The sequence below is a fragment of the Astatotilapia calliptera genome, chromosome 12, assembly GCF_964374335.1.
Source record: "Astatotilapia calliptera chromosome 12, fAstCal68.1, whole genome shotgun sequence".
Taxonomy (NCBI): domain Eukaryota; kingdom Metazoa; phylum Chordata; class Actinopteri; order Cichliformes; family Cichlidae; genus Astatotilapia; species Astatotilapia calliptera.
Window position 1 is genome coordinate 32,332,322 of NC_137433.1, and position 69,732 is coordinate 32,402,053.

At 39.0% G+C, this 69,732-nt stretch overlaps 4 protein-coding genes across 7 annotated transcripts; 3 read left to right on the top strand and 1 right to left on the bottom strand.

The window, feature by feature from the left end:
- Nucleotides 1-5,760: 5,760 nt before the first annotated feature.
- On the bottom strand, nt 5,761-16,935 carry prodhb (proline dehydrogenase (oxidase) 1b). 4 transcript variants are annotated; one of them, XM_026188405.2, is made up of 14 exons: nt 16,451-16,935; nt 15,416-15,624; nt 12,400-12,434; nt 12,155-12,304; nt 11,943-12,007; nt 11,748-11,864; nt 11,497-11,570; nt 10,907-10,988; nt 10,088-10,180; nt 9,510-9,656; nt 8,007-8,182; nt 7,204-7,302; nt 7,009-7,097; nt 5,761-5,993 (listed from the first exon to the last, which is right to left on the bottom strand). In XM_026188405.2, exons 1-14 carry the CDS (start codon nt 16,793-16,795, stop codon nt 5,803-5,805), a joined length of 1,872 nt encoding a protein of 623 aa, XP_026044190.2. In that variant the 5' UTR covers nt 16,796-16,935; the 3' UTR covers nt 5,761-5,802. The 4 variants fall into 4 exon arrangements, with proteins under 4 accessions (XP_026044190.2, XP_026044192.2, XP_080165536.1 ...); XM_026188407.2 differs by lacking the exon at nt 7,204-7,302; XM_080309410.1 differs by lacking the exons at nt 5,761-5,993; nt 7,009-7,097; nt 7,204-7,302 and adding an exon at nt 7,579-7,829.
- Nucleotides 16,936-18,301: 1,366 nt separating this feature from the next.
- scarf2 (scavenger receptor class F, member 2) lies at nt 18,302-35,964 on the top strand. The gene is made up of 11 exons (XM_026187697.2): nt 18,302-19,024; nt 21,496-21,554; nt 21,649-21,750; nt 22,196-22,715; nt 23,225-23,443; nt 23,654-23,782; nt 24,126-24,229; nt 25,384-25,498; nt 25,798-25,895; nt 30,690-30,845; nt 31,414-35,964. Exons 1-11 carry the CDS (start codon nt 18,915-18,917, stop codon nt 32,574-32,576), a joined length of 2,775 nt encoding a protein of 924 aa, XP_026043482.2. The 5' UTR covers nt 18,302-18,914; the 3' UTR covers nt 32,577-35,964.
- Nucleotides 35,965-47,730: 11,766 nt separating this feature from the next.
- On the top strand, nt 47,731-49,572 carry selenoe (selenoprotein e). Its single transcript, XM_026188853.2, has 4 exons — nt 47,731-47,895; nt 48,128-48,204; nt 48,469-48,547; nt 49,247-49,572. The coding sequence occupies exons 1-4, from the start codon at nt 47,788-47,790 to the stop codon at nt 49,388-49,390; spliced, it is 408 nt and encodes a 135-aa protein (XP_026044638.1). The 5' UTR covers nt 47,731-47,787; the 3' UTR covers nt 49,391-49,572.
- On the top strand, nt 49,247-51,852 carry LOC113034365 (transmembrane protein 17A). Its single transcript, XM_026188852.2, has 4 exons — nt 49,247-50,096; nt 50,366-50,472; nt 50,843-50,956; nt 51,202-51,852. The coding sequence occupies exons 1-4, from the start codon at nt 49,970-49,972 to the stop codon at nt 51,520-51,522; spliced, it is 669 nt and encodes a 222-aa protein (XP_026044637.1). The 5' UTR covers nt 49,247-49,969; the 3' UTR covers nt 51,523-51,852.
- Nucleotides 51,853-69,732: the final 17,880 nt, after the last annotated feature.

Consider the following 69,732-nt stretch of genomic DNA (forward strand, 5'->3'; position numbering starts at 1 on the left):
TTAGGGTGGACCTAACAGCAGAACAGCAAACAAAAAGGAGCCTATCTCAAGGATAAATCAAACTTGCCTACTCAAAAGAATTAAACCAAATGACAGCAACTTACCTCCCTAACTAAAAAAAACTTAAGAAAACTGTAATTAAACAAAAAGGCAGTCCTACATGCTCCTGTGTAAAACAAACATCACTAGACAGGTAACAAAGTCTGCGGGTTGGGATGGGCCGAGGATGAATGGCTGGCCGTCCATGGCGGTGTCATCAAATACGTTGCCAGTCCGCAGGAACCGACATTAAGACAGTCGTAACAGGGGCTGTTTGACTCTAGTCTTGATGTTTGTTTTTTTCATTATCCTTTTGCATAAAACATCTGACCTATTATTTATATATTTATTATTATTAGTATTATTATTTTTACTATAGTTCTGCTATCATAATGAATATCTTAAAAAAACAAACACTATCAGCAGCATTTGTTTGTTATGATGACTGACACCTGTGTGTGTGTGTGTGTGTGTGTGTGTGTGTGTGTGTGTGTGTGTGTGTGTGTGTCTCAGTAATAAAGTCTTTTTTTAACTGCACTGTGTGGTAGTTTTGGTTTGTTTCACTAGGGGTTATGAACTGAACTATTTATTAAAGGTCGTCTACAGAGCAAATAAGCATATAATGTCAAAGTACATTTGTAAAATGGATGCAGACTATAGAGCATAGCCTATTAAGTATTTTTCAGGAACCATGTGTGAGGTATTCATTAATTAGGACTAAGCAGCAACGTTTCTGGTTTGTTGTGTTTCTGTAATTACTTAGGATTTTATGCATACCTTCTTGTTAAGCATTGCCAATTATTTTACCAGGAAATGTCAGTGTCTTGCAGAAAGTTAACAGCCCTTCCTCCTTGTTAGACATTTGAGCCAACTTTGTCTCAGATGTTGTTATAAAATATTGACAAGATGTCATGCAGCATTTTCACTGATGCTGAGTTATACTGTGCTTGTCATTCTGACTGGCCATGTAGAAATGATCTTGTGATTATGGTGCAATGTCAGGAAATAGAGTCTATTGTCTATTCTTGGAAGTCTTCTTTCTGCACTTTTCTCTATTTCCACTTTATTAAGTAATATTTGTATGGAAGAAGAAAACAATTTAAACACCATAGCCAACTCTTCGGCCTTCAAACTAATTAAGCCTATAAACAGCTAACTTAATTTTACCGTTTCCGCTTCGCCAACTTTTGGCTGACCCAGGCAATTAAAATTGTGTAAATGTTAGGTGTCAGGTGTTACGACAAACTGCATGTAAGGATTTTACAAAGATAAAAAAAAATTAAAAACTCTTCCTACTTTCTCATTCAGAATGACTTTTTTTTACTATTTATACTTTACAATATAGTTTTGCACACTTCCCCCGAAGTTTCCTCTTAATTTTAACATTATCTTAAAATTGAGGATATGATTAGAGATGTTGAAGTTAATGTGCATTGGCCTAGTTATCTATTTTGTGCACTGTGAGCCACTAATCTCTCAGTTTGCTGTCAAAAGATAAAAACAAACCAAAACATAATACTCTTGGATGGCTCAAAGCCACCATACTGTCACTTTATCTATTGGCATACAAATCCTGATTAGAGCTTAAGTGACGCCTAGAATGCGGCAACAATCCAATCTAGCCTTTGTTCTACAGAAAAACAAAACTTTTCAAAGTCACACCCCTGAAAATTGATGTTCTGTATGTATTTAAACAAAACCTGTCACATCGTAAGTAGTCATTATTTGAAAAACCCTGGGCTGTTGTGTTCCAAGCCAATGGCCACAGCCAAGACACAAACTTAGGTCCAAAATGGTAGAAACAAGAGCCCAAAGAAGCCAGTTATGTATGCCACACATCACATCTTGCATAATACAATGTCAACATTCATTATATAAAGTAAATTAGTCTATGCTGATGTTATTACATTCTTGTGTGCTTTTGATGTAGAGAGAACTGTTGCTGTGCTTAGAGCTTTGCTGACCTAGAACTTGGGTAGAATTTTTCACTTCTTAATGTGTCCTCTGAATCTACTCATGCTAACCAGAAAAACTCCACTACCCTATAAGAAGGGATTTATTGGCAAATGTATACTCAAAGGCACATCTTACATCAAAAGTAGACTTGATTCTTAATTAAACTGATAGAACACAGCAACGGTGACACCTCTGCGGTGCTCTGCCTCAGTAAAACTGAACAGCCACTAAAGTTTCTTCTGAGTAATGATTAATGCATCCAATTTCTGTGATCTGTATTGAGCGTAGCATCATGGGTAATTAAATGATGGTCTACAGAGCACCGACTGCTCTCATAAAATGACAAGGCCATAATCATCATGAAGCTTGGTTACCCTCTGACTCAAATACTAATTGCGCATCAATAACCAAGCAGAATATGTCACCAAATTAAAACCTCAAACAACTCAAGCTGTACAAACAGTTCAAAGCTATAGCATTTCCGTCAAGGACATCAAAAATATGCATGACTTCACATACTTTATATTCACATATTTAGCAATTTCACAAGCATATTTGGTAAGATGCAAATTCAACAAATACATTCTGAGTTAAACATATTTACATTGTCAAAAATCAGAATTGCACAGAGTTGTCTAATGTAATAGATAGTGCTCCAACATGCTAGGAGGTATCTTTGTTGTAAGAGGTCCAGTCTGTCAGACAGACCAGAAAAACAGATATCAATGCCAGATTCAGGGGGCTTTCAGCCTCTTGAGACCAGATTTAGCTTGCTTTATAGACACCCCAAATGGATAAGGGCAGAGGTGGGACCAAGTCATTGTTTTGCAAGTCTCAAGTAAGTCTCAAGTCTTTATCCTCAAGTCTCAAGTCAAGTCTCAAGTAATGTCAGGCAAGTCAGAGTCGAGTCTCAAGTCACTGGTGTAAAAGTCCGAGTCAAGTCACAAGTCTGAAACTTTGAATTTCAAGTCCTTTCGAGTCTTTAAAAAAAAAAACAACGAAAAAATAATGTTGCAGTTATATGCTAAATGTAAATATTAGACCATGTAATTTTAAATCTGTGTTTTTCTCAACACATGACAAAAGTGAATGTAGAAAATATACACAAATTGTGAAATTGCACCTCTTTAAAATGCAGCTCAATTAAACTTAGCTCCAAGAATAATTTTCACCGACAGTTCTGAGATAAGCTGCATGTTATTCTTGGATGCGGTTGTAGGACCAGCTTTAAAATCGCATGACAAAAATATCGTACACATTAAAAAAAACTGTATCACCAACGTAGCCTGGACAACATTTGCTAGTTAGATGAAGTCAGCTATCTCATTGTAGCATATTTATATGCATATTTATAATCATACGGTTCTTGGAGTGAGTGCATACACTCATGAAGTTTAGTAACTTCAGGTCACTGCAACAAGCCCAGGTACAGTTTACCGACGGATGGGTGCAGGACCTTGAAATGCACCGTGTAGAACGAAAGACCATCGTACGTATCATAAGTTTACCAGTCTCACAAATTGTCGTCATAAATACACATTCCTTAACCGTTTATTAATAGGACCTTTGAGCTCAACGGTAATTAATTAGCAGTGGAAATAATTTCTGGTACCCATCACAGAAATGTAGCAGTGACAATAATACTGTATGCTGTAATCGTACTGGGCAATTAGTGATACAAAAAAACCTGTTTTATCCTGTGAATAAAAGTATATGTTTTTGTCAATGTACCATAATAACAGAAGCGAAACGCAATATTGTGTCAGGACAATTCACTATTTATGCACAATAAATAAAGGAGCATAGCGCGACAATTTCTGTTCAGCGCCAGACTTGCTTGTAACCTATATCACCAATTATGTTATGAAAATGACGTATTAACTACTAAAAAACACTGACCTTCGTGTAAATGCTTGGAGCAGACTAACCTGTGAGCTGGAGGGTTCTGGGACGTTATATTTGGTCTTAGAATGGCTGCAATCCAGTCGCCTCTTTGTTACTTCGGAAACATGGCTGAACAATTTCTCTTCAACGACGTAATCCGATAACAACCGATCTCTTTACCCGTCGGCTTCCCGTGGCTGTCATGCGACCGGCTATTGCAGTTAATGATACAACAGCTTCTTGCCATTTTTGTGTTTCTTTTTATCGCTGTGTAACTGATTTTAATTGAAAGCCTGCGTGCGTTAGTACCGCTTGCCACGAGTTCCCAGAATCCTTTGCGGTTCTACCCGTGAATGACGTCACATTTTCAATCTCTATATAATATGCATGTTAAATTTTATATTTGGGGTAAAATATCAAGTCTTTTCAAGTAAACCGGTTCAAGTCCCAAGTCATTGGTGTAAAAGTCCAAGTCAAGTCACAAGTCTTAGAACATTTTTTCAAGTCAAGTCTAAAGTCATAAAATTAATGACTCGAGTCTGACTCGAGTCCAAGTCATGTGACTCGAGTCCACACCTCTGGATAAGGGCATGCTGTAGATCAGTCAAAATGGAGAAACAAGACAAAGTGCCCACATCAACAAGCCACAAACAACGAGAAAGAGCCTCAACAATTCCACTATAACAGAGACCCAGATTTAAACGTTCACTTCTCCACCAGCATGGCATCAGTACTCGGCCTATTAACCATAGAAACAGAACCACAATCACAGGAAGGGAAGAAAACTATTAATAGGTAGGAAACTATAACGGAGATACACTTCAGTGATAAAGCCAAGAAAATACTTAATCAACCTTTTAAGACTAATAGGATGAAATTATTGTTGATATTATTGTATTTGCTTTACAGTTACAAAGCTCATCATCAAAAAGATTGATCAAGAATTAAAAACTATATGTTTAACAATTACTTATGAGACTGAGCAGACAGATGGTTAAGAGATCTGGGATTGATCTGAATTAAGTTAAGAGTTGGATTTAAAATCAAGATTTGGACATGAATTGACCAAAATTGGGGAAACTTTCAGTCTGAGTATAGAACACATACTGTGGGCAAAAATATAACTTCTCCTAGTGAATATAATAACAAGGATGAAGAAGAGAGATGTGCTTTGATGAGGCAGTTATACTTCTTCATGACACATAAACTTGTATTATGTCAGTGCGCCCCAGGGCAGCTGTGGCTACAATGTAGCTTGCTATCGCCAGTGTGTGAATGTGTGTGTGAATGGGTGGATGACTGAATGTAGTGTAAAGCGCTTTGGGGTCCTATGGACTAGAAAAGCGCTATACAAATGCAGGCCATTTGTATTGTTTTAAAAATGTCAGTGCAACCTCAAAAACAAACATACAGTACTGAGAAGCACATATACAGTAGATATACCTATATAGTTTACTTTGCTAACATTTATATCAAGCATGTTATTCTTATGATTCCCGTTCTCCTTGAAAATAAATAGAGCAATAAAAAAAGATGCCCAGCCCAGTCTTGTTGACATTTTAGGAAGTCCTTCTGGAGCAGTAAAGTTGCCCATATGATGGATATTAGAGCTCTACAGACAGTGGGAAAACAAAATGAGAAATGCTTATGGATGTAGAGGTGCAGAACAGAAGGAGTGAATGGAGTGAAGGTGGATAAAATCCTGCAAGAGCAGAATGCTGAAAAACACTAGTAGGAAAAAGAAAAACTAGTGACCTATGTAAATAGTCCATCAGTAAAAAAAAAAAAAAAACAACTTCAAAATATAGATTAAAACAAGAGATGTGCTTAAAAAAGACAGCACAGGCAGCTATGATGATGGACACTAACCAAAGAACCAGATAAAGAAACCCTCAATAATCTTTACTAAATCTTTTGTTCTTTTCAGTACACTGGTTTGTAAAGAAGCTCTCCAGAGGCAAGTCTCCGTTTCAGCTCTTTCCAAAGCAGTTCCCTCTCCTTCTGGGCCCCCTTCATGAAGCCTCGGTTCTCCTGTGCTCTCCGAGACAGGTAGGGCATTACCTCATTCACTGGTCCATAGGGAACATACTTATAGACAGGGAAGCCTGCCTGGCCTGGAGTGAAACAAAAGAAAATGGGATTGATAAATGTAGACAAAAACTATTTCTCTCTTTATTTGTCAATATTATGAAATTCTTTTTCATAAAATATCATTTTGACTGACTAGTTTAAATGACAGGAGAGTATACTTTTTACAGATTATATTGGACAAACTCTATAGAATCACAGCATGAGCATCATCTTGATTGGTTTCTCTCACTGAATGTTTGCTACGATCTGTGTAATCAGACGAGACTGCAGTATTTGCACTGATATCCTCAGTTTACAGCATTTCTATTTGAAGATTTCCTCTCGTCTGTCAGTTAGGCTCGCACACTGTGAAACTGCTTTGCCAGGGCTTAACTCTTTAGCTCTGTCGAAATAAATGTTGTTTTAACTAATCCATCCAAAACATTATAACATGATACAATAAACTCTGCCCTGACAAGCACATCCTGAGTAACAGCTTATCTGAAAACTGAATTATAAAAACTAACTAAGGTACATTTGGTGCAGTAAGTGATGGACAAATAATATGGGTCTCAGCTCCAGTCTGCTTTATTTTATGAAACAACTTCTTTATTGTTTCAGGATTCAAAAGCAGTGCTGGCAGCTCCATCCCTCAAAAAAGCAACAAAGAAACACATGCCTGTCTCTTTACATCAATACTGGTCAAGGCCATGTCAGCTTCAGCCTCACATTGACAGACAACTGCCTGCCACCACTATGTCTAGCTTTGACTGACAAACAAAGCGCTGAGATCCAGCAGAGGCACTTCGTTAAGAGGACTGTTCAATACTGAGGTGTCTTGGCTCATATGTCATGCAGACTGGCTTCTACATGTGCACTCCTTGGGGCCTGTGAGGTACGTTTGTGCAACTTAAAGGTCTTATGACAGAGTTGAAAGCATCACAGGGTGTATGGCCTGTCTGGCTGGCACTGTCAAAATTATTCTTACTATTTATGACAAGACAGATTGGTACCTAGACATTGCATGGTTGTGTATTTCTGCTTCTGTACTTTTCTTACCCAGTGGGAAGCTGATTTGATCACACATGCCCAGTAGCTGACCAAAGTATACCTTGTTTTCTGTGGGAATGAGACCCAGCTCATTCATTCTGATTGAGAGAGGATAAAAATATAAGCATGTTTATACAGATGCAATTTTGTATGAAAGAATTATAGTTTTAAGTTTCAAGTTACTGGATACAGCATAAAATTTGCCTTGTTAAGGTGTGTTTCACTGTGTCTTCATTGTGGGAAGCCACCATTACATTTGCTTTTCTGTTGAGTGCAATCTCATCCAACACATAGTCCAAACACCTTGCACAAATACATGACACACAACAGGGACAATTTAGGTAGTCATAATAATAGGTTTGTTTGTCTTCCAAGTAGGAATTAGTAACTTCTTTTATATTGTTCACTATAAAATATGCATTTTTATTCTATTGTGCTTACACTGTTTCATGGCACATTGAAATAAATCAATTTCATCAGCAGATCACATTTATTGTAAGGTGTGGGACTACTTTTACAAACCTATACTCCATAAAAAATCTCTATAAACATCAAGTATTCACAGTATGTAAACAGAAATCTGGCCCTGTTCATTTGTTTCTCTGTTAGTAAGGCTATATTAATACACATATTCATAATCACCATCTGCATGTTCTGAATCCACCTCATGTTATACTGTATCCAATTAAGCATCCTGAGTTTTTTCTTCATTGATTACATTATTCCATCAAAATCTTCTCAAACTCTTGAGACGAAAGCTTGTTGCCATAAGAACAAGACTGCAGTAACTCCAAATAAAAGACTCTGTCCTTTGTGGTGTTAACCGGTGCCTAAAAGGTTGACAGTTTAATTCTGTTATTTAAAAAAAAAAAAAAAAAACGAAAAAAACTACAGTAAGCAGACTGTTCCTCTCTGAATATGATAAATGAGAGCTTGGCTAACAGCAATCAAACTCTACATGTGTAGATTTATGCAGAACAAACAGACTGACAAGCCTTGGCTCTTACCTGTGGTACATCCTATTGGTTGACTCATAGTCAGGGTTAATAGGGTCTTCATATCCAATCTCTTTGGCCCTTTCTCGCTCCTGATACATGTAGGCCCCACGCACCAGCTTGGCAGCAAAGTGCCAACCCTCACGTCGAGACAATTCTACATCCATAGTTACGTTGTCATAGGTCTCCTGCAGAACAAAAAGGAGGAGCACCGAATCATGAAAATCAAGTCCTCTAAGTTTAGGTACCAGTTTTAAAACATGTTTTATATACAGAGCTGACCGCATTTCCATGTTTATTACAAGTAGAAATGTGCAATGATATACCTGCTTTATTTTTACAGAAGGATTAGTCAACTTAATCTGGGTTACCTGTCCTATCTACCTTTACATAATAAATAAAATGACGTGTAAAAAAAAAACAAAAAAAGAACTATGGAAGACAAACTCTGTAAAACAAAACAACTATCCAATGTGGAGATGATGTATAGCACCACAGCATATCAGCACAATGGCAGGGCCGAGGGTGATGATTTGGGCTTGGTTTGCAGCCACAGGACCTGGACACCTTGTATTCTACGTATGCGGAAGGATTTTAGATATGAGCTCATTAGTTAGCTTGGATCCAAAGGACAAAAGAAAATATTTTATAAGAATCAAGGTATTAACCTCTCGATCAACTCGAGACCTGTGCCTAAACAAATGCCCACTAGTGAACCAAAGTAACAACCGCATAGTGAAATGTTTAAAAATTCCTCCAAATGATTTGAGAGACTGCAGAAGTCCTACAGAAAATAATGACTTCAAGTTTTTCCTGTAGGTGGCTCTATAAACTATTGAACTATGAGGAGTATTTGGTTTTTCACAGGATTGCACAAAGCTCTTCTTTTTTCATGACTGTAAATGCCAGCAACATAAAAAATAAAACACTCACAATAAACCTTGTAGTTATGTTGTAACCAACAGATAATATTCTAAAAATACAACTATTATGAACCTATTATGAACCTATGCACTTTTGATATCATAATGATAATAATAATGCTGGGAAAAACACACAAAAAATAAATCACCATATTTCCACCACTATTGTTTTCTCGTCTTTGTCGCGTCACTCTTTCGAGCCCAGCTTGGCTGACTAATAGAAATCTGTTTACATGCTGGCATTTGGACCTGTCACAGCATGTTTTCTTCGATAAAAATTACAACGGCTGTGTCAATGGATCTCATTAATAAAGAGAGGAATCTCCATCTGTTTTGGTTTTATTTGTTTGGGGTTTTTTAGCTATTTTCAACAACTGTTCATTGGATCTATTTCAAACACACTGAATATATTACTAACCTAAAGAAGCACATTGTCAAAACTTGAGGTTTCTTGTGAGCTGAGAACATGGATTTAATCACTCAGTGACAATAACAATCCTCCCATTCACCACAGAAACATTTTGCATAAGCAAGGCATTAGTAGAAGTTTGCAGCTTTGAAGATCTGTTTTTGTGCCCGCTCTAGGCCCGACCTTTAGGTAGCATTGATAGGTGTTGAAAATGACAGGCTTTTCTCCGTTGTAGGTCCTCTGCATCTCCAGTGTTAGTCTGCTAATGGCTGGCTGGAAATAGGTTTGCTCTGCATCCACCATCAAACGAACACCACTCTCTAGGGCATGCTGAAACATGAAAGATCTCATTATTTTGGTGTAATATCATCTAATATCCTAGAGTTTCATTAAAATAGTTTTCAAGGTTGAATTAATGAACATTTTTTATTAAATAAATGAAACAAAAGAATCAGTGATTCTTAACACTGTGACATTAAAACACAGTAATAATAATAATAATAATCCCCGTAATTTTTTTAATTATTATTATAATTATACCAGTGCAGCTTTTATAGACTATAGTAGCTATATACTTATGGGAATTATATCGTATTTACAAGATTTACAAATCTCATTTAACCGATACACATAAAAACATCTTACTAATCGCATATAGTTGATCTATAGGTGTTTATTCATAGTAGTTAAACAGCAAATTGCCTCTAAGTGTGGGCATGTTCATGTATGGTAATCAGTCCTTGTGGCTGGTATGTAATTACCTTCGCCAAGACATCTACACGCTGTAACATCCGCTTCATTTGTTGCTCCTCCTCTACAGTGAACTTCCCCAGCAGAGGCTCCAGCTTACCTAGCTATGAAAACAACCCAGGAGAGAATCCACTGTGAGATACTAATAAACCAAATATCACACAGCATGACACCTATTAGTCTTCCCACTTTATGGCTTCTTCTTAACCCAGGGCTAAGTCATTCACCCTAGAAATTCCAATGAATGATGCAGAAAATCTGCAGTTAAAGGTTGCAGACTTTTAAGTAAATAAAACTCCAAATGGCTGTTTACTATTTGCAGTGTAATTGAGCTGATTGTGTTCAAGGTCTGGTTATAGTAAAATAACTTCAGATAAGAACATTTAAACTTCAAAAAGCACTTCATTTTCACTATAGCAGCCAGAGAGCAAATGACCATTTAGTAATGAAATCCTTATTTTAAATGTCATCACAATTAATTACTAATTTTGCTTCAGTTTTTCCAGTTGCTTCTGAAATGAACATATTACAACAGGGAACAAAAATAACTGGATCAATAACAACAGCCTATGGCAGCTACAGTACATTTGAATGAATTGCTTAGAAGTCAGAATTAGCTCAGCAGGCACAGCTGACACTTAAAACTCTCCTGCCTGCTACAACCTGAAAGCATGCCAAACTTGGAGCAGTATTATCTAAGTCAATTGTAGTCTCCAAGGAGTAATGGTAGAAATATATTTTAAGTGTTTCTTAATTTTGAAAACTGTTTTCTTTAATCTATTGTATCCCAACAAAAAAATCTCTCTTTTTCAGGATTCTATGCTACTGACCTCTACATTTGGAACAACAAGCAGATCCGATATCTTTGTTCTGTCATCTATTAGGCTGTTCCAGTCAAGCATGTCAATGCATCTGTCAGGAAAAAGGATGGAAAGTATTACAGGAACAGGGTTTTGGTGAAACTATTACCAGTATCTTTTTGTTACCAGAATCTTTTTTGTTTTTTTTGTTTTTTTGTCTTACTGGCCACTTTGTGGATAATTATGTTTTTAAAGTCAAAGACATATTTATAGCTACCCCCTTTTTATTATTAATCATTACTTTTATTACTTGCCGAACTTTGTCAGGTTAGCAGAAAGGAAAGTGATGATTATTTCTTCCATTTTTTAGAAGTAGTAACATATATTAAAGGGATCGTATTTTATAGTATTAAACATTGTATAAAATAAATTATCAAATGCATGAACTAAGAATATCTTCTTTAGTTTAATTTACTTTTTGAAATTAATATTAGTTTAAAATTTCCATACAATTTTTTTTCATGAATTACTTCTTCTGCAAAACTGCTTCACAACTAATGAAATATTTCTCTGTGTCAACACGTCTTTTATAACTATTTGAGAAGTCCGGTCTCGCTTACCCTGTCGAGTCCTCTTTCCTTCCTGTAAACCAGCCATAGAAGTCACCATTTGCACCCAGTTTGGTCATGAACTCCTATGAGAATACAGAGATTTAAAGTTCTGCACAACACACACTAAAAACCTGTCTTGCATTATCCCAGTTGTGCATTTATGGAAATGTAAAACCTATCTGACATGTTTAGCACATATTACACAAGTATCACCATAATTCATCAATGCGAAAAACATGGAAAAAGAAAAAAAATACTACCTGCAGTTGTGTAAGCTCCAGCCTCTGCTCTAAGGCCTCCAAGCCATCTTTACCCTGCTGTGACGCTAGGAAGGTGAAAAACCGCCGCCATTTCACCAGCACCTCTGAGAACTGGAGCTTTTGTAGAAAGAAAGTAGTGTCATTCAGCAAAACTAAAAGCTTACACTGACTTTTTCATCGCTCTTTAGTGCCTACCAGAAACTGAGGTCGTCCTAGTGCAGTCATTTTGATGGCAGAAAAACCATCCATTGAACTCCCACCTACAAGTGGCACATAACATTAAAATAAATGAAATGACAAAAAACTAAAGATAACAGTGTGATGGTACGATAGAATGATGTCTGGTGTCATAGACTACAACTTCAATGCAAACACATACAAGTGTGGCTTCTCCTGTGTTTGCCTACCAGACGCTTTGATGCATTTGATAAAGGTTTCCATATGTTGGTCACATTTGGCCTCGTCAGCATAGAAATATGTGCGGGCTCCGGTCACTCCCCCACGGCGGTCGCTGAATTGTTTGTGCGCTTGATATTTTCTCTCTCTGTGGTCCTTGCCTGTGAGTGAAAAACACATTTGCATATCATTACTTTTGATTACATCTCACAGTACAGTTTGTCCACAAATGAGGGGGAAAAATAAGGCAGCTTACCTATGTTCTCTTTCTCTGCAGCAGACACACATGAGCTAAAACAGAAGTTATATGAAAGGATAAAAGATCATGGTCATGAATTTAGGCAACTTCAAAAATGTGAAAACTTGCACTATTTTCTGTGAACATTGTGGCCTTGTGGCAGTGGCATGCTCGAGGCTGCAATTGTGTTTACTGATGCTTTGCTGAATTTCTGCTGCTCACCCTCTGCAGAGGGGAGTTGCAGCATCACTCCACACTTGACCTATTCCCCCCTCATCATAAGGCACAGGGGAGCTCATGTAACCAAACAGATGACTAAACAGTAAGCATCCTGGACATCAGAGACATCAAGAGGCTTCAAAGCCAGGAAAACTAAAGGGAGCCATATTCTTTTAACTTTGCTTGCTTTTGACAGGGACTCTTTTTAAAAGCAAAATCTACAATGGAGTCCATCTGACATGGTCTAAAAGTGTACTATTTTAAATGTTGTTTTTTTTCTTTTGTCCTTCCCTTGCATGATAGTGTTTTATATACAATCTGCTTATGCTTAAAAATGAGAGATTTACTATTTCCTAGATTTTTTTTTTTGCTGTCGTTCAGATACTATTGATTGATTTTCAGCCCTAAAAAATAAGACGCCAAATCTCCAAAAATTAAATTGAATTAAACAGCTTCAGTGGACAGTGTCTGTGTCAAATAACATTTGTGTTACGCTCTCTGTGTCACATTTGGGATATATTTTATCGCCAGCACAAAACACTGGCACCCAGCTGCTTTAAAAAGCATGCAAGCCTTCAAAAGCGTGCATTTGTCAAATCTAAAGTGTAAAACTGGGAATGTATTTTTAGTATAGATGGTCTACACATCCAAAGGCTGTCACTGTAAATATCATGCGTTCAACATCAAGCTAGGATTTGCTTCTGTTCCTTATACAGCATCTTCCTTCTTTTGGAAGAAACTGACTAATGTTGTTGCTATCTTGACATATGACTGGAGAACTTGTCAAACCTGCTGTCTCAGATCAAGCTGGCTTAATGTGCCTTGTCCTACAGTCTCAATGTTTGAAGGTGTATGTTTGGCAAACAATATCTTTCTAGGCTCAGTTTTGATACCTCGCTTGATGTTTCTAAGCAGGCATCCCCCAACACAAAGGATATCAAAGCTGTGCCATGACATCTTGTTACTAGTGATGAGGTCTAAAAAATATATGCAGTTAAAATAAAAGGGAGTTTATAGCAAAGAGCTTACCTAGAAGTTTTATCACTTTACAGAATGTGATAGGATGACAAAAAATTATGTCTGGCTCAAGATGTTATCACTGTCAGCTGTTACTCTATGTCAACAGACTTAACCATAAGATACCTGACTAGAGGTAGCCCCATTTATTCATCACATCTGAGCTTTATAAAACTAGAGAAATTCTGAGAGTTAGAAAAGGTCAGTCTTTTTTCCTCAATATTAACTTTTTTGCTAAGTATATCTGACAAGTACATTTGTCATTTTTACTTCAAAGAAAAAGGAATCAAAATATTCCCTTTTCTCTACTGATTTGTCTCTGGAACATCTCCAAAGGGGACCAAAATGGCACTCGTGCATTACTCATAATGCATGAATGCCCAAAGCTGAAACTAAAGTAAAAGTCCTGCTATTGCCCACAGAGATACTGCTTGCAAAAGGTTTGCACTGTTGTCCAAGTTTACATCATCTCACAGATCACTTAGGAATCCCGTCACACGAGCTGCACGAGGCAATACCTAGCAAGTGAGAAATTCTCTTCAGCCAGCCAATTCCACACTAGAAAGCCACAAGTATGCCAACAATTCATGGTGTAAAGAAGATCGACCTCCTGGCTAAAATAAAAACACATCTATATTTGGTATTAAACTACAAGAAAATGCAAAAAAATGTGCTTTTGCTTTGTGTTGTTTTTTTAATCTGTAATATGTGTAATACAGACAAGCATAGCCTGAATTCAATGTGTCTTTGACAGTAATGGCATGCAATTTTGGGCCTGAACCAATTGTGAAATTCTAGGTCAATACTGATATGTAAATAAAAAAAGGGTATAGATGATTTTTTTTGTATTCCCCATTTTGTGCAACAGGGAAAAAAATCATTATCAAGAAATAAATTTGAGTTATTTCCTCCTTCACCACATTATAGCTGTTCTCACAAATGAATTCCAGGTTAAGTTAAGTCAGGGCACTGCCCACAATTGCCCTGCATCCTGTACAGCATAACAGGAGATAATACCAATCAGAAGTGTTCATAAAACTGAAATTACTCACTTTGGTTTAGGTGAGAGCTGCTGCATGGGTAAGCAATTGTCTGTTCTATTCTCAGATGGATGCATTAGACATTACACCGACATTTTACCAGGGCGCTGGCAGGGTAAAAACTGTTAAATGTGCAATTCAGCTGCGTCAACCACTTGTTTTCTCACATACATCTCCACTGGGTGGTTTTGATAAACGTTCAGGGCTGCAGTACAGGTGTGAAAACAAACAAATTAGGGACAAGGGATCCAAGAAATCAAGACTAGAACATTATTAGGACACAGCAAATATCAGCCACTGCAATAGTTGAAGGTCATTTAAAATTAATAAGCTGATGGCAGTCGGCAAAGCAAATACTGCCTAATATATTGGTACATCACTGTGTAATACCTTTGACCTTATCCAACCAGATGTGGTTGGATAAGGTCAAAGGTATTACACATTACAAAGGTGAGGTGTGGGGGGGCTGGAGCCTATTCCAGCTGACACTGCGCAGGAAGCAAAGAACAGTCTGGACAGGGCACCAGTCTATTACCCATGCTAACACATTCCAAACCTTCAACCAATTTAGAATTACACATTCATCTCTGGTGCATGTCCTTGGACAGTGGAAAAAAAAACCGTGAGCCCAAAGATGTGCACGTTAGGCAACAAGCATGTCAAAACCCAAAACCTTCCTTCTGTGAGGCAACAATGGTTATCACTGTAACGGGGTTGAGTCTATTGTATTATTAAGTAAAGCAATAGAATTTTCATACTCCATTTCTTTCCGCTCCGCTTCCTCCTGACTGATGTCTTCCTCAACACTATAGTCCAGGACAGAGCCAACGCCGTAGGAGTGGTTCTTCTGAATCAGTGGCTTGATGTCATTGTGGTCCTCACCAGCCACAAACTGACCATAAAATGTCATCTTCATGAACTGGTCAAAGGTTTTCTGGCCTAGAATCTTCTTAGCCAGATCCATTACCTGGGCAAAAAGGGAAGGACATTACATACATTACATTTCTGATTAGTAATTCTAATATGTTTTGGGCTTTCATCATGTCTTTTACATCGTCCCCATTGATTATGTAAATATGTGTGCCATGCTGGATGTGTTTTAATGCACTCTACTCCCATGTATATAACACATTTGCTTAAAAGTCTTAGATGAATGGAAACTGCCTTGTGCCCTGATAGATTTATACAGCAGCCTGTATGCTAACAGTACACTACAATAACAGGACAGCTGAGGTTATGTAACATGGACTGGATAGCTGAAAAACAGGTTGCAACTTGAGAGGTGTGCATTGCATTTAAGGGTGGAGCGGAAACTGTTAGGCCTGTCTTCATATGAGAACATATATAGCCTACAGTGCATTACTTTACATACAGCCTATGGTTGAGATTTGATCAGCTGACAGAACTTTTGTTTACCTTCAACGCTACTTATGGCTGACATAAATGGGAATATTCCCATATTGTTTGAAAAGAAATTGTCAACATCACTGTCAATGCTATATCTATTAGTAAAAAATAACATAGTAGCAATTAAATTGTATTATATAGTATATAATATAATATTGTATTATACTATACAATTTATCGTCCAGTGACTTGCTTACACCTGTTTTCTTTGATTGTGACATCTCATTTGCTTGTTATGCGAACGTTTCACATAGAATTCAGTATTTATGCTCAACTTTATTTTTAAAAAACTGTAATTAGAAAGTGATCTGAACACCTAAAGGCACATTAACAAACAGACTTCGTGTTAAATTGCCGGGCTGCGCGGTGAGATAGCGCCTCATTACCTCTTTGTTCTTATCAACCAGGAAGTCATATGAACAAAGTTTGAAAACCACCAAACTTCTGAGAAGCTCTAATGAGTCTTTGCTCTTGTAAGCCTCCCGGGTCTGCTCAAAGTCTACGGAGATCTCATTAGCAGCGGCGGCGGCGGTGCCTTCTCTCCTTCTCCCTCCTCTCCCAGACAGTCCGGGACACTCTGACCCGCCGCGGCTTCTGACACCGTCATGCTCCGTCTGGGCCGTCGAACTGGAGGTCACGGTGCAACGTACTGCTCGGTTTAAGACTAACCGTTTAAAGTGGATGTCCGCCCTCGCCCGTTTGAGGGCTGGCACGGTTTTGACGTAAAACATCAGCGGATAGCTGGCCCGGGTATCAGCGCTGAGGTGAAGCTAGCACACCAATAGTGTTTGCTAGCTGCGCGTGCCCAACTGTAAACAAACTCGGGCCCGAACGGGCACATTATCATCACTTGGTTGGTGGTTTGAGACGGTGACGCACTCACGGCTTCCTTCCCGAAGTTTCCCGCATCTCTCCACCAGCGCGTTTTTTTTCTTCTTTTTTTTGTGAGCACGTTGCGTTGTTGTGGGTATTTTTTTAATTGGCAATGCTGTCAACTTCCGCAGAAAACACGAATTACCATGACGTGTAGAGGTACAAAAAAAATGCTTGTATTACATTCCACTTCACATTAGGTATTTTCCTAATAAACATTTTGTTTACTATGTTAGACTCAAGGATTAAATGGCAATTTCTTAGGATATAACTTAAAACATTAAAATAAGCTATATTGGTATTTCTTCAGCTTCTGCAGTTGAATTTGCCATCACTTTGGTATAGCTAAATATATCGCTTCGGCCTCCTTCCTCTGCTTGTTCTCAACTACTACGTCCGGTATCTGGAAGTCACACAGGTCATTCTTATCCAACCTTGGGGGCGTATCCCATTTTGACCTCGGGACTTTCAAGGCCATACACTGCGCAGATGAACTATGTCAGCCACTTGGTTGTGTAGTTGCATGTATGCACTGTCTGCTAGCATCGTGCAACAACACCGTCTGCATACATAGATAAATAGTACCCATATGTTATTATCCAAATTATATTAAAAAATTATGCTTTATTATGAAATGGGCGCATTGCACGATCATGATCATGTCAGACCTTTACTCAAGTTTTCTTGGATAAAACTTTGTTTTATCACCTGTAAATTAGTATCCATTTGGGCGTTTCCATCCTTTCAGCAGTTGTTTTCCATTTTTCGATGAAGCAATATGTTGTAAATGTGTAGGACACAACTTAGTCAAAATTAGGTTCACAGAAGACACTGCTATATAGACAAGAATGTGAAATGCGTATAGTGCTGCAGTTTGTTAAAATGAATTCATGGATACAAAATCACTCATACAAAAGTGATATGTTCAACTTACGTGCGACGCACTTAGAGGATTTAATGCAGGGTACTGTCTATCAGCATCACTACGTTCATGTTGACAGATGGGGGAGCTATTGTCTCAGTTGTGGGTAATACACTGCTGCCCCCTGAAGCCGCCACACAAAGGCTCACACAATAATAAAAAAAAAAACCCCAAAAAAACCCCAACTACTTTAAAATACGGTTTGGTTGAAATGCGTAGTCTTCTATAAATTATACTTATAAATCTGATAAGTCAACGTCTAAGATGATCTATGTACATAACTTTTGTTAATAAATATAATATTTCCACTAAATGTCATCAATATAGGTAATTACCTCTACTGTTTGTTAAAATCTAAGAACGGAGCACAATACATTTTTTCTTTATTTCTTTTTAACCCTTTTCCTTCAATCAGACCCTGTTGCGCACAGGCTTATGTAAATTTGGTGGCTCACGCATGGCGCACTGAGCCAAAGATAGAGTAACAAATCAGGAATTTCCCTTCTGCCACTCCTGAGAGCGCAAGAGAGGACCAAAGTTAAGGATTAAGCGCGTCTCATTCGAGAGGAACAAAAGCGACATAGTGACACTCTGCTTTATTTTAATTTTATTTTTTTGTAAAGATTATCAACAGTCTACACATTCCCAGAAGCTCCGAGGACACATTTTGGCAAGAGAAAAAAATATTTGATTCATTTTGAATCTGGAGGCATGTGGCTTATGACCTCTTTCAAGGAATAAGTAACACAACAGGAGAAAAGACGTTCACTAAGACTACTGCGATTGCAACTTTGGCTTTATGACTTTTTCTCCTTTGCGGTTGGAGCTGCCGTCGCTGGTCAGTTTTGGAAAGTTTCTCGATGGCGTAGGTGGTGGCGAGACTTTTTAAAACACCTTAAGGATTTATTAGCCTATTTAAAAGGGATGCGCATTCGTTTTATGTGCATTAAAGAAACTGGAGTGTGCAAAGAACACTGAAACCCAGCCGTCGTAACTTTTGGATGAGGGTAATGCGGCGTAAATACGGCGTCTAGAAGGATGATGCTGCTTGTACAATGGAAGTAAAGAACTCTTTTACTTTTCTTGCGTTGGTTTGTCTTTTCTTCTGCTCCGGTTTCAGCCAAGAACTCAACCCCAAAGGCAGGAATGTGTGCAAAGTACCCGGGTAAGCATGCAGGGGGAAAATGGGAGCTATTCGATTTGTTGTTACTGCAAATCAGCTTGTACAATAAGATTTGCAATAAGATAACATTTTTTTTGCTTCTTATTCTCCATTTTCGGGGGGATGGGAACTTCCTTCAAAAAGGTTCCGCTAGAGTTGGGAAATAAGTAGTTATTCAAAGTGTTTTTTATTTCTTGTTTTGTGGAAAAATGCGTAACTTTATAAATTTGACGTTTCCATTGGTGGCCTTGTGCGTAAATAGTGGTCCTCCAAAGTCGCCGAATATTTTGTGAAGCCATCCGCCGTCTTTAGTATTTAAAAGATACGTATTTTAGGTCAGGAGATCTTAGAAACACTTTGTTTTTTATGCATTATGTCACGTCGACCCACCACCCCCTCTCCCTTACATATAACGCGCTCCCTGTTCAGTGTAGCCATAGCAAGATAGCAAGAGGAGGAGTCCACTGAAGAAAAGCATAGCTATACAGATGTGTGTGCTACATCTGGAACCGAAATGTTTTTGTTGCTCTGAAGAGGGCGCTCTTACAGACCCTTACAGCACTCGTGGCACTATTTAATAGTGTGGTTGATAATGCACTTTTAAGAACCAGATTTTGGAGGAGTTAATGAAACGCAAAACTGATAGGATTTAGGTTAAAATCCTGTCATAAAAGCAAAAGTAAGTGATCCTAAAGGCATTTCTTGGTGATCTCCTGAGCCTTTCAGTAACTTGTGTAAAAGAAAAACATCCAAGCCCATAATTGCTGACTGTAGTATCCAAGCTCGAACTGATGTTTTGAATTTTGTAAATTGTGGTAGGCCAGAAACAGCAAATGTAATCCAGGGATCATTTTCCAGTATGTTCTAAACAATGTGTGATAAGTAACCATATACTTGTAGCTGATTACTTTAGGATGGATGAGCTTAAAAGTTATCACTTACTTTTTTTATGTTGAAAATGTTATCGGACCAAAAATAGCTTATTTGAAAAAAGAGAGCGAGAGAGGGGGGAAATAGCTTATCTGAAAAGCCACACACTGTATTTTCCTGTGCACTCAGATAGAAAGTCATCAGCAGCTGCTCTTCAAAAGCTAAAGCTGTGCTGTCATCTTGCCTCACTGGGCAAAACGTTGTCATTTGCCAGAAAGGAAATTCTGTTCTAGAGTATTGTTATGCTCTATGAAGTTTTCAGCATGCTGTACATGACCTCTATTGCTCTACAAGGTTGATATTGTGCCCCTCTTTGCACTTTTCACCATTCATGACACTGAACTCACCATTAGATTGTCTTTTTTTCCCCCACTATCCATTTATTGTTCTATTTTTATAGCCCTGAATCATATGAACAGAGGGAAGTAGTTCATTATTTATCACAACTAGTCAGCATTCCAATATGTCTCCTCATAGTGGAAAATCAACTGCTGAATCTGGCTTTAATGGCAATACATCCTAAAATCATTTGCCGGTGCCCTCAATAGTCATTGTTTTCTAGCTTCAAGTGTTCCTAACAGTGTTTTGAGAATGCAAAAAGTTGCTGGCTTTGTGGTGTTTTCAGCACTAAAATCTTCTTTTCAAATCAGTGAAAAAGCAGCAATTGAGGTCGTCTGTGAAAGTAGTCCGTGCATTCTTTCTGTGGTAATGAAAAGCACACAGCATGTAAAGACCAAATTAATTCCATTAAACAGTGAAGGTAATTTCTCCTTCTGCATTCTGGCATGGATTGGATTAATGTTAATGGTTAACAAAGGGTCGATTATAAAGGGTTGATTACAGTTTGTCCAAATTTGGTGTGGCACACTTGGAAAAAAACAAAAAACAAAACACAAAACAAACAAACAAAAAAAAATCTAAACAAAACTGTATGAAAAAGAAAAAAAGAGATTCTTTGGAAAATTTCCTTCCATACAAGTCAAGTAATTCAAAGGTTTGACCAATGATCTTGAACACGTGCCGGTTTTGGCAGGATAATAGAATTTTGCTACTCCCTTCCCATCAACTGAACACAAACTGCCATCTTCAAACAATTTAGGGCAAGCTGACGTGTTGCAGGGGCCCCACAGAGGTCACCGGCATGGGAGGAAGAGGACATGCAGCCGTTCTTTCCTGTTAGGCCCAATACTTGTCTGCAAAACTTTGCCTCTGAATATTCACACTCCATCACAGGCTGGGGGAGGCAGAAAAGCCTGTAGAGCTTCAGGAGCTAGTAGCTTTTGAGTGTATGTGTCTTGTAGAAATTGGAATGAACCATATTGAGGTAATTATACAACAATGTGCTAAGCATATGTGTAATGCATATGCTTAGCACATTCTGCTTGCATTTGCAGAATTTGGCAACAGCTGCATCAGTAAGAAGCACAAAGCCAAAGAAGCAGGAACTTCGTGTGAATGTTGTCACTTGAAATATATTTGTTTTGCTTTATTTTAATCAAGTGCTTCATCTTTCCCCCCTTTCATTCTGTACCTTTTACCCCCAGATCATCAACACCAGTGTGCTGCAGTGGATGGGGGCAGCTAGGAACTGAATGTCTGACACGTATGTACCACACTTAGAGCTAACATTTGGCAGTATGTCATATGGCTCATTGTGCACACCAATAGAATAATATGGCCTATACTTTTCACCTCAGCCCTCTGTGAAGGAAACTTCACCTGCAAGGACAATGAGGTGTGTGTCAGGCCAAATGAATGCCGCTGTCGTCATGGATACTTTGGAGCTAGCTGTAACACCAGTAAGAATTTTTTTCTCACTTTATTTTTCATTTTGTGTCATTCCTGGTATTAAGCAAATACATTTTACATGTTAAATATAAATGTTCCAGTATAGTACTCTCGACAGTCAGTTTTTCAACATATTGCTTATTGACACAACAAATATCTTAAAAAGTTGGCAAAGGCTAGTCCAAAAAAACAGGTATTCAGAATTCATGTACCTTCAAGATTTTGGATGATGACCAAATGACCAAATACATGTATAATAAATGGCATTCTTTATGCATCAGCTAGTTCTTATATTTCTCTCAAATTAGTTATCATAACATGCTTTTACACAAAGTTCCAATGTCAGTGTTTGTAGCTCAAAGCACTACTGCGCTTAAGTACAACCTTCCAGTTTTACTAGTATTTGTAGTCTTAGACTCTGTAAGAACTTCTCCTGATTGCATTGTCTTTTAACAGAATGCCCTGCAGAGTACTGGGGACCAGACTGCAAGGGAGAATGTCACTGTTACCCCAATGGCCAGTGCGATGATTTGACCGGCGAGTGCACCTGCAACCACAATCGCTGGGGACCTAAATGCGAGAATGTTTGTCTTTGCCAGAAGGGCAAGTGTGACCAAGAAACAGGAAAATGCACATGCTATCCTGGCTTCTGGGGTCCTCAGTGCAACAACAACTGCTACTGCAGCATCAATTCAATCTGTGATGTGATGACAGGGCGATGCTTGTGCAACCCTGGCTGGACTGGGAGGAACTGTGCACTCCAGTGTAACTGTAACAATTCACCATGCGACCAGTTCTCGGGACGCTGCCAGTGCAGGGAGAGGCTTTGGGGTCCCCGCTGTGAGCGAAACTGCCAGTGCCTCTATGGCAAGTGTAACCAGGCTGATGGTTCATGTACCTGTCTGCCTGGGTACCGTGGGAAGTTCTGCAGGGAGCCATGTCCTGCTGGATTTTATGGTCAAAACTGCAGGATCAGGTGGGATTATTATTATTTTTTTAAAGTAGGCAGAAAGCAGTGTACCATTATTTAAACAGGAAATTCTGAGCTTTTCAGATGCATAATGTTGAGTTTCCATGCCTGGTCCATGTGATATTGCAGGTCTGTGGGTTTTAGAGGATTTAATATCTAAAATCTTAAATCTAAACATGTCTTTTTTTTTTTTTTTTTTTTTTTAAATGATCATTTAAAAATCTAAACATGTCTAATTTAATGGAACAATGCCCAAGCGAGATTCAATGGAAATTGGTATTCAGGAGGTAATGGTATTCACATTGTCCCACAATCATTGTCACAACACAAGAAACGTGCAGTACAATTGCTTCAAGTACTGCTACGGTTCAGTGTTTATCGCCTTCAAATGATTAGAGCAAGAATCTAAAGCAAACTAATACAGCTGGTTTCATGAAGATTTTGATCACTGAGCTGTCTCATTACATTTAGATAAGAGGAGACAAAAAAAACTGTGTTTCATTGGCTGCCACCAGGTGTGGGCACTGCAAAGGCCAGCAGCCCTGTAAAGTGACAGGAGGAAGCTGTATTACATGTGAGAGAGGATGGAATGGGACTCGGTGTGATCAGGTCTGCGCCAAGGGCTTTTTTGGTGAAAACTGCCAGGAAGTGTGTCCTACGTGTAAAGATGGTCACCACTGTGAGCCCATCTATGGCAAGTGTTCGCACTGTAACCCTGGCTGGATTGGGGACAGGTAAAAAAAAAATGCACACACACGCACGTGCGCACATGCAAATGTGTAAAGAAAAGAGCATGCTGTTTTGTTGTTTAGTATTCCTTTTAAATATTTAACTACTAGCTATTACGAGACTATTTCTGGCACTGTGGTAATGACCATGACTCATACTTCTAAGCTTTAAAATGACATTATGTGTAATCAAGACATCCTTTCTGTGTGTGATAGGTGTGACGTGCGCTGCCCCAATGGCACATATGGCGAGAACTGTGAAAACAACTGCAGTCATTGTTTTAATGGCATCTGTCATGTTGTTACCGGAGAGTGCCTCTGTGACCCCGGGTTTTATGGCACATAGTAAGTTAAACGACACCTCAAAGATAAAAACAGCCTTGTTTATACCCTTGACAGCTGTACAGTATGCAGTGGCAAAGGGTTGAACGTGGTGATATGATGTTTGTAGCACATTTATATATCTGGGGACTTAAAAGGTTGACTTTGTGTTTTGATGCATGTGTTTAAACGAATAAAATAAAATTTAGGAACAAAGAAAGCAAAATTCTCTCAAACACAGCAGAAACGATTGGGATATGGAGCTAATCCCAGTTATCCCCTTCTTTCTTCTTTTGTTCCATGTAACATACTGGTTACTCAGACACAACATTAAGCAGATGTTTTCTGTCTCTTCTCTGTTGTCAAGCTGCAATATGACCTGTCCAACTGGCCAGTATGGAATCAACTGTAACCAGACATGCTCTTGCCATGACAAGAACTGTGATCCTGTGTCTGGTGCCTGCTATCTCCGTAAGAAAATCTTTATTTTTACTTTTAGTTTTTTATGAGCTAACTGATGTGTTGCGGTTAGCGAGTATGTCAGAAACTAGTGGGTCTTTTTTATTCTCCTAACTTGAACAGATATTTCTTACTTTATACTGTACACACCAAAAGAATTCAAATGCTCTGAACTGTTTATTTGTAAATTACATGCCAGCAATACTGCCTGCATATTAAATTTCTAATAGTTGGCTGTATATGCTGAGTAGCAACAAATACATCTATTTAGGTCAGTGTGTGTAGTGGGACACCAAAGGGCCTTGATTGTGTTTCCAGACCTAGACCGGTGTCCTTTTTATGGCTGTGTTTGTTGGCTCTGTTCCTGTCCAGCCGCAGAAGAGAGAAAGGAAGGAAGAAAAAAAAGAAAGGGATAGAGGAAAGGAAAGAAAAATGAGAAACTGGAATGGATACAGAGAATAGAGAAAAAATACTGTTTGGAAAGAGATTATTGGAGGCAGACGTGGAGAATATCACACACAAAGACTGCATGAATTTTGGCTAGTGAACATGATGGGTGGTGGCAAGTTGGTCAGCGATAAACTAACCCTTTGCTACTTTTACCTCAACTCCATTCCAAATTGAGGGTGACAACATGTCAAGGACAGACCACCCAACAACCAGAGACGTATGTGACAGCGTAAAACCCGAGGCTCATTGCTTTTTTACTCCTATGTGTTACTTCTCTTCTGGTGCTTGTCTCTCTTTCCCAATACTAAATGGTGCCCATAACTGTACAATACACCACTGATAGTCTTTGGGGTGTATCAAACTTCAAGTGGGAGGAATGCTAATAAATCTTTGAGTTATGATGAAGGATCTATAACAAAGAGGGTGTGAGAGGAGGAAGCTAATTGCAGAAAATCAACAACAAAAGCCCAATTGGTTTTAAAGGGGGGAGCGCTATAATCTACAGTTATTGTCAAATCTGCCAGATTAACAAATACACGAGTTAAACACTATATTATGGTATCTTCAATGCGATTTCATATTAATTCGTAATAATGTCCTACATGCCACGCTTTTTTGTTTTAGCTATGACTGAGAGAGCTATTTGTTGAAACTGGTATTCAGACTTCACCAACACATTGTGGCACACCCACCATTCCCTGCATTTTGTCTTTCAGAGCCCAACCAGCGGATGGGTGTGATTGCAGCTGGGACCTTGGTCTCCTTTTTACTGATTGTCCTCCTCTCACTGCTGTGCTGCTGCTGCCTCTGTCGGCACAAAGACAACCACAAGTGAGTGACAGATAGGTGCCTTCACCTCAGCGGTCCACATTAGGGGCTTGAGTTTCTATTAGGAGGCCTGCCCTGGTTATAAAAACAGAGAAAAATATTTTCTTTGTACATTTTCTCACAGGTTGTTAAATTAATAAATGCACATAAATTGTATTTCAAGAGCTTTTATATATTGACATTATATTGTGAATAGCAATATGAGCAGTCCCTGAGCCCTCAAAAGAGGCAGAGGGCCAGGTTTAAAATGCCTAGTTTGAATGATTCATTTGGATTTCCATGGCGTCATCCCTTTTCAACAGCAAAAAAGCCAAACGGATCTTGTGTGGACGATTCAGCAGAATCAGCACTAAACTTCCCCGTATTCCACTGAGGAGACAGAAACTGCCCAAAGTAGTCGGTGAGCCCGAAAACTATTTCTCATATACCACCACAGTGCTACCAGAAGCTTCTGTATTCTCTGTAATCGTTGTCTTTGATTCTTGCACAGTCTGCTAAAATGTATATTTTTATTAGATTCAGTAAAAGCCAGTGAATGTAATGATATTCTGTGTAAGCAGTATACGTAGATGGTATAAAAGCTGTGTTTTAGTGGCTATCAGTGCTTTCAAATGTTTTTAATTTTAACGTCATGTAGACAATGACGCTAATGTCTGTCAATCAGTGTAAGCATTTTCTTTTAGTGCTACCTTAGGCTGCTGCCTAGAAGATGAATAGGGTTGAAAAGTGTATGGTGGCTGCCAGGCGAGTATGAGGTTTCATTTGAAAAGAATGCACTGGTTTTAGAGCCCATTATTATTCTTGGCACTGCCAAATGCCATGTGTTCATATTATTACGACCCTAAACTTGGGCTTTTTTCTCCCTATTTTCTTTACTCTTTTCCATCATCTTCTTCACAAGAATTTTTTTTCTTGTGCTGAGGAGGAGGCTGTGTTATTAAAAAGAAAGCCAGTGGTTGTTGGGGGCCCCACATGGTGGTGAGTGACGAGCTATCAAAGGCTGCACTGTTTGGGTGGACGCTGTAGTTCTGCTGCTCCATGTGGAGGTCTCGTGGTGTGTGACAGATGTGTTTGTGACCCCAGGCTTTGGGTTTTTTTTTTCGTTTTTTGTTTTGCTTTTCTACAGATGTCAGACTAGTCAACGTATTATGGCTATTTGCTTTGGATTTGGAGTTGTTTAAATTTTAAAACACTAAGGTTTGTTATCAAATCATTTCCCATTACCTATGCAATAAATACATTCATTTGTGCATCATATCAGACAGCAGAAGCGATATTTGCTGCGCTGTTAAATGGAATTTCCAATATTTTCAAGACACTGACTTATCCTGACATTTTCTGATTCTAAAATGATAAGTTAATCTGTCAATCCAATCATCTCTCTGTATTTTGTAACATTTTGCAGACTAAAAGCATATATGGCTGGTCAGTGACACAGATGTTCCCAACCTTACTTTGATTTGTGTTTTCTGAAAAAGACAGATGCTTTAAAATGTGTTTTTGAAGTCAGTGTAGTGCATAAGGGGTTAAATCATAATGACCTGGTTTCTTTTCCAAGTCTGAGCAGCATGTGCTTTCTCATTTTTCCAACTGATTATTTAAGCTACAATCTGTCCACATTATGCCTCATTTGAAAATACAACACATGGACTGTGTTGCCTGTGTCATCCTATGGGACATTAATGCTTATTTGTGAGTAAGTGCAAATCATGTAGGTAAAAGGATTTCTTAAGAATGCAAGTAAAGAAAAATCTATTTTTAGGCCTTGAAAAACTAAAGTTTCAACAGTTTTAGACAGTAAATGTGAAAAATGTTGCAGTCAGACTTGAAGGCAGACCCTCATACCAACCTTCATCTTCTCCTTCGTTTGTCCTGCATAAATCTTTGCTACCCTGCTTGCATTTGTGCTACTCACAGAAGCATGGTTTGCCAACATTTAGAAACTCCAGCTCCGACTGAAGCCACACAGTCCTGCACACAGAACACACAAACACACACACATTCCAGAGGGGGGCCATAGGGCTGGAAACAGGAAGTGGTCAAATTTACCCCAGCTAGTGTCAGAAGTGTGATTTATCCACATCAGGGTCAGTGGCAACAGATGTGGTAAGACCAAATGATAATAAAACAGGGGTAGGGGAGATGGGGGCTGGGGGGTGTTGGCTCTCACCTAAAAATTAAGTTCCCATGAAACTAAATTCAATTTTCAGTTTGTTTGTAGTATTTAAAAATGTTTATAGTCAGCCTATATTTGCCATTTGAGTTCTTGCTGTCCTATCAGTCAAATGTAATGGTCTGATAAAGCAGAACATGGTGAAGAAATATCTAATGTGGTCAATGTTTTGAAATGGTATGTTTATAAACAATAATAAACAATCAATGAAAATTAAGCTAAATAAACATCTGGAAACACATGGAAGTTGAACCACAGTACCCTAAATGAAAATCTTTTACATTATGCCTCCATATGCCTGCTTTTTTTTTTTAAATATAAGACTTTTTTAAAATCAATTTGTCTTTATTTTCCTGAAATTGAAAAATGCAATATTTATCAGCATGGGAACTACATTTTAGAAGTCAGGGATGAATTAAAGGACAGCATTTAGTCCTAGCAAAGTTAGACTCAATAAAAAAAAAACCTATATAAACACACTGTCACCTATTTCCCTCTTGGTGAAACTAATGCTGTTTGCTTGCATTTTAACATTCCTTTCTAAGCATATTTACTCCACACCCTGCACATTCGTGTCTGTCTGGCATTCCTTGCCTCCTCTATATCCAAACGCTTCCTCATGGACGGATGCTAAGACCAGCTGCTTTTTTTCTTCTTTATTTATCCGGGCAAAGTTTGGCTGGTATTGCAAATGTGTTTGCTGCAATACTCACAGTGTAGTGTGGAGTTGTCTAATCAAAAAGTCAGAATATTTTCTCAAAGTCACACTTTGGCTTTTACTAGAATGACCCAGTTACTGTTATACTGCTGTATATATTCATTCTTTTAAAACAGAAGTGTCCAAATGGCTGTAGGCTGTACGCTGGCTTTGTATATGAGAATTTACATGCAACGTTGCAACATATGTCCATGCTGTTTTAGGCTGAAGTATATTTTTATTTACTGTTATTACTGGTGAACCATATTATTATTCAGTGCACAGTTTTCTAGAGATGGACCAGGTGTTTGATCTATCAACTTTCTTGTTGTATCCTCCAGACTTCCACCACCCTACTGAGCAGCTGTGGTGGTGGAGTTCTGTTGTGGAGATGGGTCAATAATACCCTGTTGTGTGTTGGCCTTCATGCAGAGAGGGATCACAGTGGCGTCTAGTCAGCATAGCGATCTTCCTTACTAGACTCACAGTCTGGACCAAGCAATTTTTAAGGACAGCAGTTGTTCATCGCTGCATACATCACTTGCAAAATGCCCATGTGTTAGATCGCTGACTAACATGACTGAAATCTTTGCCGTTCTACATTCCTTTGTCCTTCAGTCTGTGCCTGTCTGCCTGTTGCTACACTATGAGGACCCTGCATAAGTGGTGGAAAAGACATATACAATAGCTTTTTTCCTGTATAATTCAAATATTTACTTAAGCATAAATAGTTTTCGATCTTACATTGAAGTTCCATTCTGGCTTCAGATTTATTTTTATAAATTAATTAATATAAAACATAGAGATAGCAGATTGTTATGGGGATATCTTAAAATGATACTGGAAATGTAAGCCCTCTGTGTTTAAAAATACTATCTTGTGACCTCTTTATATATACAAGTAGTTGAGACAGACATGTTGCAACTGTTTTGACATTCACCCCTCAGTGCATAAAACAAGACAATAGAACCCCAAAATCAAATATTTTGTTCAGGGAGTTAGACTTCTTGTTTTGATGAAAGAAGGAAACCTTTTAAGGAACCATTTTAGATCAATGTAAAAATAACCAAGTGAGTCATATATCTAAGGGAAAACCTTGACTTTCAAAACAGATTGAAAGGGGCAACGTAAAATTAAATTAGAAAGTAGAAATTCAGATAAAATCCAGCAAACTAAAGGGGAAAACATGACTCAATCATGTTGTTTTTGGAGAAAAAGTTCAAAGCACAAAAGGCTCAACAGAAAGTCACATGGTGTGAGCCACATTGATTCACATGGGAGGCAAGAGAATAAACTTCAGACTGGTTTAGGGTGACAGATAAACCAGACTTGTTTGCTATAATGGGAGAATATAAAAACAGCGTCTAAGCAGATAATCTGCTGGATTTTCTTCTTTTGTAACATTTTAAAAGTGCATCCATATCAAACACTAATACAAATGCAGCAAGAATATAGAGAGATACATTTTGCAAGTCAGGCTGCAAAAATCTAGCTGTAGATCTCTTAAACTAGCAAATCGTTTTAGGCCAGTCTTGGCCAGTGTCCTGGTAGTTAGGGGATTCCTTCCATAGATGGTTTATCTAAGGTCTAAACAAACGCATGGACCCATGTGTCATCAGGAATATAAACAGGAGCATCTGATGTGGCCGGTCATGCAAGTTAACACCCAGTATGGTTTAGTCCGGTTCACACCAGATGGGAAGATTAAGCTTAAGTACCCTTCAGAAAGCGCAGCTGTCCTGAGACTGAAGGGTTAGCAGAATGCTGTAGTGTCTGAGGACAGAAGAATGAGAGAGTGAAAGGGAGATTGTGAGAGGGAAACATGACTTGACCTACTTATTGTTAGGGAGAGGACTCAGTGGAAGATGACGATGAAGAACCCATTTGTGGTTCATTTTGCTGAACCCACAAAATACTAGAAAAGCCCAGCAGAGACAGTAAGCAACCACATAACATTGCAATGTTTTATCTCACCATTCAGCTCTTTATTAGTATACTGTATATTATAAAGAGCGTTGTTTGTTGGTTAAGATTTTCCAAGCAAACTCTAAAGAAAATCTGAATATCGTCAGCTGTGGGAATTCAGCTCCAGCTAATAAATTATGAATGGGTATGAAACTATCACCATTTGCTTTTAGAAACTCATAGTGTCAGAGCCTTTGTTAGCTCACATGTAAAACCTATTTTTCTACAGAGTTAGTTAAACCAATGCTTTCTACAACTTTGCTGTGAGACTGAGTAAGAGCAGACTGTTTGTCCTGTAACACAGTAAAAAAAAACCTCTGACTGACCTTTTGACTTTTGCATTTGTTTTTTGTTCTCAGTAGCCCACCATGACCCAGAGAACACCTTCAACTGCAGCTTCATTGAGCCCCCCTCTGTGGCTGAACAGCACTCCCCCTCCTCCTGGTCATCCCAGGGGTCCTTCTCTTCTTTTGAGAGCGGAGATGAGGGGCCAGTTTACTGTGTTCCGCATGAAGGTGAGTAATCATGTAAAAAAAAAACAAAAAAAAAACAGTTCAGCTATCTTGTATGGACACACATGCGAGATAATCATATTCCCCAATGTGACTATCCAGTGACTCACTCACTTCTCTAATAGCTACATAATAGTTGGCATTTATGCCATTTAAATTTAGATTCTCCTTTGAGAACAAGAAGAGCATAAACAGGAAATGGAATGGTCAAGTCAGCATATTGCACACATCCAAACAGTGACTAAATCCTTAAAGTTTGGTGGAAAACGCCCATTCCGTCAGTTTCTAATCTTGAACTATGAAATTGCAAATGATGCTTTAGCCAGTTTTAGTCTGTTTCTCTTTGATGTGGGTCTCTTTACAAAAATGGATTTTGAGTAAGATCATCAAGTTGCCGAATTGACCCAGTTATTGACCCAGTTATTTTCAGTATAATTGAACAACAGCAAACATGCAGTAAACATAGTGATCATATCAAGTAATGTAATGCTGCAACAGCACGTATAATCAGGATTGAAATAAACAAACACCATTTTTGAGTAGCATCTCTTGACCTGCCAATGATCCACAGACTCCATGAATGACAAGCGGAGCCCCAGCCCTGCAGCAGAGAAGCCAGAATCTGTCCCTGATGAAGATGACGCTGGTGAATACACCTCCCTGAAAGACACAAGTGTAACCAAAACAGAAGGTAGTGAGCCACAGTATGCCTTGGTCGCCCGCCTCTCCAAGCAGTCGAAGGAGGATGAGAACAGTGGCAAGGATAGAGATGGCACTCCTATATTAGAAGCCAAGCGCAATGGAAAGCCACCGCCTTCACCTGGCAAGCCCAAACCCCGGCCACCAGACCCATCCACTAAACCCAAGGTGTCATGGATACACGGGAATACCACAGGGTCTCCCCAGCCTGAGCAGCAGGGGGGAATTAAGGCACTTGCAGTGTCAAAGGAGAAAAAGAGAAGTTCAAGTGATGGCTCATCTAAGAGTGAAGAGTGGCAAAGAATAAAGGAAAAGCATCATGACCGACAGAAGATACAGGAGGGGCAGGAGGCAGATGCCAGTGGCTCCCCTAAAAAACACAAACCTCTGCGAGGAAAAAAGTCTGGGGATGAGCACGGCAGTCCCAGTCACATGGAGCACATCAATGGTGTTGTTCAGAGTGCCCTCAAGAAGATAAGTAATTTTCACTGCTCCTCGCCTGAAAAGAAAAGTGTTGATAGTTCAAAGCAGACCCCTAAGGAGCCACCCAAGAGCCCAAAGGTCATCCATCCTCATATGAACTCAGAGGCTGCTACGCTGCTTGCCGCTCAGCTCAAGGAAAAAACCCAAAGCATCAACAGGAATGAGGGAACAGGGCTGACAAAGACCAATGGTCTCTCCACACCAAGGGCAAATCGGGAGAAGCCCACACCTCCACAGAAAGCCAAAAGAACCGGCTCCACTGGATTGAGCCAGATTGAGCAAGGCTCCACCAAACCCCAGCTGCCCACCTCAAGTAGCCTACAGAAAATGGTGGCACCTGTAAAAACCAACCTTGGGACCCCTGAAGCCAAGAGCCCGGAAAAGCAGGACTTGAACGGCTCCAGGACAGGGGACCCACTGGATCCTACACCAAAGAAGACTCCCATAAAAAAACCACCCAGGAAGAAAGGAAAGGAAGGTACTTTGGATACATCTGAAAGTAAAACACCACAGCAAAAGACAGCTATTATGCCACCACAGGTTGTGAAATAAGTGTTTTGAACTACAAATTGCACAAAGTTTATGATGGATTTGCAAAAGACTAAAATTTGTTGGAAGTTTAACCACAACATAGTTTTTCGGTCAAGGAATTGTAATTTTACTGTTAGAGTTTAGGGCGAATCCAGGACCAGTCAAGAATAAGAAGTGCTTTAGATCAAGAGGAACAGTTGAGTCATATTGGTAAGGTGTATTATAATAACCTATATACATCATTGTATTCGTTTCAGGAGTCCTTTTTTTAAAGTAACAACTATATATCAACCTCACACCACAACCTGTGCCTAAACTGGACACAACTGTGAGAACAGTGGTGCAAAAGCATAATCCAAAGTTCATTCATTTCTTTTACTCTGCAGTATGTCCACCACTATACTTTGCTTATATGCTTAGACATCCATTAGATTTTTTTTTCTTTCAGTTCTACCACTGGCTTGTATGCCAACCCGTACACTGTATCATAAAAAGTTTTGAAAAATTAAATTCTGTACAAAGGGGCAGAGAATTGTCCCTATTCAAAGTTTCATCTCAGTGAATAAACACTCTAGGACCACCAGCTGGTCAAACTGCAAGATTTAACCTTTAAAGTACATCCCCATTTTTTTCTCTTAAAAAGGTATAGTTGAAGTTTTGGGATTGGCTTGTCTTCAGAGCATGGTGTCATCATTATCTGTCATGTGGTATTTTTTTTTTAAAAGGCTTTAAAATTGACACTAAAAAACTTAGTAGTAAATGAGTTATTACATGCATTTTTTTTAATTTAAGGGCAATAAGTTTTCATTTGATTTATTAAAAACCAAAAAAGTTCCATAGACTTGAGACCCCCTTTTGAAAAACTGCGCTTTATTAATATTTTTTCAGTTTTTCCTACCTTCAGCAAAGTGCGTAGAGATAACTATACACCAAAAGTTGTGAGATTTTTTCTGTGCCTGTTTATTGCAGTCAATCAGAATTTTCAAACAGGAAGTGAAGTCATAACATAACCAAAAATAAGGTTTTACAACCTTCCAAGAACATGGCCACTGAACCTGGACACACCTATAGCGTGACACAAAACTTGGTGTTAGGACTTCAGGTTATCCAAAATTTAATTTGCATAATTTCATGACTGGGGTACCAAATTAGGCAAAAACACATTTTTCATACGTGACCTTGCAGCCACAGACTTAGCACGATTGGATTAAATTGATATAATGTCTCCGGCCTATTTTACTGTTTGACCGCCTCATATTTGCCTGCAGATATATTCACGAATTGAATATGAATTGCTGTTGAGGTTAGAAAACTAATTTGCCATCCAGGTGTCAGAAAAATAGCTATTCTATATATGCTCTCCACAGGTACTAAAGGTACTAAAAATAACCAAAAACTGGTCCTCGGAGTATACCAAGCCACTCCCCCCCAATTAGATGTACCAGCACACAGGAATACAGATCTGACCTGAATTAGTTTAGGATATAATCCTCATCTCTTTTCTGTATTTTAGATAAGGGTCTATTTGATGTTGATTCTTAAAAGAAACACTTTAATTTATGCTGTATTTGCTGCAGAACAGCATCTCTAGCAAAAGAAAGTCTATCTTAAATCTTAAAAATCTTACTCTCCAAGCTTTTAATGATGTTATTCTTCACATCTAAATTTGAAATTTTGACACACAGGTACACATGAAATACTACATTTAGAATCATCTAACGAAATTATCCGTACTTATGAGACAGATTTAATTCCGCTTTGAGCATTATTACTGCTTCTTTTTCCATACAGAAATAAAGTATTTAGGGATTTTCAGCCTTTTGCTCTCCTTTGTCCAACTATTTCATATACATGGCTTTTCCATACTTCTGCTTAACCCAAGCCAACATAATGTGCTCTTACTGTATGTTTTATTCAATCAGCTAAACCACTAAACCAAAAATGAAACCCCAAAGCACACCTCATTTTATTTCATGCTTATTATTCACTTTGAATTCACTTACTTTCTGTGTGATGAAGTTTTGTATGCTTTATTTAAAAAAAGCATACCATTATATGGTATCCTCCTATTAATCAGAAGTAAAATATAGTTTTGTTGAAATATTCACCACTAGTGGCATTCTTTGCAGATCAGACTACAGAAGAAGTCTGCCATGTGTCTCTGTGTACTTTCAGTTTAGTCAAAAAGTGAGGTTGATATTGCGTCAAAGGTATTTTCATTTCAAATTACGTTGTGTTATGCCACCTGGGTACTTTCTGGAACTAAATCTTGACTAAGATCTTTTCTACCTTAAAGGATCAGATTATCTTAAGCTATCAGAACCATGTTAAAATAAAAAGGTGTAGACTGTAAGACTAGATGGTACTCGGGTCTTATAATTTGCCTCAACTGTGGATCGGTTTAAGTGAAAAAAGCTATTTTTGCCTAATGTTATTGCCAGTCTCTATTTTAACTGCTGATCCTAAAATACATACACAAAAAAATGGTATTGCAGTGAAATACTCCATCTTGAAAAATTCAATTTTTCTTCAAGATACACACGTGAAAATAACTGTCACAATATGAGCTATAAATAATGGATAATGAATTAAAATAAGCAGAAAGTTATACCAACGTGCCATAGTGTGTTTCCGTCTGAAAAGTCCACATCGCACCCTCAGCTAATTTCGTGAACCAAATATTGCTGTTTTGTGTTTTTATCAAGGTACAACATATTTCTCTGGTGATTTGTTTTTTCAACATTGTATACACTGTGTAAATTTTATTATCTTTGTAAGCTGTGCTTATATGACCTTTTCAGTGCCTATATGTTTTCCTTGACATCATTGAATTTACTTTTATGTTGCATTCTTTGTTTTCTTTTGTTGCTTAGTTTGGGCTCTGAAGCAAACTTGGAGTATCAGTGCTTTCCTCCGGTCAAGTTTACATTGGCTTTGTAATTGTTCTCTGTTGATGTTATGTTTATGTGAAACTTAACTGCATGACGCAGAGTGTAATTATATGGCATTGATAGCTGCAGAAGAACCTTGTAACCTTTGTGCTCCTTCCATTTGTTATTATTGCCTGCAAAAAACGAACTCATACAAAAAGGGTTGTACAGTCGTACTATAATACCACTCCTGAAGCAATTCCATATACTTTTGACCATAATGTTGTGTAATTAGGAAATGACCATTTTTATCTGACTGGTCTGTGCTTTTTTCTTTGGCTTACAGAACATTTTTGTAGAAAGGGGCCTGAAAAGCTGCAGAAAACATTACTGACTGTAAGGTGTATTTTGTCTTTTGTGGTTCTTTCATAGCAGTTTTGATTTGTTTTTCATTTGTGTATGGTTATTTGGTTGGTTTTTCCTCATTTACTTCTTTGGAATAAAAAAGCAATACATGTAGCTATAGAGAGCTTTAAAAACAGTCCTCATTGAATCAGTTTCCTGTGACAATCATTGTATACCGTTTTGCATCTCCTGGACATTTTAATGGGATCATGACCTCCTATTGGCTTCTTTTTCTATTGCCTGATTCCAGTGTACAGTCCACTAGAAAAACAACATGGTAAAGAAGTATAAATTTTGTAATACATCATGTATTGTATTCTCCTTAACAGATCCACTTTTATTTTATCCATTCTTTTAAGTCTCAGCTGTTAGGCTACACAGTACTGCGGATGTTCTCACAGTCATTCGGTCATAGCGGCTCTTCAAAGACCCTGAGGGAACCAGGGGACTGTCAGTTTGGCTCCTTCAGGAGGGGACAAGCGCTTCTTTCATGAAGGAAAAACAGTGGAAACTCTGTGTTAAGGAGTTAATCACGCGCTGCATATGTCTCGTCTTTTGGAAGGGAGAAAAGGGGATATAGCCAAAACTGGGCCACAAGGCAATGAAGGAGGATGAATGGTTGTATATGAGGATGGATGGATAGGTCATGTGATGGGTAATTGGAACCAGAAGATGAAGTGGCTTTGTTTAGGTTTCTGCTCTTTTGACATGATGTTCTACTTACAGCTGTACATATGTGTTATGCATAGAGAAGTTTTATGCTACATTTTCAGAGCTATAAAACATAAGCCTGGTTTCCAATACTTTTTTATGGAGATAGCAGTGTGATAAAGCTTTTTACTGACACTGACAGCAATAATGTTGATGTGACCTTTGCAGAGCACTCTAAAAAGATGTCTTTTGTAGAGCAGAGCAAACAATTTAATCATTGTGGTGATGGTTTCCTTATTTGTCATACAAGTGGCAAAGTGCCAGTCACGCCGCCACTTTGCTTTGGACTTGAATGAATTGTAACAAATTAAACCATGAACGAGTTAAATTCATGGTCCAAAGAGGATGAACCTTGATGATTCTGTTGCATCAGTATTTTCAGACATTATGCTACTTTAGTCACGATGAAGATTAAATACTTTTATTTTATTCTATTTGCATTACTTTATTTTTGTGCATTGAATGAAACCCAGTGGCATTTGGTGTTGACATATATGGTGCATGCATGTGGAGTTTTAATAGCCATTTGGATCATTCATTTGGCAAAGCCATTCAAATTAAAAACAAAATTAATTCAGTACTTTAGTTTTTTGGTTCATAACCAAATATCCGCCTAATTAATGCTAATTAGCAGATGTTAGCCTGCTGATATTGGCATTAGGCTTAAAGAATCCCTGTGTAGAGCTTCACAGAGCTGCTGACCATACTGAAATGTACACTCTCACGATGAGCACCCCCCCCCCCCAAAAAAAGTCATACCATCTTTCATGTGACAACAGCCTGAAGTCAGATTTACTGCTAGAATAGAGAAGAATGTTAACACAACTGCCTCCATCTGCCCATCCGCAACTCACAGATGGAAAAGATTCTCAGCTGAGGATACCGAAACATGTTCTCTGTCTTTTCATCCTTGACATGCTGTGGGAAAGTCACAGATTGGAAATGAACATTGCATGTCACCATTGCACAGAATCTCAGGATCAACCGTGTTGATTAAGCATGTGTACAACTTTTGATGGATTTCTGTGCCTGCTGCTCGTGAATAGAACAGATTTACAATTACAGAACTTGTCCTGTTTCATATCAACTTAAAGTAATTTTTTTACTCATTTATTGACTTGGCATTGAAGGTTACGTGTAGCACTGCAACATAAATGCACAAAAAGGAGCTACTACACTGGATAATGCCAAGCTTGGTCAAAAAGTCAGGGGTAGGCGTGTGGGAAGGGGGTTCAGTGACATTTCGGCTGCCAGTCTAAACATAACTTGGAGCTGGGGCGCCCTCAATGTGCCATGTCTATAGGAACAGCGAGGCTTTAAAACTCAGGCCTATGAGTCAGCCAAAAGCCCTGGACTCAAAAAACCTATTCCAGTCCCTGTGTCTCTATGGCAACAGGAACAGATTGGAACCACATCTGGTAGCCATTTCAGTCCCTGCAAGGAAAGGAAGAAAGAAATTTATGAGTGAGGGGGAAAAAGACAAATATTTTCTGCAATGCAAAGCAGAAAGAAAGTGGAGTCGAGTTACACTTGAAAGTGGTTGAAGATTATTAATTCAAGCATGGCCTGAGTCACGAGCCGTTTTTCACTGTCCGCGTAAGTTCAGGACAGTGGATTAGGTTCAGTAAGAAGTATTCAGTGTAAAGAGACATGTATCGCCTCTATGCAAAGGCATGCACCAGAAACAAAGGCAAGAAAAAGAATATTCTATGCAAATCTCTCTTTTGATTTTGAAAATCTGATATTGAAATGTTCACGGTGTGAACACGGTTCATGAACTTTGCACAAATTATTTCTCATAAAACCTCGGTGTGATGTAAAGTTTGATTGAAGTTCAAATGAACAGTTGCTCTTTGTTCAAGTGTTCAAACAATGTCTGACATTACTGTGTCTGCTGTAGTACGATTTTTCTCAAATGCTGTCATTCCCCTGGCTGATCCATTGCATCAGACATGGCCAGAGGAGATTCAAAAATGGGCTTTTTTCCCCCCGTCTCTTATCCCTGTCGACAGGCTGTCTGCGAGAAACACTGTCTAATTGCAGTCTTTCTTACACATTAAATGTTGTTTCTCAGCCCTGTGGAAATGCAGTAACTATGAAATGACATTTACTGGAAATGGAGCTGGTGCTTTTCTTGAGCCAAAACCACTGAAGACTGTGGTCAGCATGCAACCAGAAGTGGGGAGGCAGGGGGGGCACCAGCATCAAATGTGTTTATAGATTTCCAGTGACATCTACATACTCTGCGATTTAAGACTGTCATTATCATAAACCCAAAACTTCCACGCGTTGGCTCAGAGCTAAAATAGGCCGCTCTTAATGCACAAATTAAGAGCAACCGCACAACAAGCCGACCTCCCAAATAGATGCCTAGACAAGCTGGTAAAGTGATGAAACTAGGTCAAGAGAGTTGAAACTGGATGAGGCTCAGTTTGGGATATAGTAACATATCAGTATTGTTCTTTAAGTCAGTGTGAAAACCCATTTGCTCTATCTGACACTTTCCACGCTACTTTGAGCTCAGTGCATGCATCTTGACTGCAGCGGCAGAACTTCAGAAAGACACGCGGTTTTCCTCACGCACTATTCGTACTCATTTGCGAAAAAATCAACCAGTATAAATAGTGCAAAATATAATTGATCCGTAGCCTCTCTCTTACTGTCCAGATGGAGATTTTTCTTACTCTTTTTTCTCTTCTCTCACATGGAAGGGTGTGCAAACAGTTGTCTGGGACTTCAAATTGCCCTGAATTTTCCCCCTTTGTCAGCATAATTTAAAGGAACTAGCATATTAGGGGAAATGGTTTGGATGGCTAATAAAAAGCAGATCAGTCAGATTCTTTTTATTTTTTTTCATTTTGTTCTCTTTTTCTTTCTTCTTTTTCACAAGCTCTTCTTCTCTTGTATTTGTGCCCATAGCCTGTTTTCCTTCTCCTTCAATTACTCCTTCCCCTTTCTCCCCTTCCCCCTGTCCCATCTATCCACTACCTGAGCAGTAAAGTGGGACTACAGACTTCATAATATGGTTTGGGGTTTCAGCTTTCACATAATTCCACAGACTGACCCAAAATTTTTTGGGTTTTTTTCCCCCTCACTGCTTACTCAGTTCATCATAGAGCCGCAAAAAAGAGATACTGGGATGGAAAATGAGCACAAGACCCATTGTGTCCGCCCAAACCCAAGGAAAATAAACAGATGGTTTATGTTTTTGTGCAGTGAACCCCAGCTGTCCCGACAATCAGTCCTGTCTGTGACCAACAAACTGTACAGCTTTGTTGTTTGGGATGCATCCTCTCCATTTTTAAGTAAATGCAGTCACAGGAACAGGCCTGTACCCTGCAGAAACATTTTCCCCATTTTACAACCCCCATCAGATTTGTTTTATGACATCTTTGTTTTTGTGAGTCAGAGGCCAAGTCACTGATACTGGCACCACTCTTATCCAGTTGGATAAACACACTTTAGCAACAACCTAAAAAAAAGAAAGAAATTTTCGCCTAAATGGATGTCAGGATCTATTTACTTTATGTGGCTGCAGTTAGCTGGCATGTGAAAGGAAGTGTTAGCTGTATATTTTCCATCATTCTGACTCTGTGCTTGTGTGTATACACATAGGTGACACACATATGTGACCCTTACAGCCTTCTTCTACTTCATGGGACAACAGTGGAGTCATTATAGGGAGCCATGTGTTTCTGATTACTGAGGCACAGATTAGAGGGAGGGGAGCAGTGCTTGCTGTTTGCTTGCCCACCAGCTCCTCTGATGTGGCTAGTAACTGGACATTGATCGGGGCAAATCCTTTCACCACCCACACCCCATTTCCCACCTCCACGACAAACCATTTCCCACATCAGTCATGATTCCTCTACCATCTATCACTTTATCCGGTTTCCAGTTGAATTATGCAAATACAAGAGGGACCGTCTGTGAAAATATACCTACTTGACCTACTTACAATTCCAAAAGCTCTCAGTACTTTATTCTTGAAAATGTGTTATTGTTGCTAAATCGTAAACACAGTTGCCTTTTACTACAGAGGACAACAGTATGATGTTTTTGTTGCTTCGGGAGTGTGATATTTGTTTGACCTCCACAAGGATTTTTGTTTTTGATTTCTCCCCCTCGAGGGAATTCAAGGTCAGACACACAACACTGTGTGACAAATTAGAATGATTATTCTCAAGGACACCAGTTTGAATAAAGTTGTATTCAGAGCTTTACATAAAGTCATCATGGGCATGAATATGAGGTATTTAATGATGTTTGTATACTATACATTTTAAATGTCTTTAAGACATTATTCTTTTTCATTTTCTCTAATCCACATAGGTGGATTATTTATATATATATATATATATATATATATATATATATATATATATATATATATATATATATATATATATATATATATATATATATATATATATATATATATACACACATATACATATACACAAGCTCAAATATATGCAGATATCCCCACTAATATTTAGCAAAATGTCTCTGCCATTGTAAAAGCAGACATGTCTCAAAGATTGTCCAATGTACATCCAAAAACAGGACCATTAAACTCAAGAAATAGAGAGGTCACAAATAATGATTGTAGCATTTCAGTAATTAATCAAGCTCCATTTGCCTCAACAGTGGTTCTCAGTTCCAACAAACCAATGAAGAAAGTTTTCACAGGAAATTCCAAGATGATACTCAACTCAGCTCTACTTTTCTTTTAATGACTTCAAAAGACTGTACTGAAACCAAGCAATAGAGAAATGCAAAACTGCTTTTCTCAAATACAGACTCAATTTATTAAATTTTGACTAAATTAGTTGTATTTTGGACATTTGTCAAATAAAAGAAAGAGCTTTCAGAAACAAATCAATGTGGACTGCCAGACATTTTGGGGAAATGTCTGAAGAATATGAAACCATATGCAGCTCTTCACTAACAGTTTCACTTCTACATAACTTGTATTTGCAAACAGTTGTTTGAACTGATTAACTTTGAATCTGCACTTTCTTAGAAATGGTCCTAAGAGACCTTCCTAGTTTTCTTAATGTATAATTCTGCTTTCATGTTCATATTTTCTTGGACTTTCCCACATTGTCCTGCCTATTGGTCAATCCAGTGAGTGCTGTCAAAAAAAGCTAATAATTGTAGCCAATCACAATCACCAACAAGACAAAGCTGAGGGCTGTTAACAGACAACCAGAAAGTTCAGCACCAAGTGTGCATATTTGAGCCCGTATGTATACTTTTAAACTTTCTGTGGATTTGAGAAAATCCTAAATAATTTCAAAAGTGTGCACTCAAGTCTTGTTTTTAAAAGATTTGTGTTGTACAATCATTCCACTCTAGAAAACAAACAATTCAAAAAACTTATTACAAGCCATGGCTATAACATTCATGCCCATGATGAGTGAAGATGTTGTCACGGTACCTGACCCCAAACTGTGGGACCTCAGCACTTAACCATTGACCAACAGGCTACACAAAATACACAAGGAATTCATCATCCATCACATGGGATTTTTTTAAAACAAATCTTTAAATGACTGCATCCAAAAACACAGAGAGAAAAAATGATGGTGTTATTATCTTGACAGATAATCAAACAGTGTTGGCAGTTTTTCAGCTTTTTTTATTTCCATTTTCTGCCAGTGGAGTTTGAGTTTCTGCAGGTGTGGATGTTTTTTTAAGCTTTCATCATCCCATCTAATGAACCAGATGGTGTTTAGATGAACCCTTTCCCCCTGATGCATCACAGAACTTTTTCATGAAAGGAATGATTGAATCTTCATAGAATCACCAACATCCAGGATACTAATATGTCCTGTATGTAACACCACCACAAATCAAGGGGAGTGAAGAAAAAAGCAAAACTGTTTCTAATTTAAGAAACAAATGAGGCAGATGCTAATTTAGCTGTATAAGTGTATAGTTTATAAGTTAAAAAAAATTATAAACACTGTTTTAGGTATAAATAATGGGATAGCGATTTGGTGACAGAGCGCTCATTAATGATGTAACCAAGTCAGCTAAGTGAAGCAATTATGGAAATGCCTTGAAGTGCAATGCCACCATTTCAAATAGACTCCCATTCAATAGTCCCAGTCAACTGCTTCATGAAATTGTAAGTAATTTTCCCCACATGTCAATAAGATGTCATTAGCTAAGGTCACTCCTTCCAGTGAGTGTACTAGCTGTCTTCTTCAGAGGAGAGACATATGTTCCCCCAGTCACGTTTCAAGTGTTGCTCACAGTTTCTTCTTCATGTCCAAATACAGCCAAGTCTATCTAATGGAAAAATAAATAAATCAGTGGAATGCAAAATAGGGCAATGCCCACAATGCCAATCTGCTCCAGAAATGGGTGACGTCATGGTGGCTACGTAGTTCAGCTTTCTGCTAAACATGCTTATTATGCTTTAACCTTTTCTGAGTTAGATGTGAAGATTTAAGGCACGATCGTATCCGTCCTTTACTTGAAAACATACAAAACAGTTACCCTGGCTTTGCTGAGGCTATAATCTATCACCACATCCAGACTTCACTAGTTAGTTTATGTAAAAATAAAAAATGAGACTTTATAAAAAGGAGTGGAGGAGTTCAAGTACCTTGGGGTCTTGTTCGCGAGTGATGGGAGAAGGGAGCCGGAGATTGACAGACGGATTGGTGCGACGGCTGCAGTGATGTAGACGCTGCACCGGTTTGTCGTGGTGAAGAGGGAGCTGAGTGTAAAAGCGAAGCTCTCAATTTACCGGTCGATCTATGTCCCTACCCTCACCTATGGCCACGAGCTGTGGGTAGTGACCGAAAGAACGAACGGCGGAAATGAGCTCCCTCCGAAGGGTGGCTGGCCTCTCCCTTAGAGATAGGGTGAGAGGTTCGGTTATCTGGGAGGGGCTCAGAGTAGAGCCGCTGCTCCTCCACATTGAAAGGAGCCAGCTGAGGTGGTTTGGGCATCTGACAAGGATGCCTACTGGGTGCCTCCTGGGGTCGGTGTTCCGGGCATGTCCCACCGGGAGGAGGCCCCGGGGCAAACCCAGGACACGCTGGAGAGATTATATCGCTCGGCTGGCCTGGGAACGCCTTGGTGTTCCCCCGGATAAGCTGGAGGAGGTGGCTGGGGAGAGAGAGGTCTGGGCTTCTCTGCTTAGGCTGCTGAACCCCACGACCTGGCCCCGGATAAAGCGGATGAAGATGGATGGATGGACTTTATAAAAACAGAAAACACTATTGAATCTCACATTAAAGTTTTGTGTGCTTGAAAAGTAATATTATGCAGTAAGTAATCACTTCTCTTTATGGCCTTTGTATTTTATATATTTTTAATATTGTTTTATATTACCTCTGCAGTGAAGCAGAATTTTGAGGGTTACAGCTGCATGTATTTACAATTCTAAATACTGCACTGTTTTATTTAAAATGTTCATTTGCAGAGCATTTTTATTCAAAATGTCTTATTAAAAGTATATTAAAGTTGAACCGCTCAGTAAACATCCTTGAAAGTTTAATTCAATTTACTTGAATAAAAGCATTTATCTACACAGAGAGTGTACATTGTTCAAAACAGTCATTGTCAACTTGTAAATTAATGAGGTAATAAATACTCTAAAAGAAGCTCTTACTGAAAAGCAGCCATCCTATTTCACTTTCACCATCACGCAGCGAACAAGCTCCAAGAACCGTCCTTGTATTTCATGCCTGTACAAGATAGATTCTCTGCCAAGGCCAGCAGCTTCGCACAGCCTTTTGTGGCCTCCTTGCGTGAAGAAAATTGGAGCCACTTATTTTAGGTCGTAGGTTCAAGCTAAACCACAAGCTAAATCAAACTCGGTGACTCCCTTGAGCCGTAAATTTGCTTACAGTTACTGTCACGCATAGACATTTCCCTAGGTTCTCCTGTTTTTATTTCCTAATTCCCTCTTATAGTTTTTAAATTGAACCTTTAAGTTGTGTTAAGCTGCCCAGCGGTAATGACAGAAGCATCGTGGTGAGCAAGTTCTGCCAAACTATTTGATGCTACTGTACAGCAAGGTTATTGTATGTTTGAAGTGGAGCACACTCATTAGCATTATAATCTTTTTAAAAGTCCTCCACATCCTCCTTCACTTCCTTCAATGCTGCCTCTCTTTTATAAGCTGACTCGAGCACAGCAGGCAGGCAGACATCAGACTTTGCAGCAGCTGCCCCACGGCACCAGACAGATAAGCGCACGCGCGCGCACACACACACACACACACACACACACACACACACACACACAGAGAGAGAGAGAGAGAGAGCAAGAAAAGACAGAGCTGAACGTTTAGAACTTAATCAAGATACATTTTTAACCATCTACTTTGCTTATTCTTGAACATACTTATAGATATTAGCATTGGAGCACAGAGGAGACACAAGAGTCAAACATTTCTCACAAACACCCACAAATAATTGTCCACATCATAAGAGAACAGACACACAGAGTAATTGTTGGTTGCCGGCTGGTAGGCAGCATCCGGTGCTTTGGAGAAAAAGGAAGTGTGTATCTTTATAACAAGCTCTCTGAAGGAGGGAGGATTGCAGTGAGGTGTTGTAGCTTTTGATCTTTTAACAGCTGCTAGTGTTGCAATTTTTAAAACTCCTACTGGAAAAAGTTGCTCAGTGCGAACTTTGTAAATGTTTTCATCATCTCCCGTCTAAGCTCCATAACCTTCCAGTTATTAATGACTGTATTTCCCCTTTGTCAGCAGAGTAATAATAACAACAGCCCCCTTTTGGCATGCACCATGTGATGTAAGCTGAAACATGCTGATTGTGAACACATATGGTATGCATCCACACGTATAGACTGAGGAGTCAGCCTCGGCAAGCTCTCCCCACCCCCACCGCTCATTGTGTGCTTTTCTCTCTCTCTCTTTTTCATGTAAGCCATCCTTTTTCTCAAAATTCTTATTTCTCATTCACTTCTTTTGGGTCCAACTTTCATTGTGAAAGAGAGACCTGGAACAGTACGATACAAAGATGCAGACGTAAAACTGCTGCAAGTGTACAAGCCTGTAGATTTACAACAGCTGCCAAGGGGAGGAAACCCTGTTAAAAAAGAGGACTGTTTTATTGCCGTTTGACACATAATCCCAAACAGTACATGCAGAGCGCAAGACTCTGAGCTGCAACGCTCTGTGTCTGGAAAAGACAGAGACAGAAAGATGGTTTTTGCTTCAGCATTCCAGGCAGGAATGGTTTATTTTTGTTGGAAACATAATTGTCTGTGGCTAGGATTTGGAAGTACACGTTACCCGCCAAACTGCCAGGAAGTGTACATGTGGGTGTTACCGCCCTCTTATGGTGACCTAATGAATTGGAGTTTTGCACAATACAAAGCAGTAGAGTAAACTTGGAGGGCCGAGATGTTTTCTTCCCCCCAGGGTGTTGACACAGTGCAAATGTGCTATGCTGTCACAAGGCCTGATTTCATTGAGAGAGCACAATGGAATTAAACATTGCATAGAAAGAAAGTTAGAAAAGGGAAAGTCAGAATGAAAAAACAGTGGGAACAAGCCATATACTGCTTTCATGGATCAGAATAGAGCTAGTGTTTTGTTCAACTACATAACTGCAGGATTTACAAAATATGACTTAAGAAATGTGTGTCAAGAGAAACATTCTGTTCAAAGTCCTAAACAATGCGGAATAAAAGGATATCGCTGAGACTTAATGGATTAGTCCGATGTTTTAGAAAATATACTTAATAGCTTTTTTGGTGAGAGTTACATGTGAAGATCCCTAACACCGTCATGTCTGTGCAGTAAAGCTCCAGAACTGAACGGTGATAGTTTAGCTTAGTACAATGACTGGAAGTAGGGTAAGGCAGCTACTCTGCCTGTCACAGATAAAAGGATGTATTAAGACTCCATACAATCCCAAAGTGGCTAAAACTGCATATACAGCAGGTATAATGAGCATTGAACACATTACCAAATCCCATGCAGACTGTTTTTGTGTGAAAGAATGGGCCAGTGTCACACCAGAGCAATGCAGCTTCATATACAGTAGGCAAACAATGTAGCTTCTTCTTACAGGAAGCTGTCATCACCAACAAAGGCTTTTGTACAAAGTATGAAATACATTTCAGTAAATGTATTCAATATGTTTTCCCTGCGTCTTTTCTCATTATTAGACATAATTTCTAGACATCTATGATTTGATTTCTTTGCATGTGTGGATTTGATGGGTTGTTAATGACAGTCGATGAGAACTTCATGCCAATAGCAGCTTTAGAAATATATTTACTCAGAAAATTGGTGATGTTTTCAATACTTCTTTTACATGCTGTAAATTAGAATTTTTCTCTGTGTCGTTTGAACCTATGCATAGACAGTTGCATTGTGAAACCTTTTACACATCAGATTGAATGGATGGATGCTTTGTCAGTCTCAGAATTTTTGCTGCTGCCCCCAAATAGTGCAAAAAGTTGTACTGTATCTGTAGCAAATATACTCAATATTTGGCATTGAAATGTTCTGTACACTCAGTGATCTTTCTAATATTTTACTGTATTAGCAGTTATATTCGTCTTCTATGTAAATGTAATTATAAAGCTACATTACTTGGAAAAAATGTGACATGTGGAGGACTTTCTGTGTGTTTCGGTGGGTTTTTTTTCTCTTACAAGTCAAAGAAGTGCAAGTTGGGGTTATCAGTTATTTGAAATTGCCCATAGATGTGAATGTGATCATAGGCTAACATTGTCATGTTCTTATTCCTGCGATGGCAGATGGTTTCATGAAGTTTTTAGTCATGAACCAGTTTAGCTGTATTGGGGGAGTGAGTTGGTAGTAACATGTGGTTCTCTGTGACCATTAACCACCTGCAAGTTTACTGCATGGGAAAAACTGATAAGAGTGCAGATGTTCTGTGTTCCCCCAATGACATCTGATCTGGAAGAAACTATAAAATATAAACCTGGGGGCCCCTTTGACATATAGAAAAACACCCTAACAGCTAACTCTGTTGCTGAATAAGTATGTGGTGGTTACCTACTTGGTAAGCTACCAGCCTAATTCTTATACTAACACACAATCTATGACAGAAAATCACAAAAGTGAGATTAACAGCTCAGCCCAGGTGTGCATTGCTCCCCTACAGAGGTGGCCATGGTCTTGTCCACCCTGAAAAAACTGTCCAAGAGTATTAAAGGGTCACTTATCAGTGCTTCAACTCAGAAAAAGGAGCTAAAGATTTTGCCATCTAGTAAAAATGTGGACCTTCTTGGTGCTTACTCTTACCCTCGCTCTTAGGCTATCCGAAGCTAACAATGACACAGTAGGTGAAGAAAAGCTCATTATAGCCAGAGCTAAACTGCTGGTAAGTATAGAGCAAACTCCTGTGAAGTGAAAAATGAAATCTACACATAATATTCAAAAAACAAGTGAGGAAATAGTGTGCATGGTGATGGATAGGTCTTGTGCTGTCATGGCAGTTTATTTTCTGCTGTAATGTGACACCTTTTTTGTCACCTTTGATCACATAAAGAATGAGATATGTACACTCCTCTTTGTCATGCTGTTTTAACAAATGTCTCTTGTCATCCCTGCAGGCTCCCAGTGTGGTCGGATGAAGCATAAAGAAAATGCCTGAGCTCTATCATTTTCTCATGGAGCGAATGGCTTTATAGTATCCTTGTATTGTTTTCATGTTCCTCAGGATTCTTTGCTAAGCTGTGAGCTTTCCACAAAAATCACTACTGATTTTCTCATGACCTCTTTTGTAAACAAAACAGTATTCCTAGCAAGCTGCCAAGTTCAGTGCCAGCTCTGTGAGCATTCCAAGTAAAAAAAATCATGTTAAGTGAGCCTAAAAATAGCGAAACAGATGGATATGCCTTGTTCTTCACAACCCCCCCTACCTGTTTTCCTTGATCTGCTTTTTCCTGTGTAGCCACAACTTGGAATATGATTCATCGGAAGAGAAGAAACCCCGTCTGATATTCTACAATGAAAAGGATGAGATTGTTAAGGTGAGAAGTGAGTACAGGGACCTTTTATTCCGCTGCCTTGTGATGGAGCTTATCAAGAGATGTCAAACAGGATTCATGTGGGAAAGTTTCGATATTACTTCATGTGATATCAGATCATCTGTCAGATACCAACAAAGAGGATGTACTTGAATGAGAGTTAAAAATAAATACATACAGTATATGAACTTGGGGATTCTGAGAATGGAGCAATATTTTTTGTACCGAGACAGGAGAGTTGATGTGACTTTGAAAATTGTGTGCCTTGAAAGCACTTCTCACATGTCATTTATTTTTCCAGGGTAGAAAACCCCTGTTGCAGTTATTGCCCAATTAGCCTCTCCATTAAAACCAATAAAAATGAATTTTCTTAATGCTGGCCTACATCGAAAAAGAGCCAGGTATTACTGCTTTCTTGAGTAAAGCCTTTTAAATTTTCCATCTAAAGCTTCGTTTAGAGGCTAAAGTTTTTCTAATGTGGCTTCTCTGGGAGATTATAATTTGACTTTAGGTAAGGAGAAACAAAAAAATAGCTGGATCCTCTAAATCTGTAGTGGCTAAACACTTCCAAGTAAAAACAGGGGTTTAGTAAATCATGTTATATCTACATATACAGCTAATATACAAGCATTACTGCCTTTAACCACGTTGTGAACCAAACATGTCTGCCCTCCTGTGTATGTGTATGTGTCTGTGGATCAGACTGTTTCTGTGAAGAAAATGAAGGCAGACGAGATCAGCAGCTTGTTAGACTCACTTGGCTTCTACAAGAGGTCCAAGAAAGGGGAAGAGGTGCCAGAGGAGTTTCAGCATTTTCCCCTGCGCGCCCCCAGGGACGAGCTGTGATGACACCTTGTGGCCAAACTCTGTCTCTGCACCATGGTCACAATAATGACGAGTGAGGCCCAAAGGCCAAAATAAGCCAGGCACCACTCTGATGACTCGCTGGCCGGGTGCATTGAGCAGAGTCTTATGTCATTGTGTTTATCTGCAGAATTTAAATAAAAAGACTATAAAATACACCAAAACCTGCCAGAGTGAACCTTCGCTTTAAATATGTGTACAAAGAATGTAGAATTTTCAAACATACTGCAAAGAGTACGTGCAACTTTATCTCTATAAAGTTTAAGTATCTGCTGAATTCCCTAATTACAAAATCAAATTATCATCATAGATGGACACTAACTTCAAGTAAGCATGCAACTGTTTCAGGCTAATCTTCAGCCCGCCTCCTTCACAATAATCAGATTAGCAGTAGCGTCTGCCAGCATGTGCCTTTATGTGTCCACTTGCATCTCTTCTAGCCTGGTATTGTGCGATTGATTAACTTAAGACAAAAATGAGCAACAGATACTGAAAACATATTTTTGGAACTGTAAACCTCCTGACTCCTTGGCTCTGTCATGATCACCACCTCTGTCAACAATGCCTGTGTTTTACTCGCCTGTTCCTGAAAACCTGCCGCTGGGTCTGGTGTCTATGGGAGGTTCTGTGTTCACAAACAACAGGACAGCAGACAGTGACTTCACCAGGGAGCAAGAGGATGCATCTGGTTAGTTTGTGCTTCCAAAGACTGTTTGGAACTTTAGTTTAATATGTTTACTATACAGCACAATGCTATCTCGTACTGGAGAATGTAAAGGCAGAGATCAGAGATTGGACAAGACATCTTATGACTTAATTCTCAAGTAAATCACAGTGCGCAGATTGCTTCTTTTTAGATCTGTTGTAACGTCAGCTATTAAAGGTTTTTCTTCGTTTGGTCAAATTTCACTTCAGTTTTTCAACTTAATGTTTTGTGCACTGTTATTTGTCTTGCAGTGGTCAACGAGCTGGTTTCTCACCTCCCCCTTCAAATGCTCCTGTATTTCAATATGTTTTATTTTCCTTGTTGGTGGTTTTCAGCTGTGTTCATGCTGGAAGTAAAGGTTAGTGCCAAACACACACAAGAGAATAGAAGTATTCCTCTTGAAGTCAACAGTTCAGGTTTTGATGAACCGAATCTATTTACTAAGCCCAGTGTATCAATTCGAAAACGTTTGACTTTGGCTCCATCTAGTGGTGTCTTCAAAATGAACACTAAGCCTCCTCACATAAACTCAGAAGAGGCACAAGCAGTGAACTCAACATCCACTGTCTTTTTGAAAAATAAAACTTGTTTCATCAATATTTTGAAAAAAAAGTTTACATAAAAATCTAACATGCCTGTGTGTACACACACACACACACACACACACACACACACACACACACACACCTTGATCATGCTCATTAATTACAGCCCTTCACTTTTGCCAGTTCTACTATCTTCCTGGGTACTATCAAGCTCTGCTCATTACTGGGATGATCCTACTAACGGTCATCGAAGTGGTTCGACTTTATCTGGGCTACACTGGCAACCTCAAAGAAAAGGTATTTCAAATTTATATCTTGCACTGAACTACATGAAGCTCTTTTATGAACCCTGAAAAAACACAGAGGAGGAAACTGCGGAGTTTTCTACCTGCTTGTGGCTACAAGTGCCTACTGAGTTTTAGTGAATGTGTGTCTTTGCTTTCATGTGGATTCAACCAGAGCACTTGATGGATGACTGCTGCATCTTTTCATCGTTTGTGCACGCCAACCCAAATTTTCTCTCTTTTCCTCCCTGTCATCAGGTGCCAGAGCTGGCAGCCTTCTGGCTCCTGTCTTTCATGTTCCAGCTGCCAGTGCTGCTGTTCTTCCTGACCGATGAAGGAATTATCATCCTGCCTCTGGAGAGAGCTGTCCACTCCCTCTATCTCCTCTTCCTGCTCGCCCAGATCCTGGCCTCCTTCTTGGCACTTAGAACCATGACCCGAAAGCTCACCCTGCTCTTCCATCTGCGGCAGCTTGGCAAGGTGGACAGCTTCCACCACACAGGGATGAGCCCAGTATATGGGCTTTCTTATCACCGCAGTGTGCTGCCAGTGTCAGCCACCCAGGATATCTACAATTAAAGCAAACATCCATCCTTTCCTAATAACATAGGTATCAAATCTAGTGTTGTAGGAACCACATATTTGAAACTTTCCAGAAAATCTTCAACAGCTGCCAAAGCATGAGTGTGAGCATTCATTTATTATTTAAAAGAAAGCATTTAGAAACCACCTATTTTGTAAAACTCTGCTCTGCGGGTCTGCGTTTATTATGACTGCATAGAATTCAGAACTTTTTAGGCCACTGTTGTGCTGAAATTTGGGTGCTCTAGATCTTTCTGTATGGCTTTTGATGGTGTATAAAATGACAGACCTTTGAAAAATAAAATAAAAATCACATACTAACTCTGATGCCACATTCTGACATTTACTGATGTTTTTAAAAGATGAAAAACAACATTTTAGCCCAAGCCTCAATGTCAAAACTTGATGCCACGTCAGCCAAACTGTCATGGAGTGACACATTTACAGGGGAGTAAGGTAAAACACACTATCAAACAATAAAATTAGATCAGAAATACAAGGCAGTACAGTGCTTGTGGCTGCTTTCATCAGTATTATAGTGTTTCCTTTTTTTCCTTTCCTTTCTTAATGATGATGGATGATGGAGCCTGTAGTGTTGGTGGAATGGAATTATTTTGCCGAGGCAGATTACCTTCTTGCCCACAAGAAAAGTTGAGTCTCTCCCCAGGTATATTTCAGCCTATTTCTGGGAGGACTGTGATACTTCAATAAAAAAAGATTTCTAATTTATCTCAGTCATGGCTACAGGATGCCGTATTACAATCTGATAAGTGGGTTGCAGGAATCAAATTTTTTAAACCTTGTACAGTAAAAGAGTGTAAACTGAATTGTAGCAGAACTGTGTTAAATATTTATGACCACACAGTGGCAGTCAGTGACCAAAAGAGGGATGGGGGATCATCTGACAGTGTTGCAAAGTCCAATGAGTATAGATTATTATGCACCACATGTCCTGATCAGGAAACCCTCTGGCAGAGAATTAAAGGTTAGCCCTGTCTACATTCGGAAATGAGGTATTTTTTTAATCGTTTTTAACTCCAAGTCAAGTATACATGAAAATCAATAACATCATTTTAATTGTAACCTCTTACTTCTAATTGTCATTGTATATGCCTGACTGGTTTTTAAAATAACATTGTTGTGTGATTTAATATTTCTTTCCTGGTGAGAAATTATTTAGGGAGTGGTGCATTAAACAGATAAGAACCCGGTTACTTGAGAGACACAGTTTCTGTGATACAACATGCTTATTCCGCTCTACTTTACATTCAGGAAACAACAAGCTGCAGTGGTTGCTGCATGGTTCATGGAGAGGAGGAAATAGAAAAACCTTTAGAGGGTGGAAATTATGCACTGTATGCAGAAGCAGATGCGTAAACGATACCCTAAACATAAGCTTGCATATTACTGCATCTTTTAAAAAAGGATTTGAACCCCTCCCCCCTCCCCTCCCTAAGAATTCAAGAGTTAGTTGAACATAAACTGTAAAGCCATAAGTTGTATTTATGTATTTATGTATTTATGTAACTTTAGAGAGTTTAAGGAAACAGCCATTAGTACTGATAACGAAACAGCTTGGTGTGGTGTTTCCACCACAACAGCAAAATAAAGTAAACCACTGATAAAAACAGAAAAAAGTAGTTTAGTCATGATTTTATTATTAGCAGCAGAATCTAAACCCATAAAAAGGAAATAATTTAAAGCTGCTGTCATCTGCAACAGCATAAATATGCACCACAAAAGTGATTTATGGCCATATTTAAACATGCAAAAATGTGTCCCTGCATCTTTGTAAGCATCTACCTGCACAATATATTTACACACAGTGTTTAAGTGGGGATTCTTTTAAAGACTACAGAAGAAATAATTACCATGTCAACCCTCCGGCATCTTCCTTTTTTAAGTCTAACTAGTGACTTGAGGGGTGATGAGTGTGTGTAACTGAAAGTTAGAGCATAGGTTTTTGATAGGAACGTGCATGGACATCTCCACTTATGCCGGGTTGTATCATTAGTCTCTCACTTCATCACCTGATTAGGTTCACCTGCCTGCCTGCCCAGCTGCACCTTGGTACCCATTAGTTTTTCTCAGTTTTTATACATTGGGTAGTGTTCGGTCCCAACTGTTTGAACTAGTGATGCAGCTGCTGTGATTATGTGTTCCAGCATTCACACCTCAGACCATGTTTCATGCTTTGACATTTTTAACACTAAAAGTCACTGTCATAAAAATAATCGTACATGAATTCGTTGTGTTTGGCTGAATGGTTACAGTGCAGATCATGCTGAAATTTGTTTCCTTCAGCACTAGGAAAAAAAGAGTTTGAGTAATTTGTCATTACTTTGAATTCCTCCCACATTAACTAGACAATTGTAGAGAGTAGGAGCTGATTGTGGGCTCTATGCTGTTTTGAGTCAGATTTTAAAGAAGAACTACTGTATTACTTCATAGCTTTATAGAACAAGTCAATTCATGTGCACAGTGATAAATCATGTTTATTGTCTTTATTCTCCTCAGTAAAGTCAAAGAGGGACAAAAAGAGAAAAGGTGGACTGAAACTATTAATAAGAGCTTTTTTTTCAATGTATGTATTTTTGCCACTAAACATTCACTGTGGCTACTAAAAGATAGTAGTACAACAGTCTTGTTTTCATCTTTATTTTAGCATCATGTTCAGACTTTCCATTCTCCAGAGAGTACTTCATGTTCATCCTACTTCTCTATATATCTGGTTTTAATTATGAACTCCTATTAGGTGCTGCAGAGTGAGATTATTCAGCTGGTGGGGAAGAAATGAAATAGAAATCACCCCCCTGGAGACACAGTGGTCACATCTGAAGCAGCTCCTTGCACCTTTTCCCTCATCAAATCGCCTTTCTTTAGCACGCACCGAACAATAGCCTTTAATAGTCTTGTTGCATTTTCTTTTTCGTCTCACTAAACAAATTGCTTGCCTCATGCTTTTTATGCTCTTCTGCAAAAGTTTTCTTCTTCCCGTCGTGTCCAAAATTCAGCAGCATAGCTCATCGTCAGCCGTGCATTAGTGAGAATGTCATCACCTTAATTATGATTGGGTACAGCTCAGAGGTAATCACAAATGTGACTGACGAGGCTGTGCTAAGCACCAGCGGGAGGCAATATCCAAGACATCACAGGGACATCCTTATGCCTTATTTCAGTAATCCTTCATGGTGGAGAGCTTGCCAGTGCTGCCAAGATGCCTGGAAGTGTTCCTGCCCTCTCAATTCCAGGTGCTTATACAATGAGCCTTACCCTCACAGACTATTATAGTCCAGCTTCAATATAAATTATGGTGAGAAGTTGTTAGTACCAGTTACTAAATCGTTAGGGGTTTTTTTTTTTTTGTTTCTTTTTTTATGCTAATTATTTTCTATAAACATTTTTTGTTGTGATGAAACAATAAATGCTTCTTTGGCTGAAAATACTTTAGTAAAAATGCTCGATATACTGTTGTTTAGGTAATGTCTGCTTGGGTTTGTATTGAAAGGGCAATCAAAACTCTTCAGCCCTGCTGGTGTTGCTTTCTGAATTAGACAAAAGCCAAAGCAAAAAAAAAAAAAGAAGTTTGGGACCGCTATTCAGCACTGAATTAGGTTCAGGTATTACACACACAGAAATGCCACACAATAAAATTTTCAACTTAAAAAGCAAATCCAGCATATATAAAAAAAAAGGAGCTGTCTCATAGCCTGAGAAAAACAAACCTTTAAAGAACTTTCAAAACACTTCAAGTTTCAGGAGAAATTTTCCTCAGAAACAGCTGAGGACAAGGACTTGCAGGTGTGGCTTATGAAGACTGCGACACACTTAAAGTACTTAAACTGTTTTTTCAATTTTACTCACTTTTTTTTCACGTTCTTGTTTAAAATATTAAAATGTTTAACTGTCTGAAGCCTTCTTGTATTTTGTTTCCCCCTTTTTTTTAAAGACTTGTTAAATAAATAGCACACTAGCAGCCGACCCTCCTCTAGAGCACACCGCTATACCTCTATAACCTGTTTCCATTAAAAATTGAGGGGAATTTCTTTCAAAAATATACAACGTCTAACAGGGGCTCAGTGGTAAATCCTCTGGGATATTTTTCAATCTTGTTTTTTTTTTAATTCATTTTCCTAGATACAGTTGGTTAGACCTTAGTGTCTGCAAAGAAGGGGCAATACGGTAGTTGATGGAGACACATGTATGGTTCTGTTATTTGATGCCATTGTGATGACCCAGCTGCTTCACCAGTCAAATCAGAATAAGCAGAAGACATTTTATAGAGGACACATATTGCTCAATTACTGACTCTAAATGATATTGGGCCATGAAATTCAAATTTCATTCATAAGCCACTTATATTGTCTCCACCTTTACAGCCTGCAGGAAACGCGACATCACACTGGCAGGCAGGGAATATTGAAACTGGACTGAAATTGGCAGCTGGATATTTTCAATTTGGGGTCTGATTACCTGGGCGAGTGGAATGGCAGGGCAATTCACTTCTCCCTGTGGTTTAAACGGATACTCAGCATACAGTACAGATGGAATATTTTATCTATAGCAGCAGTATTAAATCTGAGGGTTTGATGACATGGGAGAATCTATTGCCTTGAGTGTAAATCGAGGGGCGCTGTTTTTAACAGCCTTACTAAACACTAATTTCCAGCTCTATATTGTTATATCTGGATTCCATTAGAGAAGTAAAAAAAACAAAAAAAAATCCTGCCCTCCTGTGATTGGCTGCCCCTTCTCTGAATTCCTATAAGCAGGACCCAGTGCTCTAATGTGAGCATCTTCACTTCCAGATTAAGATTTTGAAAACAAGCTAAGCAATAGTTGCTTGTTTTGAAATGGCTCTTTCTTATATCCATCCATACATGTTTGCATCTGAATTACATGTGATGAGAGTGGATGGTTATCGACAACCAAGATTACAGCAGGGTGTCTGCTGAGTAGATCTTTAAATCTTCTAAGACGATAGTGAATTTTAGATAGTCCAACACTCTTCACTGCTCAGAAAATGTAACTCTTACATTTGCCAACCAACAGCTGAAATGTTCAGCAGCAGAAGTTGTAAATCCTCTTTCATTACAAATGATATTTAACTACACCATTGAAGCAATCCATCTGCCTGCCATATTCCTTGCCCTTAGTGTTGTAGTAACAACTGAATACCTCACCATCTGACACACAAACATAAATACAGACGATCTGACAGATGCATTAGCTGTGATAAGGTTTTTTTGTTTTGTTTTTTTGGAATGGTGGCATAATAATGATCATTGTGGGAATAAATAAATACATAAATAACTGATCTGAGATTTGAAGGCAAATATCATGTGATGAATAGTCCCCCATGCTCCCATATTCAACCACATGTATCTATTGATTTCTTCTGAAACAGCCTAACTTCTTGTGGATGCTGAAGATAATATGGGGAATTAGGGCAAAAATTCCAGGTATGTTCTTATTGCTAAATCTATTTTCACAGCACAATATATTGACAGTATTGGTATTATCTGTGGTCTGAAGAAGCTGATCCAACCTTGGTCCAAATACATTTCCACCCAAATCATATGAGGCGGAGAAGCTTCCTTGATATATGATCCAGTGGAATCAGTGTGATGTGAGGTTGCTAGCAGCACATCTGCAAAATGCAAAAATGCTGCTTAAAATCTGCAACAAAACTTTCAAATCAACCTGGTATTTGTCCCTTTGGCTCTCTTACTGCTAGACTAGCCAGACAGGTAAACAAAATACCGTGTTTTGAAATTGCATATATTGCCATATATTGTCTGCACAGGTTTTCCAGCTGTTCTTTATCTTTGTTGTCAGCAATTTTCTTTCACTCAGACAAAAGGCAGATGATATTTTTATTTTTTTTATAAGCATTAATATATATTGAAGTATAAAGGGAATGCACCATTACCTGATTTCAATGTCATTGAAAGCAGCATGCTGCCACTTGTATTTTGCAACTGTTGAGGGAGTCCTTAAAGACTTTTTGGCTAACAAGAATGAACTTGGACTGGGGCGCATGGCAGCAGGAAGTTGCGGAGTGAATTGAGAGTTACACTCGTCTGGCACAACCTGGGGCCTCACTAGCTCAGCTGTCTTCTTGTATTCACACATGGTGTGACTGGTGACATGCAGCTGCCATCAGGATCCTGGTATGGCTGACAGACTGCTGCACTGGAGGGAGGAGGTTTTGGTTTGTGTTATTTTACAGACTTTCTCTGGCCTTACATGAGCCAGAGCCAGCCAGCCTTTATTTCTCCCTTAGCAGACAAGATTCAATAAAAAGCACTCAGAGCCTTGATGAAGGACTGGAATCCTGTTATATTCATTTTTGGCTTTATTTGTTATAATTCCAGATTTCCATGTTTTTGTTTCTTCTTTTTTTTTGACGCGGGTTCTAGTTACACATGATGCATGGAAGTACTTCATTTCATTTCTAGAGCCTGCATAACATAGTAGCGTTAATACATGGTCTTCCATATGACTTTCTCAGTTTTGTGTCACAAGCTGCAACCTGTGTAATAAAGGCCCTTGGGTAGTACCTATATTGGAGCTTTATGGTAATTTGCTGCCACTTCTACAAAGTCCATTTAATTTGTAAACAAAGTTATTCAAAGTTATTTCGACAATAAACTACAGTGAGTTTGGTTTAAACAATAAATGAAAAGAGGACAGGATTGTTACACTTGGGCAGATGTGAATTGCAGCTGAGCCATTTAACTAATCAAAGGAGCAGTCAACTGATGAGGGTTAGTCATCTCTCTCAAGGGCACTTCCGTTTGACACTTCATGGATATACTATAGTCTTGGCTGTTGAAGAGACTGTACAAATGCACTATTTTGCTTTCAAGACCTTCGATATTGTCCTGCTCCAGGGAGGTGCCTGCAAAGAAAGAGGTGTAATTGTAAGTTATTTTCCGTGTGTGTGTGTGTGTGTGTGTGTGTGTGTGTGTGTGTGTGTGTGTGTGTGTGTGTGTGTGTGTGTGTGTGTGTGTGTAAGACAACAAATATCAGGTAATTAACTTATTTTGTTGTTTTTTGTTTTTTGCCCTTTATCCCCGTCCCTCTTCCCCGCTGTTTTTCTTTCCCTCTTTCTTTCTCCCCTTTCTTTTCCCCTTTAGACAATAATTCTGATGGCAAAAGAGCCAAAACGGGACAGGCAAAAAAACAAAACAAAAAAAACCCAGTAGCATTACACAAATCTACAGCTGGTTTTCATTTGTGTGATGGTGTTTTGCTTAACAACAGTCTAGAAAATCCTAACAAATAACTAGGATGAATAATGTGCAAGTATAATCTTACAAGATAGCTTTCCAATCCCTCCAGATTTCACTATATCACAGTGTGCATGCTGTGAACATTCTTTAGCATACCTGTAGTGATCCCTGGGTTCTCTTGTTTGGTCTGTGCTGAATTCTTGTTTTTTGATTGTTAGCTTATATATTACAACCTTAGTTTATTTGTGGTGTTTTGTTGTTCTGGTGTTTGAGGTTCTAACTTTTTGTTTGAATTTTTAGATTTCCTATTAGTTTAGTTTTCTGTCAGTCTTATTCTTGCATTACAAGGTCTTTAGTTTTGTGTTTACTTATTGTGATGAGATTTGCTTTGTGTCTATTTTTATTATAATTTAGTAGAAGTAGCCTCCCCAGCTTTTCTCTTTGGCCTCGCTCTGTCTCATACTGTGTTTATACCTTGGTCCCTTTCATTTCTTTGTCTCATAAATCTTATTTAGTGTTAGTATTATTGTCTCCCTTGGTTATTTTCTGTTGTTTTTCTGTTAGTTTTGCTTCTTTAGTGTTTTCCAATGATCCCCAGATTGTTTTCACCTGTTGCTCACCTGTGTTCCTCTCCATCCTGTTTATCATTAATGAATAGTCCTCTATATGCATATATAATAGTGCAGTGTGTCCTTTTACCCTTGTCAAGTTGTCCTTGGATGTAGGCTGTTCATGTCCTTAGAATTATTCCTCATGCTTTGGTTTTTGGATGACTGCTTTCTTCCCTTTTGTTTCTATTTGCATCAGCCATTAAAGGCTCATTTTCAGTTCGTTCTTTGGTTTCACATTCACATTTAGATCCTCCACATTACAATCCACACTCTACTCATCACATTAACTGTTGGTAGTGTTTTCAGTAGTTTGCAAGCAGACAGAAGTGACAAGGATAGACTTTCTCACAATACAAACAATCAGTGGAACACCATGAATTGCTTTTCCCTTTGGTTTAAGGACTTGCTTAGAGGGTCACATGACATTACGAAACTTAAAGAAGTCCAGTTGTTTTCTTTTTAAGCTCCTTTGTGACCTCCAGAAGTATCTGAAATATCACTGTGGTTAGAAATTTACTACAGAATATCCACTGCTGGCACTACCCATGTGGCAAAATACTAAGGGGAGTATTTCAGGCACTCTTATCTCCAGCAACAATTTGCTGTTTGTTTTTCCTGAGGAATCTCAAGGCCAGATGAGATCCTTCCAGAGAGTTAAAGTAAGGCGCTCTGGAAGCATAAACCAACCAAGTGAGTCATCAGAGACTCAGACTCCAGCTCTTCACTCCATCTCTACAGCCACCTCACACAGATAACAGATTCATAGTGTTTGTATCTGCAGTCTCATTGTTTTGGTCAGAACTCACCATAGGTGAGGGCTGGATTATAGATAAATCGAAAACCTTGCCTCCTGGCTCAGGTCCTTTGTCATCACAACAATCTAGTACAATGCCCAGAATACTGCAGGTGCTTTCAAGACCTGATTTTCCATCTCACATTTTCTTCAAGCTTAATCTTCAATTTGATATCAGCTATGCAACTAATTTTTCAAGATTTTTCAAAAGTTAAATCACTGTCAGCTCTATTTTCTCAAACCTTTGATTTATATTACATATTCTGTATGAAGTTATGGTTCTTCAGATAAATTGCTTGCTATAGTAGCATTTGACCAGCTCTTCCTTTGTTCTCAAAAGAGAGTTTGATGATATGAATATGAGGCTCATTTGGGCACTTGTATTAAAAAAACTGAGCAGCAGAGTTCCATTTCCAAGCTGGGATGAAACAGTTGCAGGCCTGCCAGTTTGATTCAGGCTGGGCTGGTTTCTGTTTGAGGTGTTTTCAGACAAAAGCACTAAAGTCTTTGGTCTGTGAGATTCCAGGAGGATAAGAGCAGTTAAGCTAATTGATCGACAGTATGAAAACATTTGGTGTGCGCGTGTGTGGGTGCGCTTGTACGCCCAAACACAAGAAAATGCTAATCAATTTTTGAATAATAATAATAATAATTCATTCACAAAGCATGATTTATTTCCCAATCTCCCCTAAAGTGGTTGCTTCTGAACTCTATTTTCTGCATGTTTTGCCTCTCTGTTTTTGTCAGGAGGCAGCAACAGCAGAAGCTGGAAGCCACTGAGCTTCTTAGAATTCTCCAAAGGCGCTTATGGGAAAACATGTTTTAACTGTGATAGTTAGCCGGATGATCGAGCTGCCTGCAAGCTGACAAACAGCTGAGGGAAAAACATATCAGAGGGTGCTGACAGTTCTTCAAGTGAGTCCCATATGTACACATATATTATATGCATATGCATACACAGAGCTGAAAAGAGCTGAAAGACACGCTCACGAAATAGTCATGCAAGCATAGAATATTGATTTGTTTTTATATTATTATTTTTTCTAATTCTGATGTCATGCTACACTTAGAAGAAAAATTATATTGGCACAGTACTGATATTCAGTTGCTATTAGCCTCTTTTAAGCCTCCAGTTAATGCACCCTTAACCGTCTCATGCTTATTCTTAATGCCCTGCTTAGTCATTTCTTTCCACGGACCACTGGTAGACTCCTGGGGAGAGCAGCTTCAATTCAATTAAAACTTGAAGTTCTGTGACTCTTGATCCAATCAAGGTCTTGGCTCTGGTCCATGAGCATGACGTGAATGATAATGACACTGAAGACAACTACCGAGAAAGACAGAAGCAAGACAGTACAGAATCTGGCATCGTGATGAAAACTTATAGAAATGAATTTTTAAAAACGCAAGCATATGCCTGTAAGTCACTGCTGTGTGATGAACAACTGTCTAAAAAGAGACTGTGTTTTACTTCAGTGCTGGAAGAAAAGTGTTTCATCCAAGGCTGTTTTGTGGTTATGCTGATGTAAGTCCATATTTATTTCCAGTGCTAATGATGTGGAACTATAATCAGAGAAGGAGAAACTCTAGAGTCTGTGAAGCATCTCAGTCATCCAGGTCATCGTAGTCTAAGGAGCTTGGAAAGAAAAGCGTCCAGACGAAAGAAGTCCAGACGCTTTTCTTTCCAAGCTCCTTAGAGAAACTCTTGAGAACATTTGCAGAAAACAATAACTGGTGGTTAATAAATTGAAAGAAAAAATGCTGACTTGCCAGTCACAGCTGGCTGATTGCTACAGTTACCTTAGTTTAAGTAAATCAGCGACAAAACTAAATCCCTAAAACTAGCATTAGGATAAGACTTGTACTAGTATTAGGACAAGTTATTTGTAACACTTACATATAACTTGTCTTTTAGGCTTCCGCTCAGGGAAAGAGAACGATTGTACACTTTGTGCAGGGGCACTCAGAGGGTAGAGCAGGTCATCTACTGTATTAATCAGCAGGTCGGTGGTTTGATCTTTTTAGTGTGCATTTTGAAGTGTTCTTAACTGATTCATCCTTTGGATTGTGAGTATGATATTAAGTGCTTAGAGGCATGAAGTGAAGTGTTACATGAATATAAGTGCGAATGGGGAATAAAACTGACTTAGTGGATTCCACTAGGAACATACTGTAGATATTCCAGCTATTGTTATATACGCCTGGTTTTTAAGACTTGAGAGAATGCATTCAAATCCTTCTTTTTTGTTTTTGTGATCTTGGGAAAATTCCATTTATATCCTATATATTTTTGCTCATTAATATATCTAGAAGTTATCTATAGTGATTAGGTTATAGAAGCAATATTACAAGCCAAACAGAATGGATAAAAAAAAATGGAGAGAAAGATTGCTTAGAAAATTTTCAAATCTCGCTAACATAGCTCGATCGCGGGCAGGATTCAACTGCAAACACTAAAAACGTTTCTTGTCAAAAACAAATACACAAGGAAAAAATGAAACCAAACAATGAAGAGTAAAAAGAAATCTTGAATAGGACTAAATGTAGCGATCCAGCATCGGCAGTGAACGCTTCATCTGCTATCAGTGTTGACACTGATGGCATGAAATAGGTCTCCTAGATCCTCACTCACACAAGTAAACTTGACATCTCTCCTTGGCAGGAAATGCAGCATTGTTTGATTTCCTGAAAGTCTTCTGATTGCTTTATCTCCTGAGCTGTGAACATGCTGGATGAGGCCGGAGGAGGGAGGAAGTGGCTGGCTTGGATGAAATTACATGTTGTTCCAGTGAAATCTAAGTGGAAGTTGGCTGAAGATGAGCAGCTTTCGTGTTTGTCTGTGTGAAATCCTATTATATAACTTCTTTGTTAATTTTCCGCTGTAGTTATTTTACTAAAAAGACCAGACTTATTTCTTGTGAAGATAATCTCCTTGTGTATCTTTTCTGGCTCCAATAATGTGCCATGCTAAAGTCTTTTTTCTTAATAACAAACAACTGCTGCATTTTGCACTCGACCCCACAGAAGAAGGGTTTCCGACATATTGTTTTCCCCTGTTTTCAACTTTTGTGCATTTAAAAAAATGTATAATATCAAGAAGTAAAATTCATTTACAACATATGTTAAAAAACAAATATTTCAAGCACTTTTTGCTTTAGTTTTGATTATTATGACTAAGAATCATCAAAATTAAAACTTCGTGGAGTATGCTGGCTTGACAGTTGTCCAGATGATGATTAATATTCTCCACAAGGAGGGTAAGCCACAGAAGGTCACTGCTGAAAAGGCTTGCTGTTTTACAGAGTGCTGCGTCGAACCATATTAATGAAAAGTTGATAACAAGGGAAAAGTGTGCTAGAAAATTATGCATGAGCAAAAGGCATGACTGCAGTTCCTACATTCCTAATATCAAGCATCTGAAGCTGACACAACATCAGAGACATCTTATGTGGGCTAAGGGGAAGAAGACCTGGACTGTTGCTCAGTCTTCCAAAGTCTTCTTTTCAAATGAAAGTAAATTCTGCATTTCATTTTGAAATTTTAAATTTATGATGTGATGTGCCATATCATATGCTGGTATTGGTGGTTGCTGGTAGATGACAGTGCAGTCATCCACAGGAGTGCTTCACGCTTCCATCTGCTGACAAGCTTTACAGATATGCCAATTTTCTTTTCCAGCAGGACTTAGCAGCTGCCAGTGGCGCCAAAACTACTGCCAACTGGTTTGCTGACCATGTTATTTCTGTGCTTGATTGCCCAGCTAACTTGTCTGATGTGAACCCCATAGAGAATCTGTGTGATAGTGTGAAGAGGAAGAAGAGAACCATCCAACCCAAAAATAGAGATAAGTTGAAGTCGTCTTTCAAAGCAATAAAACCTCAGCACTGACATAAGCCAATTGCTTGTGTGCCACGTGGCATTACTGAAGTAATTTGTGATAAAGGAGTGCTAATCAAGAATTGAATGAATAAATGAACACAGTTTACATAAGTTTGACATTTCTGTAGTGTAATTTTCTAATCATTTCAAATCATAGACTTTAGATTTTTAATTTGCTAAAAGCCATAATTATCAAAATGAAAACATGTGATGACTATCAACATGGTTATTATAGTTTAATATTTCTAATTAGTTTTTTATTTTATATCATTCTAACATTTTCATTACATTCAATGTAATTTCACTTAGTTTCCATAATAGGTTTGCATATTTAAGTTTAGTTTTAATTTAGTATTTATTAGCTTCAGTGTGAGTTTTAGTGTTTTATTATATGATTTCAAACACAAAGACAGAAACTTAGACTCAAAAGCAGCTTTATTGCTAGACGCCTAACTAAACTTGAAAGTACAAAATAAACTAGGCAGGCGGGCAGACAGAACACACAGCTTGGTGAGGGTACAACACACCACAGCAAGGAAAACACAGAGCTAAAATACACAACAAGGGAATGGGAGACAGGAGGGAAACACAGCTGGGAGAAATCAGAGCTAACAAGACAAGGGGAAGCAATCCAGACATGCTGACATGAGACATGCACTTTCAAAGTAAAACAGGAAACACGACAGGCACAGACTTGACACTGAACTAAACCTACGCTAAACACAAGTACACAGGAACCAAAACCTAAGAACAAGAAATCACAAACCAAGAAGAACTGGAAAGCAAGAAATACAAAATCGAAACCAAAAACACTAGTAGTCAAAAAACCATGATCAAATCCAAGATCAATAATAATAATAATAATAATAATAATAATAATAATAATAATAATAATAATAATAATAATAATAATAATACAAAAAACTAAAACACTGGGTCACCGACCCAAGACCATTGCACCTACTGTCTGTTCAGAGAGGTGTCAGGGAGGACAGCATACTGATTTTATTTTCAATAAATATTTGATCTTGATCTTTGATCTGATTTTATTTTGTCTGTCAGAAAGCCTATTTGTTCCTAGACTTATGGATTTCTCAGACAGTTTTGAAGGAGGCAGGACTGCGGTGAGAGGTTTCGGGTGTGACTCGGTGGCACTGGCAGTTCACATACAAATTAAGAGACACACAACACATTATTTTTCTGTTTTCTAATTTATGTGTGATCAGTGGGGAATTAGGGGATGACTTTAAAATGAGTTCAAACTACTTTTATAGGACTTATAAATAAGCTTGAGCCTAAAGTAAATTGTGTTCTGCACACTGCAAATGTGTATTATAGTTCTGCCTTCTACACCTTTGTTTACTGTTGGCTGGTCTGGATTATTATGACTCAGATGAAGTATTTAATCATTTCTAATTCTGGTCTTACTAAAATATGGAAATAAAAAACCAAAGACTAATGAGCCTATCCAGGGTTTCATCTATGAAGGCTAAACAGGCTCATCAGTAATGGATGAGAAATGTCTCGATTTTTCTGCTGCTGTGAGAACCAGCGCTTTTAATCATTTGCACTCTGTGAGAAATATTGTGGCCTGATGTGACTGCTAATGTCCCTGTTAAAAACAACGTGATCAGATGTTGCAATATGCACTGATATAATTGACAACGCTGCAATTTCGCTGCACCAGTAATCTGTATGCTGTATGGGCAGTCCAGTTTTACAATGACTGGCAAACACTACAGAGAGTCCCCTGACAATGAATTTAGTTGGATAGTTTAAATGTGTTAAGCACAATATTGGGGAATGATAATGACCTGTTGTGTACTAAAGGGAGTAGGGTATTTGGAAGAATTGGCTGAAACAAGAATATCCACTTGAATTTAGTATCAAATTCAAATAAAAAGAGAACAACACTGTTTGACATCGTTTCCAGTGAAATATCAAAACAAACACACACACACAAACAATATGGCTCATAAATAGGGAATGTTCCTGCGGTTTCACTCATAGGAGATCCAGGGAACAATGTCAGTCTCATAAAATACAGGAGGTATGTTACAATGTCAAGAGACTGTCTCTGTAATATGTTGCTGATACTGATATGATACAGTCACCAAGGCAAGAGGTCGAATGTGAAGTGAAGCCATAACTAGAAACATTACATGGCTATTATTAACAAACACTATTTAAATGTGTGTTCCTCCAAACAAACCCTATTTAATAGTTTTGGGTTTTCAATTATCAGTCAATACCAGACTTTACCAGACTGACATGTTTTTATTTTCTTTTAACTGAAACAAGGGCAAAGTTTTTAAGCTTTCACAAGTTTCTGCCTCAGAGCAACAAAGACACTAGTGATATGCAGAACTTCAGTGAAATCCCCTTTTGGACTGATGCAATAAGAGCTTCTTTTTGCACTGCAGTTGAGCGATAATATTACCGTGAGTCACCAATCCCATAGTAAATCTGCGATAACTCTAGCTTTTCTCTTAAAGGGAAAAAAGTTGGGGGGTTTTAAACAACAAAGCTTCTAACTTTAGCACTGCACCTTCAAGTAGAAACTGAGGAGTGACTCTTCTTTTTCAACCATGATTTGTGGGTTCATGTGCAGCTTCATTTTCTGACCTCCACTGATCATTAGGTCACAATAATGGTTTGTTGCTCTTCCATTGGTTTGTACTAAGGACTATTTCTTTTCTGTGTCTCCAAGGTTTTTACGTAGCGCACAGAAAAGATGAATGTCATACCGGTTATTTCCTTTTGATTACCAGTGTTCACCTTGAGGCATTCGGAAACTGATTAATGTTGAGACAAAAGAAATGAAATACTTTCCGATTTCCTCCCCCTCTGGGATTGACAAACCTGTTACTCACTCGGGTAAGGGCTTACGCTGCTATTTGCTATCTAGTCGGGTTGTAAAAAATGTGGACACATTATAAAACAGTATAAACCTTATTAGTGGAAATGTAAGTCCACGATGGATTAACAAGTGAAAAAGCACATACATTATTTTGTTTAATTGTGTCTGTAGAGATTTTTATATTTATTCCCCTTACCTACACATACATTTCTACATACAGGGGAAAAACATGTATATACAAGGATATTCTATTTCACTACTTATATTGCTGTATTTAATAATGTTGAGTATTTCTCAGTATTATTTAAAGTGGTAAGCTCTGTTACTTTTGTTTATCAATCATGATACTCCTTTCCTGTTCCAGGGGAATATGAGGCCAATGTCTTCACACATTATGTGTCCTTTATGTAATTTCATGAACACAACTGACATTCTATCCACTCTGCCATAGCTCGGCTACAGACTCAGCACCCGAGTGCCTTTATTGTGATCTCGGGTGACTTCAACCATGTATCACTGGACAATACACTACCAACATTCAAACAATATGTGGACTGTCCCACCAGGGGAGAGAAAACTTTAGACTTACTGTATGCTAACGTCAAGGATGCATACAGCTCCTCCTCCCTCCCCCCACTTGGTAGGTCAGATCATAACCTGATTCACCTCACCCCCCGCTATGTGCCAATTGTGAGGAGGGAACCTGTGACCACCAGGACTGTTAGGAGGTGGTCAGAGGAGGCAATAGCGGAACTACAGGGCTGTTTCGAGGTGACCGACTGGGAAACACTCTGTGAGCCTCACGCCGAGGACATCAATGGGCTTACTGAGTGTATCACAGGCTACATAACTTTCTGCACCGACTCCATTGTTCCAGCTCAGACTGTTCATTGTTACCCAAATAACAAGCCGTGGGTGACTAAGGACATCAAAGCCCTCCTCAACAACAAGAAGAGGGCTTTCAGAGGGGGCAACAAAGAGGAGGTGAGGAAGGTCCAGGTGTTACTAAAGGACAAGATCAGAGAGGCTAAGGACAATTACAGGAGGAAGCTGGAGTGGAAACTCCAGCAGAACAGCATGAGAGAGGTGTGGAGGGGCATGAAGACCATCACTGGATTCAGGCCAACCAACAGCAGGGGAGCTGAGGGAGGCGAGAATAGAGCCGACGAGTTGAATCTGTTTTTCAATAGATTCGACACCACAGTGTCTGCTCCCACCCCCACAACCTCACCTGCAGTCAGCCTGGAATCCAGAGCCACACCACTGTGCCAGCCTCTCTCTTCACATGTTGCCTCCTGTGAGATTCCTGACACCCCTCCCCCACCCATCACCTTCACTCAATACCAGGTTGAGATGCAAATGAGGAGACTTCACTCAGGCAAGTCTGCTGGACCAGACGGAGTGAGTCCCCTTGTCCTCAAGGCCTGTGCCCCCCAGCTGTGTGGAGTCTTTCATAAACTGTTTATGCTGAGTCTGAGTCTGCAGAGGGTCCCGGTGATGTGGAAGACATCATGCCTCGTCCCTGTACCAAAGACGCCTCGTCCCAGTGGCCCCCAGGATTACAGGCCCGTGGCACTGACCTCCCACATCATGAAGACCCTGGAAAGGCTCATCCTGGACCAGCTGCGACCCATAGTAAGACCACATCTGGATCCCCTTCAGTTCGCTTATCAGCCTCGTCTCGGAACAGAGGACGCCATCATCTACCTGCTCAATCGTGTCTACACCCATCTGGACCAGCCGGCGAGCACTGTGAGGGTCATGTTTTTTGACTTTTCCAGTGCTTTCAACACCATCAGGCCGACCCTCCTGGGTGATAAGTTAGCAGCGATGCAGGTGGATGCTTCTCTGGTGTCCTGGATTGTTGATTACCTGACAGGAAGACCACAATATGTACGTCTCCCACAGTGTGTGTCTGACAAGGTGATTAGCAACACAGGGGCACCACAGGGGACTGTCCTCTCCCCCTTCCTCTTCACCCTCTACACCACAGACTTCAGCCACTGCACAGAGACCTGCCATCTTCAGAAGTTTTCTGATGACTCTGCGGTGGTTGGATGCATCAGCAGGGATGATGAGACAGAGTACCGGGCTGTGGTCGACTCCTTTGTCACGTGGTGTGAGCAGAATCATCTGCAGCTCAACGTGGCAAAGACCAAGGAACTGATCGTGGACTTCAGGAAGACCAGGAAACACTTGACCCCTGTTTCAATCCAGGGGGTCAGTGTTGACATTGTGGAGGACTATAAATACCTTGGAGTACACATTGACAATAAACTGGACTGGGCTAAAAACACCACAGCACTTTACAGGAAGGGCCAGAGTCGTTTCTATTTTTTGAGGCGACTGAGGTCCTTCAACATCTGCCAGAAAATGCTGAGGATTTTCTATGAGTCTGTGGTGGCCAGTGCGATCCTCTATGCTGTTGCATGCTGGGGGAGCAGGCTGAGGGTCGCAGATGCCAACAGACTTAATAAACTGATCCGTAAGGCCAGCAATGTTGTGGGGATGGAGCTGGACTCCCTCAAGGTGGTGTCGGAGAGGCGGATGCTGTCCAAGATAAAGACAATGTTGGATAACACCTCCCACCCACTCCATGACATGTTGGTCAGTCACAGGAGCTCGTTCAGTGAGAGACTGAGATTACCGAAAAGCACCACTGAACGACACAGGAAATCTTTCCTGCCTGTGGCCATCTCCCTGTACAACGCATCCACTTAACACACTGTTTGCTGCTACAACTACACATGTTTCTTTTCCAAATATTTATTTATAAGTGACTTATGTATGTATGTATGTATATATATGTATATATTGTACTATTCT

Excerpts from the sequence above, each read along its gene's own strand:
- prodhb (XM_026188405.2), bottom strand. The coding sequence starts at position 16,795 with ATGTTTTACGTCAAAACCGTGCCAGCCCTCAAACGGGCGAGGGCGGAC. Across the intron at positions 12,305-12,399 it reads TGCAGAGAAAGAGAACATAG|GCAAGGACCACAGAGAGAGA; the intron begins GTAAGCTGCCTT and ends TTTCACTCACAG. Across the intron at positions 9,657-10,087 it reads GTGTAGATGTCTTGGCGAAG|CATGCCCTAGAGAGTGGTGT; the intron begins GTAATTACATAC and ends TTCATGTTTCAG.
- scarf2 (XM_026187697.2), top strand. The coding sequence starts at position 18,915 with ATGGAAGTAAAGAACTCTTTTACTTTTCTTGCGTTGGTTTGTCTTTTC. Across the intron at positions 21,555-21,648 it reads AGGAACTGAATGTCTGACAC|CCCTCTGTGAAGGAAACTTC; the intron begins GTATGTACCACA and ends TTTTCACCTCAG. Across the intron at positions 23,444-23,653 it reads CCTGGCTGGATTGGGGACAG|GTGTGACGTGCGCTGCCCCA; the intron begins GTAAAAAAAAAA and ends TGTGTGTGATAG.
- LOC113034365 (XM_026188852.2), top strand. The coding sequence starts at position 49,970 with ATGCCTGTGTTTTACTCGCCTGTTCCTGAAAACCTGCCGCTGGGTCTG. Across the intron at positions 50,473-50,842 it reads TGTTCATGCTGGAAGTAAAG|TTCTACTATCTTCCTGGGTA; the intron begins GTTAGTGCCAAA and ends CACTTTTGCCAG. Across the intron at positions 50,957-51,201 it reads CTGGCAACCTCAAAGAAAAG|GTGCCAGAGCTGGCAGCCTT; the intron begins GTATTTCAAATT and ends CCCTGTCATCAG.